A 72,089-nucleotide genomic window follows, 5' to 3' on the forward strand; every position below is an offset into this window, starting at 1 on the left:
CTTATCCAGCTTACCCTAAAGTGGCCATCATTTGAAAACCTCTAATAATTGAATAACTCATTATATCCAGAGGATATATCTTGAGATATCTTGATGCCTTTGGATAGTTTTAGCTATCCAAAGAGAAAGAATAACACTTCATTTTAGGAAACATTGACAGTACTGGCATCACAGTCAGTACCAACACTATCAATATTCTTATGAAATCAAAAGGATGTTTTGTAAAGAAAATTATATTAGAATATAGAACATGAATATTGTAAAATTAGAATAAAAACATAGAAAATGCATTACATGCTCAAACCCTTTAAAGTGACCACTAAAATTGCAGTTAGTATTATCAGACAGTGATATTATATAAAAATGACCAAACAGCAGCTCTAAGGTCCCTTCTATCCCTACAGCAGCTTTGTAGAAGAGATCTGTCATCCAAATTTCTCTAACCTTCTCCTCATCATACTTATTACATTCCAGACATGATTTTTATGTCCTCCCACTGTAATCTTGAACTCCTTACTGTGTTTCAGGACTCATATATAAAAGAATCTACCTTATCTTGCCTAGAAACAGGACTCCACATCACTTCCTAGCCATCTTCATATCTTACCTCTTTGTCTGTAATTGCTCTTTCAGTTCCCCCTTTGCATGTCATCTTCCCTCTTATAAGGCAAAAACAAAAGGGCAGAGGCTTGATTCTTTGTATTTTATTTGTTTAAACATATTGTCTGTCTGTCTGTCTATCTATCTATCTATCTATCTATCTATCTATCTATCTATCTACCTGCCTACCTACCATAAACAACTTGCTATCTGTAGCTATCAATAAACAACTGTTTGGAGTTATATAGTGTATACTTCAATTATCGCTCTTGGAAGTCTCACTGATATTCATTAACATCCACATTCTAGTTTTCAAAAGTTCTACTATTCCCTGGAGTATCTGAGAGGCCCTGAAAAAAATTAACATAGGCATAATGAAAAGTTATTCCAATGGTTTTCCAGGGAAGATTGTATGCTATCATGTCAGCTTGAAGGAGCTTTGAAAGTAATTAACCCCCTTGCTTTTGTAGAAAACCAAACCTCAACTATTCTATTATTAAAGCTCCCCTGAATGTAAGACTTCATAGTCATCATTACAGTATCTCTACTAAGAGTCTTTCTCCTAGACCTTTGCCCACTATTCATTCTTCTGGGAGCCATCTCCAAGTCTCTGTATCCTCCTCATATTTTTTATTGTTCCATTTATAGAACTTTCTTCCCTTTCCCGAAAAGCCTCTCTGGGGATGCATTTCACAAACACTTCCAGGTATCCTGACTTCTGTCCTCTTTTACTTTTTATTTTTCTGAAGTTCCTGCAAGTTTGGCTCACCTCCACTCCAATCCATGATCAGAGGTACCAGGGTAGCTGTAAGATGGTCTTACTTGTTTGACTGTGTAGATAACTTCTCCTGCTCTGGAGAACCCCCCCCAACACATGATTTATTCCTAGAAATGAATCTCTGAGCTCCATTCAATAGTGCCTTTAAAGGTAAAATGAGGAATTAGAAAGAACTCTTACTCAATTAAAAATTGCTCAGTATGAACACCTTTCTTTCTGAAACCCCTTTCTACCCAGAGGAAAGTATAGTAGAAAAAAATGCTTAATGAAGAGCTTTGTAAAAATTTGGGCTCTGCTAAGTTAATAATTTACTGAACTAAAGTTCAATCCTTATTTATAAGACAGGAATTTCCTTAACTATAGAGAAGTGGTTGTCTAGCAATTATTGTTGTGGAGATCAAATAGCTGTTGCTGACATTTATATAATGCTTTAAGATTTGCGAAGTTCTATATATCTATTATCTCATTTGAGCCTTATTAAATTCTATGTGGCAATTAATAATAATAGTATGAATATCTAGGTAGCTTAGAGGATTGAGTGCTGGGCCTGAAATAAGGAAGACTCGTTTTCGTGAATTCAAATCTGGTCTCAGATACTTCCTAGCTATATGACCCTGAGCAAGTCTCTTAATTTTATTTACCCCAGTTTCCTCATCTGTAAAATGAGCTGGAAAAGGAAATGACTAATCGCTTCAGTATCTGTTCCAAGAAACCTCCAAATGGGGCCATGAAGAGTTGAACACAACTGAAGATGAATAAATAATTATTATTTATAAGCTTTTCAAAGCTTTTTACATTTATAATTTCTTTTCAGTCTCTTGATAACCCTGTGGTCCTTCCTTCTTTTATCATTGAGGAAACTGAGGCTCAGAGAGGTCAAATAACTTGCCTGGGGTGACACAGCTAGTAAGTATTAGAAGCAGGAGTTAAATGGAGTCTTTTTGAATTTTGGTTCAAATCTGTATCCACAACTTCAAACCACCTCTAAAGTAAGATAATGTATATATAAATGGATGGACCATCTAACAAAGAATGCAGTATGCCAAATAATTAGGTATTTTATCTATTATCTGACCAACCCAGTTTTCAAGGAAGATTGTGATTTTTACCTTTGTTCTGAGGAGAAAGGACATAGTTGAATGCTCACACTCCTGTCTCTAAAAGGAACATTAGGGTAAAGTTATATCTAGTTACTATACCTCAAATATTTGCTATCTTGACATGTGATACTCTAATTGTACTAGGTCTAGCTCACAACTTTTCCTATTCTTTGTAAGAATAGCAAAGAAGACTTTATGAAGTGTTTTGCTAAAATCTAGGTGTAGAGCATTGATCAGGAGAATTCTTTGATCAATTTAATGATGTTATGAAGAAGTGGCCTCTATTTTGGGACTTGTAGAGTCTCTTCCTATGAAGGATCTATGCAAATTCATATTTCTGTTGAGATATTTGGGAGACATCTATTGAGAAAATTCATTAAAATTTCATTGAAAGACCTTCAGTGTACAATAGCAGAGCAACTCAACTCTCTCATAGAACTACTCTATCACTATGAAAAAAAGAGCACCAGACTGCTAATAATCAAGAAAACCAAAGAGAAACTACAATAAATGCATTTTCTAGCTTAAACCTGCATAAACTGAAAGCCAGAAATTTGTGAGCACTAAGGGAAAGGATCCAGCCAGAAAAGTCCAAACCAAAAGCACATCAGTGAAGTATTCCAGGATAGAGACCAAGGAAAACCAAGGGAACCTAGAAATGGCACTTGGATACCACAGGGCAAGGAGATAGGATCATGGACACATAGAACATGAAACTGTTATTCTGAACCCTCATAGGGGCTGGGCACTTGTAAGGCTCTAAATCAGACCCCACCATTATTACTTACTGACCTGTGTTACTCCTGAAGTCCTTTACAGAATATGTTGCTCTATACTTGGAGGAAGTATTTGTAGGACCTAAGAGAAAACTTATCAGCATGAAACAAAATTCTTTCATTTCCTCAAAAAGCACACAGATCATGGGACACAAAGTCCCAATTCATGAGAAGAATAAGGAAAAAAAGCAAAACAAAACATCAATAAAAAAAAAGTTAGAGCTAGAAATGCCCAAGAAAAAAACCCATACTCCCAATGAAGTGAAAATAATATCTTAACCCTAACATAATGCAAGTTAGGTTAGTTTTTCCTTAATTATAATTAAAACCTTCCTTGAAATTTGATTAGCTTAGAAGGCTAAAGGTTCAGACTATTGATTACTTCCTGATCATCTGAACATGAAACAGTCATGGCCTTGGAAGGGGGGGAGGCGAGTGGAATTCAGGCTACATATCTGAATCATTAAAAAGGGAGTTGAACACAAAATAGAAACGGAGTTTTCTATAAAAATACTTTTAGCTTAAAGGGAAGCTCTCCAGGATAGTGCTGAGAATGGGAGATTAGAAAGGAAGGAAAGATTCAGGGAAGGATTAATCATAAACAGATGAAACCCCCAACTCTAGAAGGCAGATTAGGCATGGCAAGTCACTTAACCTCACTGCCCACAAAAAAAAACAAAAACAAAAAAATCAATCTATATGGGACAAGAATTCACTATTTGACAGAAATTGCTGAGAAAACTGGAAAGACCAGTTTGGCATAATCTAGGTATAGACCAATATTTTACAATATACACCAAGATAAGGTCAAAATGGGTTATGATTTAGACATAAAGGGTAATATCATAAGCAAATTAGGGGAGCAGAGAAAATTTTCCTATCACATAAATGGTTAAAGGAAATTTATAGTCAAACAAAAGATACAGAAGATCATGGAACATAAAATTAACACTTTTGAGTGTTAAATTTAGAAAAGGTTTTATACAAACAAAGCCAATGCAGCCAAATTTAGAAGAAAAGTAGGAAAGCAGGGAAATTATTTACAGTCAGTTCCTCTGATGAAGGCCTCATTTCTCAAATATATTGGAAACTGAATAAAATTTATAAAAATAAGAGCCATTCCTCAATGAATAAATAGTCTGATTTGAATGGTTTTCAGAAGAAGAAACCAAAACTATCTATATTTATTTTTAAAATGTTTTAAATAACTATTGATTAGAGAAATGCAAATTAAGACATCTCTGAAGTACTACCTCATTAATCTTTCAGATAGGAAATGAAAATGATAAATGTTGAAGGGGATCTGGAAAAAATGGAACACTAATTCATCCTTGGTGACTTGTACTGGTCTAACCTTTCTGGAGAACAATTTGGAACTATGCCCAAGGGGCTATAAAACTGTGCATACTCTTTGACCCAGTATTACCATTACTAAATCTATACCCCAAAGATAAAGGAAAAGGATCAAAATATTTATATGTACAAAAATATTTATAGCAACTATTCTTGTGATGACAAAGAATTGGAAATTAAAGAGATGTCTATCAATTGGGTAATGGTTGAACAAATTGTGGTTTATGATTGTGATGGAAAACTGTTGTGCAATAAAAATGATGAAAGGAATACTCTCAGAAAAAACATGACTTAAATGAATTAATGCAATATGAAGTGAGAAGAACCACAATAACAGTAATATTGTAAAGATGATCAGCTATTAACATGTTAGATACTCTAACCAATACTATTATCTAAGATAATTTCAAAGGATGCATAATGAAAAAATGGTATCCTCCTCCAGAGAGAGAGAACTGAAGAAGTCTGAATGACTGAAGCATATTTTCACATTTTTTTGTTTTTCTTTTTGCAACAGGGGTAATGTGGAAATGTTTTGCATGATTTCACATATATCAGGGCTGTTTAACCTTATTTTTAAAAGCTTTTATTGGGGCGGCTACGTGGTGCAGTGGATAAAGCACTGGCCCTGGAGTCAGTAGTACCTTGGTTCAAATCTGGTCTCAGACACTTAATAAATTACCTAGCTGTGTGGCCTTGGACAAGTCACTTAATTCTATTTGCCTTGCAAAAACGTAAAAAAAAAAAGGTTTTACTGAAACAAAAGACAAGTAGCTCAGCTTTGTTTACTAAAGCATTTAGTAAACCCACAGGCAGAGGCATAAAATTGGCAGCAACATGATCCAACAGCCCTATATATTTGGATATATAACTGATATCACATTGCTTACCTTCTCAATGGATAGAGGAGGGGTGGGAGGTAGACACAGAATTTGGAACTCAAAATTTTTTAAAATGAATGCTAAAAACAAATAAAATGTATTTTAATAAATAAGAAACAGAAAGATTCACAAAGAAGTAATTATGATGCCAGAATAAAATTTGTTATGCTTCAAGTAAACTAAAAAATATCATGAATTGGGGTAGCTAAGTGGTTCAGTGGATAGAGCACCAGCCCTGGAGTCAGGAGGATCTGAATTCAAATTGGATCTGAGATACTTGATACTTACCAGCTGTGTGACCTTAAGCAAGGTAGCCTGGCAAAAAAACCCAAACAAACAAAAAAGCATGACTAGTGACCATGATCTCAGATAAGGCTATTGTGCAAATCAAATAAGTATAATTAAAATAAACATGGTGATAGTAATAATGATAATATCTATATAGCACTTATTAAGTACCAGATATTGTGCTAAATGATTTACAATTATTTGATTTTCACAATAACTCTGGGGTCTGGTGCCATTAATATTCTCTTTTTGTTTTTTACAGTTGAGAAAACTGAGGCAAAGGTTGTAACTTTGCTCATAGTCACAAAGTAGTAAGTGTTTGAAGCCAGGTTTAAACTTGTCTTCCTGACTCCAAGTCCAGAGCTCTATCCATTATTCCACCTAACTCCCCTTGTAGTAAAAAACTATAATATAAATATAGATACAAATAGTATGTCAGTCACTTTATATAGTCACAATATTTCAGAGTTGAAAGGAACCTTGCTAGTATAGGGATGTCAGGGTTTTTATTAAAAAATATTTCCATAAAAAAAGCAGAAGATAAAAGAGAAATTCATAGGAAACTGTGAATCTCCTAATCATAGGGTTTGCTTTAAACAGGTATGTTAAATATAATATAAAATATATTATAAATTATAAATATTACTTTCAAAACTGTCTTGAACTTCAATTTCCTTTATCATCTGTGAATTTTTTAAAATGTTTCAATGTTCCTCCTTTTTTGCATCATTATTTTTTATTTTTTTTACCTTTTTTAAAAAAATGTATTTATTTTGGATAGAGCACCAGCCCTGGAGTCTGGAGGACCTGAGTTCAAATCCAGCCTCAGATACTTAATAAATGCCTAGCTGTGTGACCTTGGACAAGTCACTTAACTCCATTGACATAAATAAATAAAATTTTTTAATGTATTAATTTTGAATTTTACAATTTTCCCCCTTATCTCACTTCCCTCCCCCCACCCCCACAGAAGGCAGTCTTACATTCCATTTTGCATCATTATTATGCAATAATTATTATCTAATTAAAAACCTTGAAAGAAAAATTTAAAAATCCTTGCAGAAAATAAGCAGATTTGAGCAGAATGAATTAAAATGTTGTTCATATCTAAAAATGATGAAGTTGGTAATATGCTTCATCACAGGTCCTTTGTAGACATAGCTTGCCACTGTTTTGGTAAGAGTTAAATCATTCAAAGTTGTTTTTTCCCTACTACATTGCTGCCTTTTTAAAATTATTTCTTGGTTCTACTTACTCCACTCTATTTTTTTTATATTTCATAGGATTCTCTGAAATAATCTTTCATCACTTTTTACAGTGGCATAATATTCCATTAATTCGTCCAGCAAGGCTTTTCCCCCAGGGCACTGACATTCAGGGAAGGGAGCTTCCTTTGAAGGAAGTGCCATCTTGCTGATGTCCTGGTGCCTTACAGGTCCTCTCCTCTCCTGTTTCTTTTACCATGATACTGTATTTGTTGGGCTGCATTCTCCCACGACTCCTATACATCTCCCTCTCCCACCCAAGCTGACAAGAATCAAAAAGCTTTTCACTCCCATAGTAACTGTACCTAAAATCTGGTACTTGTTGCTACATTTCCCCTCATTCCTATTTCCATCCTCAATATGGACTAGTTTTGAGATCTCTTCCTCCCCTTTGAATCTACCTTGTTTCTACTCTATTGCTTAATTAATCAAGATGTGGGCTTTAAGACTGAATATCAGATTTGGAAAATACCTCAGTGGTCATCTAGTCCAATTAATATTTGAATAAGAATCTCCTCTGGATCTCACCTAAATGATCATTCAGCTTTTCTATTAAGACTGTCTGTGCAGGGAATGTTTGATGTAGAGTCCATTTCACTCTGGAATAAAACTAATTCTTAGAAAGTTTTTTTCCCTTATCTCTGCAACTTTTCTCCATTGTTCTTAGTTCTTCCCTATTAAACTGAGTAAAAAAGTCTGATATCTCTTTGATGTGGCAATTCTTCAAATACTCAAATACAACACGAGTGTTCTACTTGAGACCTCTCTCTTTTTTTTTTGGTTAAACATCTCCAGGTCTTTCAACAGATTACATATGCCATGGCTCTTAATCATCCTTGTTACACTTCTTCCTTTGATACTCTCCAGTTTATCAATGTCTTTCCTAAAATGACATTCACAAAATTTAATACAGTATTTCAGTTATGCTCTGGGAAAAGTTTAGTTCTTAATTCTGGAAGTTCTTCCCTCCTCTCTCTCACCCCACCCTCACATCATGTGGCTTATTGAGGGCGCCTGATTCTCTTTATCACATTACAGCTCAGAACTCTCTCTCTCTCTCTCTCTCTCTCTCTCTCTCTCTCTATATATATATATATATATATATGTGTGTGTATATATGTGTGTGTGTGTGTGTGTGTGTGTGTGTGTGTGTGTGTGTGTGTGTGTATAATATATGAAAGATTTTATTCATTTTGAATTTTATAATTTTCCCCCAATCTTGCTTCCCTCCCCCATCCCCCCACAGAAGGCAGTGTCTTAGTCTTTACATTGTTTCCATGCTATACAATGATCTAAGGTGAATGTGATGAGAGAGAAATCATATCCTTAAGGAAGAAAAATAAAATATAAGAGATAGCAAAATTACATAGTAAAATAATGTCTTTTTTAAAATTAAAGGTAATAATCCTTGGTCTTTGTTCAAACTCCACAATTCTTTCTCTGGATACAGATGGTATTCTCCATCACAGATACCCACCCCCCAAATTGTGCCTGATTGTTGCATTGATGGAATGAGCAAGTTAATTTAATTTGCATTTCTCTTAATAAGTAGTAGTTTAGAGCAATTTTTCATGACAATGGATCACCTTAATTTTCTCATCTGTAAATTGTCTTTGCATATCCTTTGACCATTTATCAATTGGGTAATGGCAGCTTAGAACTCAATCTCACTAATTTATTAGTCTCAATATCTGCAGTAGCAGGGACTACAAGCATGCCAATAGACCCTGAGATTATACAGGTTTATGGCTATATTCTGGGAAATCATACATCTCTTAATATGGCCTGAGTTTGTCACTATTTTTGGCTGCCATATCACACTTTTTACTTTCATATTGGTTTTTCAGTGAATTAACATATTTTTGAAACATACAAATGCCAATCTACTAAGATCTTGAGATATTTTTAATGTAAATTGCAGTCTAGTCATGACTCCCACACTCATAAATTTGAGTTTTTTTACTCAAGTAGGAAATTTTACATTTATCTCTATTAAATTTAATCTTCTTAGTTTTGGTCCTTTGTTCTGAATTTTCAAGAACTTTTTGGATCTTGACTGTCATCCAATATGTTAACTATCTTTCTCAGTCTTTTATAATATGATATTTTAATAATTTAATTTAAACTAAATAATTGGTAAAAATGTTGAACAGAAAAAAAGTTATAGAATTCTACTAGAGATTTTTCTTCAAATTGATAATGTCCTTAAGAATGACTAAGTGGCAGCTAGGTGGCACAGTGGATAGAGCATCAGCCCTGAAGTCAGGAAGACCCGAGTTCAAATTAAACCTCAGACACTTAATAATTGCTTAGCTGTATGGCCTTGGGCAAGTCACTTAACCCCATCACTTTAAATAAATTTTTAAATTTAAAAAAAAAAGAATGACTAAGTGGGTTCAATCATTCAAACTGTTGTTCTAAAATCAGTTTATTCATGTTACCCACAATTCTCCTAACTTGTTCAGAAATTTGGACAACATGACCAGAAATGATAAGAGAGCTATTGTCTAACACTGACCCTGTATCCTCTATATAATTATCTATATATAAACTATATCTAGAACATTTCTCTGATCTATCAATTTAGTAATCCTATCAAAAAAAATTAAAAAACAAACTTTAAAAAAACTTTAAAAAAACCCTTCAACCATATCTATTTACCCAGAGGCCTGTTTTCTCACCTGCAGTATTAAGGTAGGTAGGCCTGGCTTCCTAGAACTAAAGCTACAATAAACAAAGATCTGAGAATGAGTCCAAGAGGAAATAAAGTGCCTCAGGGGGAATAAAACCAGTGTGGGTGAGGTTGGGATGGGGAAAGAATTTGGAAAGAAAGCTAATCTATCAGTGCCTGCAGCACCTCTTCCTGGGGGCAGTGCCTTTCTACAAGATTACTTGAGTTCTTCCCCACCTCCTCCATGTACAGGATCAGGATAAAAGCAGGTGATTCAGTATTCCCTGTTCCAGACCCCTGAAGCAGCCAAGATGATGTCTTTGCTCCCTTTGCTCCTGCTCAGCATCGTGCTTCCAACCACCCCGGCCAAAAATCTCAACAAATGTGAATTTATCCAGAAAGTGAGGGAACAAAAATTGGACTCCTATGTTCCTATGCCTGAATGTGAGTTCTCTTTACTCTAGTCTGTCTTCAAACCTTTCACTTGCAAATCTTTTTAATATTGTCCTCTCTCCTCCCCTCACTGCTTCCCTTCTTTCTTCTCTTCCTGTTATTACTTCCCTTTTTTTTTCCCTGGACTTTAAAAGGCTGGATGTAAAGGGATTCCAGAAACTATCTAAACTTACCTTTAGCTAAATCATGAATCTTTTACAAATGATCATTAAAATCCTTATCAGTTATTTCCATCTTCTCTTTTCTCCTTTTCTCCTTGCCTCTCTGTTACTGTCTTTTTTGAATCAATTGATATTGCAGTTGAAATAATTCCAACTATAATTCTAGTTATTCCAACAATAGAATTTTAGTTGAAATGGGTTGTCAAAAGCCACATAATCTATTTATATCCTGATTCTTGTCTGCAAATGGTCCCCATTAGACAATTTCTTTCTCTTGCTCTCCTTGTTGTCTGTTTACCTTCTTTGTTGTCTTCCTCTCCATCTTTCTCCTTCCTTTTCCTTTCTCTTTTTCTTTCTTTTCCTCCCCTACTATTCTCACAAAAGATTTCCTATTTGCCTCTCCCTTTCCCTCACTTTCTCCTTTCCCTCCCTCTCTCCTCTTATGATTCTCAAATCATAAACTTGCATTTAGAAGTAATATCAGAACTCATGTATTCAAAATCCAACTAGATTTTTCTTGATCAAGCTATTAATCATTCCTCTCCCTTTCCTCATTTCTTCTCTCACTCTCTTCCTCCCTCATTTCTACCCATTTTCTCCTCTCTCTATACACCACTCTTCTTATCTCTGCTGTCCTTTGACCCTCCTCCTTCCTTTCCCCTCTCCCACTGAATAACTTTTAATGTCCAGCCTGGAGGGCTATTTCATCTCTCTTACTTTATTTCTTTTAGTTACCTGTACCATATTCCATAGCACTGGCTTTAGCACCCATAATAAGGTTGATAACAATGGCAACACCGAATATGGAATATTCCAGATCAGCAACAATGGTTGGTGTGCTGAAAAGCAGGAAGATGTAGCAAAAAGTGTCTGTGGCATTCATTGCTCTAGTAAGTAATTTCATACACTTTCCCAACTCTTTTAATCCCTGATTTCCAATAATTTTCCTTTGAACTGTTTTAGAATATTCTCTTTTATATCATTGCCTACACTGCTGATGGGGTCTTAACCTTAGCTATGGAGGTCTCAAGATTCAGGGGCAGGCAGAAAGAACTGCTCAGAAACTTGGGAGCTGATATTTCATTTCTTAGGTGACATCAGCTCCTAGGGCTGAGCTTTCTCCCTGGAAAGATCACTGAGTATTCTCTTATCCCAAAGAGCACTGGATACACTCCCTGTGTAGGGAAAGATAAAACACAAAGTCTCATGGCAACACCAGTGCAGAGTGGGGGGGAGAGGGGGAGTGATGGGGGGGAAAGGGGAAGGTTCCAGGTCCATTTCCAGTAACAAGGAAACTTGGGGCAGACATCTCTCTGAACAATACTCTTCAGTTCCCATCTTCTTCCCTAATGCCAGAATTCCTGGATGAAGATATTACTGATGACATTGCTTGTGTTAAGAAGATCATGCAAAGAACTGAGAGACTTGATTACTGGTAAAGAATACCTTCATCCCTTACCTATCTTAAATATTCCCCTCTAATACCAGATCACCTAGCCTTGGGATCCAAAAGGAACATAATACAATTGTCTCAATTCTCAATCCACCAAATCTTCTGGTATGAAGTCCTCACCAGAAGTTGAAAATCAGTTTTCCCTTCCCAAGACTTCTTCCATTTCTATACTTTATCTCCCCCCCCAACCCTTGGTCATTCTCAGTCCTTAATTCAAACTAAGTATCAGTCATTATCCAACTGTCCTCTAGACTCCAAAATATCCTTAGGCAGTGTTTCAAAAGCTTGTGACTCCATGACCATGATGAGATGCTATTTCTTGAAATTAGTTTGGGAGGACCTTCATTTAACCCCATCCCACCTTCTCTTTCTACCAATTACCCAAATTCTGGGACAAAAATAAAACCACTCCACCATGCTTCCCCTTCCTTCATTCTTGGCCTGGACCAGAACTGTTAACCAAGTTGGCTTCTTACTTTCCTTTCTTAGGAAGGCCTATAAGACATTTTGCCGTGAGAACCTGGACCAGTGGAACTGCTAACCCAATGCTGTTCTCAACATCCTTTCCTTATTTCTTCTTCTGGAACCTTTCCCTTGGATGACTACAAGTGACTACAAGTTGCTTACTCTAAGACCTTTATGCCCTACTTCCCAGCAAGGAACGGCACTCTGGGCATCATATTCTAAAACAAGCAGCTGCTACTTCAGTGGACTCTCACCTTGCTTAGTGTTCTCCCAAGGCCACTTCCTCCATAGCACCTAGGGATACTTCACTATCTGTCTTGAATAAAAACTCTATCTCTGAGTGGCTATATTTGTTTATTGGAGTAATGGATCTTGGGCAGAAGGTGGGGAACAGGGTGGAAGGGTGAGCACAATTCCTCCAACCAGCTATTTTCCATTTTTGTTGAGTAAAGAGTTATAAAAAGGACTACAACTATAATTTTTTAAAAAAAGATTGAGATTTTGGAACTACAAGATAAGGGAATGAGCTATTACCCTGGGCAGATTTAAAAAACAGCCTTTATGGTAACATACCAGTCACCACTGGTACTCTAGAGAATCTGCCATGTTCTTTTTGTCTTTCTCTTTATTCTTAAAGCAGTGAAAGGGCTTTCACGCCTTTCTGACCATATTCTTACATTAGTATTTCAAATATGTTTGCATCATCTTACAAAGTATCAGAATTATTTGAGCCCTTTTCTGCCAAGTTTCATTTGACATCATTTATAAGTTATACTTTATAGAGTTTTAATCAGAAATAGTAGGTAAGCATCAAAGCAAGTCAATGACAGTACCTAACTGTGAGCACATTCTCAGGACCCAGTCCCTCCATTTCTCTATAGTGACCCCCAAGGGGCAGACTAAATCAGTTTCTTATTGCTCTCACCTAGAAGCAGGTAGGGCTGTCTCTCTCAAGAGTTTTTCACTCACAGATACCTGTAGTTGACTAGTCTCAGTTAATATAATATAGGAACTTGGGACACTTGAAGACCACTAGTGATGGAAAATTCATCCCTTCATAAAACGGGTCAATATGCTTTTGCTCTAGACTTGTGACTTCATTAGTAAACTTGGGCTGCTAAGTCAGAAATGTGCTACAACTTTTCATTTTAGAGAGATTCCTGGAGGGCATTGAGAAGACAATAGTATGCCAGAATCACAAGCCTATATATAGGAAAGACAGGATTTAAGCCCAGATTGTCTTCATTCCAGAACTGACCCTGTATCTTCTGTGCTGAGGGGCCTCATTCACTTTTGGGTGGATCTAATTGTTATATATTTTTTACTTGTGTAGCAGAGCTGGGGGAGGTGTAGTGAGCTGGGTCATTTGTCCCCCTATCCACACTACTACTGGTTTACCTAATTAGGTTTCCCAGTATAAACCCTCAGAGTTCTGAGCACATCATGTTAAAGGAGCTGTAATTCTCTCTATAGTTTTCAGTTCCAGCCCCCCCCCCCCAGCAGAGAAAGCACCCTGACAAAACATGCCACTGTAATATCTATTTCTCTTTCTCCTCTTCTCTTCCTACCTTCTCCTGCAGGTCCAGTAAGTACAACCAGTCTAGTAAAGGTCTGGGGTTAATACTAGTTTTAAACACAAAGTAACTGCCTAAAAAAAAAAGAATGGCAAAACCTTTTTCCACTGCCTATAGAGAAAGGTTTTTGAACTTCCATGAGATATTAGTAGCAAAATGCTAAACACAGAGCCTGGTTCATCATAGGCATTTAATAAATGAAAGGGACCAAGGGAGACTCAATATGATGATGCTCAAGCTCTAATCCAGCAGCAGGCATTCCTCATGCTTGTGGATTGGTTCTTGGGAAGATCTGAGTTCTTTTTTTCTCCTCCTAATTCTACCTGCAATGACTTTTAAAGGTTACTTTGGGGGTAGGGGGTGGGGAATGGTCTTCAACTGTTTATCCTTTCTTATTACTCAAAATTAAATTTTCTTGAGGGATTTGTTTGTACCTCATAAAGGGATCACTTGACATGGTCCTATTTTTATATAGTTAATCACCTCATCTGTCTTATGTGTTATGTCATCTTTTTCTCTCTAATGTTTTCTTCTATTTGGATGTGATTCTTCTTTCACATGTTCAATATTGATCTGTGTTTACCATGATTATAAATAGAGCTTAGCTGTCAGGGGGGAGGGAGGAAAATTGTAAAACTCAAAACCTTATAAAAAATGATTGGTAAAAACTACCATTGCATGTAGTTAGAAAAACAAAATATTTAAATTTTTTCAAAAAAAGAAAAGAAACAGGTTGCCTAGGAATTTGGAAAGAATTTTATATATTTTTGGTAAAATAATTTTATAATTAGAATAGTCTCCATTACAATTATAACATCTTAGAGTTTGAAAAGCACAGAGAACACTTATACCAACTCTCTCATTTTACATATGAAAAAACAGATCACTAATCAAATAGATGCACTAAGGGATATTTTACAGTGTTTTCATTCTTACAACCTATTGGCTATATCCTTCTTGTTTGTTCAAAGTCAAAATACATAAGTCATTCCTTAAGTGTAGGCATTAATAATTAATAAGTTGGTTTTTCAGTTGGAATACTGTTTTTGTAAATATGTAGCTTGGCCTATTGTATTCTACATACAGGGTAGCTAAGTGGTGAAGTGGATAGAGTGCCAGACCTGAAGCCAGGAAGACTATTTTCTTGGGTTCAAATCTGAACTTAGACAATTCCTAGCTGTGTGACTCTGGATAAGTCCTTCAGTTTCCTCATCTGTAAAATGAGCTGGAGAAGGAAACAGCAAACTACTCCAATATCTTTGCCAAGAAAACTCCAAATGAGGTCAGAAGAGTCAGACACAACAGAAATGAATAAACGACGTTGTATTATTTTAATAAACAATTTATAAGTACATCAGAAATATAGCCCAAAGGTGCTATATATATATATATATATATATATATATATATATGTATATATATATATATATATAAAATCACAGGATTTTAAAAAGCATATTCAAATATTCATACAAAAAAAGCAGACTTTTAATGCCAAATGCCATTAAACTCAACTACATACCAGGTAAATAAGGCACTTACATAATACCATAAAAATCAGGGGGGGGATTATTGCATAAACTCTCTCCTCAAAAATTATCTCATAAACTTCTAGCCAAGATGGCAAAGAGAAGTCAGGCAGGCACTATTTTAAGCTCTCCTGGCTTTCCCTCAGAACTGACATGAATTAAGTCTCTTAACAGAAGAACTGAGGGGAATATCTTCCAGCAAGGTCTGTCACTGACTGAGGGGCATGGGACTGCCTCAGGGCAGAGAGCATAAACCTAGGCCACAGGCTGCAAGGTGAGGTCAGGGAACTAACCTGAGAACAGTGCTGGAAGCCTCTGTGGTATGCACGGTGTGTGAAAGGGGAAAGCCCCAGAGGGGCTGCCTAGGACATCTTGGGTAGTCTGGAAGACCCAGGCTGTGAGTCACCAATTTTCCAACAAACACCACCTCTCCTGTTCCTGTGGGAGAGCCTGGCTATCTCCAGTAGCTGTTTGCACCTTATGCACCTTGCCCCAAGGCCCAGGTGTGGGCCAGCAGCAGATCTTCCACAGTGCTGATTATCCAGGGAGAGCCTCTGGCAATTCTAGCCCTGATGGCCTAGCCTAGCCTAGATTGGGTGAGGTCAATGGGCCCCCAACAGAGACAAAAACTTCTGTTCCTTATTAGTTGGTCCACTGAGTAACCCCCTGGAGTTCCTAACCCCAGTAAGCAAAGCCTCTAGGGTTCTCAACATCAAAGATTTGCAAACCAGCCCTTCCCCCATCACAAGACCCCCTAAAGAAAACTAACATTCCAAAATGAAGAAAGGTTAGGTGAAGCAGGGTCTATTGAATGTTACCTTTGAGATAAGGATACTAGCTCAGAAATGGACAGAAGGGATGCTTTTGTAAAGCTTCAGAGGAAAATACAGTCAAAGAAGTTATTAGGGTATATATTATATCTCTAAATGCTTGCATGAATAAAATAGAGAAAGAGGAGATCAATGAAGTGAGCATGCAACTAAAATTAACTAAAATTAATAAAATCAAAAGCAATAAAACTTGAACTAAAATAAAACTAAGAGTTGGTTTTTGAAAAAACCAATAAAATAGATAAGAAAATCAAATTACATGTGACAAAAATGAAAAAGGTGAATTCATCACCAATGAGCAGGAAATTAAAGTAACAATTCAAAACTATTTTGCCAAACTACAAGCCAATAAATTTGATAATCTAAGTGAAATCGATATTTACAAAAATATAAATTGTCCAGGTTAAAAGAAGAGGAAATTAAATACTTAAATAACCCTATATCTCAGAAAAAGAAATTCAACAAGCCAGCAATGAACTCCCTAAGAAAAAATCTTCAGGGTCAGATGGATTCACAAGTGAATTCTACTAAACATTCATGTAACAATTGGTTCTAATTTTATATAAAGTATTTGAAAAAAGAGGTGGAGAAAGAATTCTGCAAAATTCCTCCTATGACACCAAGAAGGTGCTGATACCTAAATCAGGAAGAGTCAAAACAGAGAAAGAAATTATAGACCAATTTCCCTAATGAAAATGTATGCAAAAATTTTAAATAAAATATTAGCAAAGTGATTACAGCAAGTTATCATTGGGATAATACATTATGATCAAGCAGGATTTATGACAGGAATGCCAGGTTGGTTCAATATTAGGAAAACTATCAGCATAATTGACCATATCCAAAAGAAATCTAACAGAAATCATATGATTATCTCAATAGATGCTGAAAATTTTTTTGACAAAATACAGGACCCATTCCTATTAAAAACACTAGAGAACATAGGAATAATTGAATTGTTCCTTAAAATGATAAGCAGTATCTATATGAAACCATCAATTAGCATTATATGCAATGGGGATAAGCTAGAAGCATTCCCAATAAGATCAGAGGTGAAACAAGGTTGCCCATCATCACCACTATTGTTCAATATTGGATTAGAAACACTAGCTTTAGTAATAAGAGAAGAAAAAGAAATGGAAGGAATTAGAATAAGTAATGAAGAAACAAAACTCTCACTCTTTGCAGACTATATGATGGTATACCCAGAGAACCCTAGAAAATCATCTTAAAAACTGCTGGAAACAATTAGCAACTTTAGCAAAGTCACAGGATATAAACTAAACCCCCATAAATCTTCAATATTTCTATATATTACTAGCAAGATACAGCAATAAGAGCTAGAAAGAGGAAATACCATTTTAAAATAACTCCAGATAGACAAAAAATTAGGGATGGAATCAAGATGGTGAAGTTAAGTCAGGAATTCCCATAAGCTTTCCCTCATCTAAACAATGACTCTAAGCAAATTCTAGAGTAACTAAGCCCACAAAAAGGCGTAGTGAAAACAATTTTCCATCCCAAGACAAGTTGGAAGATCCTATGGAAAGGTCTGTTACACCAGGATTAGAAAGGGCCCAAAAAGGGCAGCAAGGTGGCACAGTGGATAGAGCACCAGCCCTGGAGTCAGGAGTACCTGAGTTCAAATTTGGCCTCAGACACTTAATAATTACCTAGCTGTGTGTCCTTGGGCAAGCCACTTAATCCCATTTGCCTTGCAAAAACATTTAAAAAAAGGGCCCACAGTAGAGCTCCAGCCACTAGAACAAGCTGACTCCAGCCCTCCAGCCTTCCAGCCCATGGGGCCCCTGAGTTCCTGGGGTCACCTGAGTCCATGAAAGCTGTGGTGGTTTCCAGACCTCTCAGCCTAGAGATTGCCAAGAACAATTGGGAAGGTCAGCAGGAAAACTCTGCTGCACAGAGTGAGCTTGGAGCCCAGTCTAGTGCAGGGCACAGCACAGCCCCAGGCCCAGGAACCAGGAGCAGGCTTGTAGTGTCACCTGGCAGGGAGCCATCCAGCAGCTGCTTCCAGAGTGCTCAGCACACAGATAGTAAGGGAGTCAAGGGAGATTGCAGAGGTCTCTGAAGCAGGACTCAAATCCAGGTTGCAGTTGGGGGCCCCAGTCTCAGGAAAAGGAGCTTTACTGTCATGGGGAGCAGGGACCCTTCTCATGGTTCCAGGGCAGAGGGGAGTGCTTATGGTCATGCACAGACCAGAGCACAGGTCAGGAGAGCAGTCAAGAGTCTCTCCTAAGATCATGGAGAAACTGAGTCCCGGTGTGCCTTCTACCCTGGAAACCTTAAAAAAGAGTTAAAATGTCCTATCCTATTTTCCTCTAGGGAAAGATAAGATTTCTATACTCAATTGAGTGAGTATATTATTTCTTCTCTGAGACACTTCAGATGACAGTAAAGGCTTACTCACTCTCCTTCACCTTCCCCCTCTTCCACTCCATTGCAAAAGTTTTTCCTTGCCTCTTTTATGTGAACTTACATCATGGGATAAAAACCAGAGAAATGAGCAAACACAGAAGAAGAAAAAATCCAACCATAAACAATTACTTTGATCCTATTAAGTATCAAAACACACTCAGAAGATAACAAGGTCAAAGTTTCTGTATGGAAAGTCTTCAAGAAAAATAGGAATTGATCTCAGGTTAGGGAAGACCTCAAAAATGATTTTGAAGGGGTAGCTCGGTGGAGCAGTAGATAGAGCAGTAGTCCTGAAGTCAGGAGGACCTGAGTTCAAATTTGGACTCAGATATGGAAAAGGAGATTTAAAAAAGCTTTCTGAAGACAATAATGCCTTCAAATATAAAAGGGAGCTAAGGGAAGGAAATGACTTTGTAAGAAATCAAGAAACAATAAAACAAAACCAAAAGAATAAAAAACTAGATGGCAATGTGAAATATCTCATTGGCAAAACAACTGATTTGGGAGACAGATATAGGAGAGAAAATTTTAAAAATTATTGGACTACCTGAAAGTCATGACCAAAAAAAAAAAAAGACCCTAGACTTCATTTTTAAAGAAATTCTCCAGGAATTTTCTATTCTCCATCAGGAATCCTGATATCCTAGAAGCAGAAGATAAAATAGAAATTGAAATAATCTACCAATCACCTACTAAGAGATCCCAAAATGAAAACAGCCAGGAATATTATGGCTGAATTTCAGAACTCCCAAGTTAAGAAGAAATATTACAAGCAGCCAGAAAGAAATACTTCAATTATCATGGTGCTACATCAGGATTACATAGGATTTAGCAGCATCTACATTAAGGGTTCATAAGGCTTGAAATATAATATCATGGAAGGCAAAAGAGTTTGGATTACAACTGGGAATCCACTACCCGCAAAACTAAATATCCTCTTTCAGGGGAAAAGATGGATATTCAATGAACTAGGGGGGCTTTCAAATTGATGGAACAATCAGAAATGAACAGAAAGTTTAATCTTCAAGTACAAGACTCAAGTAAGCATAGAGAAAGTGGATGGGAAGGGCAAATTATGTGGAAATTAAAGATGTTGGAACTACTTGTCTTTCTGTATGGGAAGATGATACTGATAATTCATATAAACCTCATCTACTAGGACAGTTAGAAGGAGCATATATATACAAGGCACAGGAGGGAGTTGAATTTGAAGGTATAATAAATTAAAAAGATGGAGTTAATGGGCAAGAAAGGAATATACTGGGAGAAAGGTAAAAAGAAGATAAAATGGGGTAAGTTCACACAAAAGAAGCAAGGAAAAGCTTTTGCAATGGAGAGGAAGAGGGGGAAGGTGAGGGGAAGTGAGTGAGCCTTTACTGTTATCTAAAGTGGCTCAGAGAAGAAATAACATACTCAATTGAGTATAGAAATGTATCTTTCCCTAGAAGAAAAAAGGATAGGAAAGGGATGGGAGAAAGGAGACAAGGGTTGGGGGGGGGGTGTCTGAGAGAGGAGGCAGTCAGATGAAACATACTTTTGAGGAGAGACAGGGTGAAAGGAAAGGTGAAATGTATAAATGAGGAGGATAGGATTGGGGGAAATGCAGCTAGCAACTGTGGAAAAAAACTATTGAAGCAATTTCTCTGATGGACTTATGATGAATAGCTGATAGTGTCACTTTTTTTTCTCACTTTATTTTTCTTGTGATTTCTCCTTCTTTGGAGGGGAGATTATGTTTAATTTTACAATATGACTATTGTACTAATGTGCTTCATGGCTGCACATTTTTTTCTATTTTTTTTATTTATTTAAGGCAATGGGGTTAAATGACACAGTCACATAGCTAGGCAATTGTTAAGTGTCTTGAGGCCAGATGGCTACACATTTTTAACTTACACCAAGTAACTTCCTTTCTTAATGAGGGGAGTGGGATGGGAGAAAGGGAAATAATTTGAACCTCAAAGTTTTGGAAGTAAATGTTGAAATTTGCTTTTGCATGTATCTGGGATAAATATTTAAAAATAAAATAAAATGAAAAAATAACATCAGACAACATCAAGTACTTGAGAGTTTACTTGCCAAGACAGACTCAGAAACTTTATGAAAACATTTATAAAACACTTTTCATATAAATAAAATCAGATCTAAATAACTGGGTAATTATCAATTGCTCATGGGTAGGCTGAGCAAATATAGTAAAAATGATAATTCTACCTAAATTAAATTATTTAGTGTAATACCAATCAAACTTCCAAAAAATCACTTTAGTGAACTAGAAAAATAGTAAGTAAATTCATGTGGAGGAAGAAAAGGTCAAGACTATCAAGGGGAACAAATGAGAAAAAATGCAAAGGAAAGTGGCCCAGTCATACCCAATGTAAAATTATATTATGAAACATCAATTTTCAAAACTGTCTGGTACTGACTAATAGAGTGGTGGATCAGTGGAACACACTAGGTGCAAAAGAGACAGCAGTTCTATAGTATTATAGTAATCTACTGTTTAGTAAACCCAAAGATTCCAGCTTTGGGGATAAGAACTCACTCTTTGATAAAAACTGGAAGATAGAATGCCAGAAACTAGGAATAGACCAACATCTTAACACCCTACACCAAGACAAGGTCAAAATAGGTGCAGGATTTAGACATAAAAGATAATATTATAAGTCAGTTAGGAGAACAAGGAATGTTTTACCTTTCAGATCTATAGAAAGAGGAACAGTTTATGACCAAAGAAGAGTTAGAGAGGAGAACATTATAAAAAACAAACTGGATAATTTTGATTACATTAAATTAATTTTTTTGCATAAACAAAACCACTGCAAACAAGATTAAAAGAAATGAAGTAAATTGGGAAACAATTTTTACAACTAGCATTTCTAAGGACTCATTTCTAAAATATATGGAGAATTGAGTCAAATTTATAATAAAAAACCAAGTCATTCCCCAATTGATAAACAGTCAAAGGATATCGAAAGGTAATTCTCAAAGAAATCAAATATATATATATATATATAGTCATTTGAAAAATTGCTCTAAATCATTGATAGAGAAATGCAAATTAAAGCATCTCTGAGGGACTACCTCACATCTCTCACATTGGCCAATATGACCAGAAAGGATAATGATCAATGTTGGAGGGAATGTGGGGAAATCTAGCACACTAATGCATTGTTGGTGGAGTTGTAAACTGATCCAACTTTTCTGGAGAGCAATCTGGAATTATGTCCAAAAGGCAATAAAAATGTTCATACCCTTTGATCCAGCAATACCACTACCAGGTCTGTATCCTGAAGAGATCATGAAAAAGAGTAAAAATCCCACATGTACAAAAATATTCATAGGAACTCTTTTTGTATTGGCAAAGAAATGGAAATTGAGACCATGCCCATCAATTGGGGAATGGCTGAACAAGTTGTAGTATATGTATGTGTTCTATAAGAAATCATGAGGGATGGGATTTCAGAAAAGCCTGTAATGGCTTACATGAATTGATATTGAGTAAAATGAGCAGAACCAGAAGAACATTATACACCCCAACAACAATGTGCAGTGCATGAAGTTGGGAAGAGTCTTCTTCCTGAATTCAATTCTGACCTCAGATACTTACTAGCTGTTGTGATTGTTGTGATCCTGGGTAAGTCACTGAACCCTGTTTGCCTCAGTTTCCTCATCTAGTAAACGAGCTGGAGAAGGAAATGACAAACCACTCTGGTATCTTTGCCAAGAAAACCCCAGATGGGTCCCTGACATGATTGAACAACTACAATAACAAAGTTCCTACTATGACACTTTAGTAAATCCTAATGATACAAAGAAAGTCAAGATTGTTCTCAGAACTTACAGAGGGAGACAAAAAAAAACTATATACAGGACAAAGTAGGTACTATAATTAAAGGGTATCTGGAAAGACTTCCTGTAAAGGTGGAATTTTAGTTGGGACTTGAAAGCAAGGTATCCAGGAGGCAAAAATAAAGAGATAGAGCATTCCAGGCAGGGAAATAACCAAGAAAAAGTCAGAAATGGAGTGTCTTTTTCATAGGAAAGAATAGCAAGGAGACTAGTACCATTGAATTGCTGAATATAAAGGCTAGGAGCTAAGATGTAAGAAATCTGGAAAGGTATGAAGGGGACAAGTTATAAAAGTCAAACATCTGATTCTCAAAGTAGTGTGGATCCACTATGAAGATTACTGAATAAAGACTTGATCAGTCTTGCATTTTAGGAAGATAACTTGGGCAGCTAATTGGGAAATGGACTAGAGTAGGGAGAGACTTGAGGTGAACAACCAAAAAGCTATTGTAGTAATCTATGGGTGAAATAATGAGAGTCTGTACCAGGGTAGTGACTGTGTCAGAGAATAAAAGTGGAATGGGTATGTGAAGATATCATAAAGGAAAACTTAACAGGCCTTGGCAATGTATTGGATATGAGAGTAGGCTAAAAGAAAATGAGTCAAGGCCTTGGAGATGTACCTGGGTAACTGGGAGAATGGTGCTATTCTTGACAATAATAGCAAAATTCATAAGAGGAAAGAGTTTGGAGTATAGGAGAATGAGTTTAGTTTTGGATATGTTGAGTTTAAGATATCTATGGAACAACAGGAAGTTGAAATGAGAAACTAAAGTCAGCAGGAAAGTTAGGGCAAGATAAGTAGATCTGAAAGCCAACAACTTATAGATGATTAACAGAATCCATGGGAGCTGATGAGATCACCAAGTCAAGTTACCAAGAGAGCAGATAAAGGGCCCAGGATAGAGCCTTATGGAACAACCATGGTCATCAGATGTATCTTGGATGAAGATACAACAAAGGAATGAGAAGGAGCAGTCACGTGGGAGAAAAACTAATACAGAGTAAATATCCAGGGAGACAAATGGATTAATGTTAATAAGGAGAGGAATATTGTTAATGTTGAAGATTATATTGATCAAAGAGGATGATGATTGAGAAAAGGTCATTTGATTGGGCAGTAAAGAGGTTTTTTGTAAATTTGGAGAGAGAACTTTCAGTTAATGATGTCAGAAACCAAACTATAAGAGAGTGAGAGAAAAGTAAATGAAGACACCTATTGGAGAAGGCTAGAGAACAATACCTGAAAGAACTGGATTCATTATTGGGAAAAATTAAATTTAGTGACCCATTGGAAATTATTTCAGGCAAACTGATCTGGAAATTGGCCAACAATGAATATAAAATTCTCAGTCCTCAGAATATCTTCCTATCCCATGTTGGTTCTCCTCATTCAGGCAAAACACTTGTAGGGGGTGCAAGTTCAGTGCAGCCCAGCCTCAGAATTGTGCCAGAATGAGAAGTGAATAATCTCTATTCCTGGTTTAGAACTTCAGGAGATTTTCCTACTCAATGATTTCTAAGACTTTCTTAGCTGAGCTGAGTTATCTTGTTCCCCTTGAGAGAGCTCATCTACTTCTTGATTTTTGTTTGGGATATATTCTCAGATACATATAATTTTGAATTCTTTTGTTATTAAGTTGGATAAAATGAATTTATTTGCTATTTATGTGCATTCATTGTGGAACTTGCATATCTGGTAGTGAGAGGATTAAAATTGATCCTCTATCATTTTCTTTTAGATTCCATTCATTTAATTGGTTTTATCTTGTTAACCGGCTAAGTCAAGTTTCTCTGCCTGTGAACTGATTCTAGGTGTCCTGTAATGGATTAAATCTAAGATATGCACTTCTCGTTATATTGGTCTATTCTTGCTTCAAGGAATCTAACACAACTGGCTATTGGACCGGTGTAATTTCTCAGTGACCCCAAGCAATACTGTGATGTTGCAGTTGGTACAAGAAGTGTACCATAGATCCAACCCATTAAAAAGAAAAAGAAAAAATGAAGTAACAGGATAGATTGTTTTGGTGTTATTCTAAAAATAGTAGGAAGAGAGGGAACAGAAGATGTTAGGCAACAACTAGTCCCAAGTAGGATTTCTTAGTGAAATGAAAAACAACATGAGAATAGTTAACATTTCTATGGAGAGGAAGGAGTTGGAGATGCCCCTTACAAAGTTCTTGTGAAATTCCTCCAGAGACAATAGATTCTAACCTCTTTTTCTTTAACCTTCTCCTTACCCTTTTACCCCTCTCAACAATTTTCCATATTTGAACCAACTGAATTATATAACTGGAAGTAATAACTAAGGATGTGTCACTTTGTTTCTCTCAGGAATATTGTTACAACCTGGACCTGTCTCAGACAGACTTATCTGTAGAGTACATAGTGGAAAAAAACTGGGATAGTGGTATCTTTGTTAAGCACTAGCATCCCCTGCTAATCAGACTTTTGGAGGGCTTCAGTCAGCTTAGAGAATGAAGATATTAAAACCACCTGTTGCAGCTTCAGAGGAAGACAATGTATTCTTGGTCCTTTTTCTCATGCAAAGAGTCTGGAATCTCACCAAGGAAAATCCATGTTAGAAATCTGAGGAGCTGGACTTTCTGGAGGGAGCCAAGATTGCAGCATAAAGCTAGTAAGCTTCCAGAGCTTTTCCATACACAACACTAAATGAAATTGCTACACAATAAAGCTACAGATCCCACCCCCCCCAAAAAAAAAGATAGAAATAAGTTTTCGACTGTACACTATGAAGGATCTTCAGTGAAGTCTGTCTCTTCAGGGGAAAGGGGGAAGTAAAGGCCAGCTTGGCTAGAGAGCCAGAAAGTAAGCAGGAGGCTTTTAGGCACAGGGTAGCCCAGGTCCTGGCAGCTAGATAGCAAGTCAGCAAGGAGGGTCCTAACCCCAGACAAAGTCTGAACTCTGGGAACACTGGGACAAAAGACAGAATTGGGATGGAATCAAACTACTGTAGAGGCAGAACCTGGACATAAAAAAAGGAAACAGACATTTACATAGGCAATGGTTGGGCTGCCTCAACAGCATCTTGGTCAGCTATCAGCCAGGGATCAGACCCCAGGCCCAGCACAAAAAAGCATGGATCTATACTCCCTATAGCCCAGGAGCAGAGATCAAACAATCAAAATGAGCAAAAAACCTAAAAGAGATAATAAAAATACCATGTCAGAAGAAAGCAGTGACAAATTACCTACATGGGAAGTCTCAAAGTAGTCTATGAATTGGACTTAAATCCAAAGTATCATAAAAGAACTTAAAAACAAATTTAAAAACCAAAAAAGGGTGTAAGGGACTGTTATATATGGGAGTACTTGTTAAACTTTCATCACCTAGTGTCCTCTAGTACCAGAGCCTTGTTTAACTGGTTGATTGTAGAGTGCCATGGTAGTAGAAGTGGACCAGAGACTGGAGATGATATTTAAGCACTTGTATTTGGTTCAATAAATGGAGATCTAGGAGACCTTGGAGTACTTGGAGAACTTGTCTCCCATCCCTTCAATATTTGCCTGGTTAGGAATAAGCTAGCCGACAAGAACCTAATACTTCCTGAGCAACTAGTCTAGCAGGAGCATAACAGAAGACAGAAAGAAGAAAAATGAAAAAAATAAATGAGAGTCATGGAGGAAAATTATGCAAAACTGACCAAAGAAATCAACTTATTTAAAAGCAAAAATAACCAACTGAAAAGAATTTAACTCTTCAAAAATTAAAATCACCTAAATGGAAAAGGAATACAATTCACCTAAAACTCAAATTCATCAACTGGAAAGGGAACACAACTCAGAAAAAAGTAAAATTAACTAACCTGAAAAGGAATCACAAAAACTAACTGAAGAAAATAAAATCCTAAAAATTAGAATTGGACAAATAGAAATTAATGAATCTATGAGACACCCAAGATTCCATCAAACAAGGTCAAAAGACTGAAAAAATTGAAGAAAATGTGACTTTTAGAAAAAGAAAAAACCTGAAAAATAGATCCAGGGGAGATAATTTATAAATTATTACCAGAAAGCCTAGTTAAAAAAAAAACCTGGAAACTAGCTTTCAAAAAATTATCAGGGAAAACTGCCTATATATATACTAGATCAGGAAGATAAAATAGTCATTGAAAAAAATATACTACCCACCTGCAGAAATTGATCCCCAGGATAAAAATTCCAAGGACTATCATAGCCAAATTCCAGAATTCTCAAATAAAGGAGAAATCACTGCAAGCAGCCAAAAAGAAGCAATTTTTTTTGGATTGGTTAGTTTATTGATTAAGCACCACCACCACCCTCCTCAACAACCAGCAAATCAGGATCACATCTTCAGAGTGGCCTTAGATTTGACCTCTGACAATTTGGTCATCTCAGCCAAGTTAAATGATGTATAAGCAAAAGCCCTGAGTCTTGTGGGTGATGAGCAGTTCATAGAAGACAAATGTTTCAGCATCTAGGTATATTAATGCACAGCTGACTGGATAAGAGTTGATTTGCTAATCAATCTTGCCCCATGAAAGAAAATAGATTAAGATTATAGTCCCCCCATTCTAATGGGAAAGGAACTTGAATCTGGTTCCTGAATGTGCGGCTGCTACTGATACTTTCTGGAATCAGTCATTTCTCTCTTGCTCTGTTCATTCCAAGAGACACTTTAGATCAGCTGTATCTCATAGTCCTTGTACAGTTGATCAAGGAGTTCCTTTTTCTCATTGTCTGGAAGGAAGATGGACATGGCTGCACTGATATTCAGTCTCATAAACTCCTCCTCAGTAAAGCCCATTTGCTTTTTTGTCACATTATAATCTGTGTAAATGGTAGATTTGAAGATGAGGGGGTCATCTGAGTTGAGCAAATAGTTAGCTTTATTATCTTTAAAATGTGTGACCACATGTGGAATGCCTTCTTTCCAGGCTCCTGTGAGATAGCTTGACCAGGGGCACACCTCAAAGTGCATTTTCTCTTGCAGCAATTTATTATACAGGGTACTGTCATCCAAAGTGTGGTAACCATGGCCTATCCTCTCACCATGGAGAATATCCACTGTCTGCTGTACATTATTGGTAGGCCCCACTTCTCCACCATGAACTATCTGATGAAACGCCATTTTTCACAGCCTCCTCATAGGCTTGTACATGTCCAAGGAATTGTGTACTGTCCTCGATGGTCTCATCCCCAGCCAGGTCAATGCCCACCACCGTCTGATGGCAATACTTCCTACAGAGTTCCACCACCTCAGGGGACCATTTTGGCATGTGATGCATACAGCATAGAATAGACCTGACTTTGATGTTAAAGTCTCGCTTGCCCTCCTTGCAGGCCCTGGTTGATGAGGAACACAACGTCATCATTGGGATGACGTTGCCCTCAGCCTGATTCCAAGGAATAGGATCCACCTTGGAGTTAGCTAGCAGGTGGGGGCTGTACCTCACCTCCACATACTTCACATTTTCCTTGGACTTCATCTCCACAAACTCTTAGGCCACTTACTTGATGGCCTCCTGGTCACCGGAGATGGTAGGCATATACAAGTCAAACTTGGCCAAGAACCCTAGGAGGCTTAGGGGTTTGTCCATGCTGATCAATTCCCAAAGTTCCTCCATTCTTTTGACAGGAAATGAGATTCCACTCTTCTGGACAAAGTACCAGATGGTCTCAGGCTTGGTTGCTCCATCCAAATTAACATGAAGTTATAATTTAGACTTGTTACACAGTTGTGGCTGGCTCATGGTTACAGGTTAGTCCATGGGGTCAGCAAACTTTCTCTCCAGGGTTACTGTCTTAAAAGGAAGCAATTTAAATACAAAGGAAACACAATCAGTATTACACAGTACTTATCAGATTCAACATTAAAGGATTGGAGGGCCTGGAATATTCCACTTTTGGAGAGCAAAGGATCTTGTAGTAAAACCAGGAATTTACTATCCTATAAAATTCAGCATATCCTGGTCAGGGGAAAAGATGGATGAAATATGGAACTTCCAAAATTTCCAAAAGAGCAGAACTGAACAGAGAATTTGACCTTTGAATACAAGACTCAAGAAATACATAAAAAGGTAAATAGAAAAGGGAAAATAAACAAATGTTAGTCAAGATAATTAAATTATATACAACCTTACAAGGGAAGATAATACTTGTAATGCCTGAGGATTGTATTTTTCTTAGTATAGTTAAAGGGTTGAATATAGTTAAAGCAATTGTACTTAGAGGATATGGGTATGGTTGGTTCTTCTTGTCCTTTACTATCAAAGAAGACAAAAATGTCAACATTGAAACAAATTACAGTAGGAGCTCAGAATGCTCTACCACAACTCTGGCACAAATAGTTCAGGTGAAAACCTGGGGTGTATACTCTAAACCTATGTATCTCATGTTTCCTTTGACCTACTTTAATTCTTGCTCATAGAGCTCAGCATTTTCTCTGATGAGGGCACTCTATTCTGGGTGGTCTTGTGCTAGTGTCTCCCATGCCTTTCAATCAATGCTAAAGTTCTTAAGAGAGACCTTCTGGATGCACCAGTACCTAGAGGCTCTATACATAATTAAATCAGAAGTGACTTTACATTATTAGATACTTAGAGATTTGTAGTATGGTTGGGACAAAGGGTAGGAAAATACTCAAAAGGGATGGACATAAAGAGATTAGGAAGTAACTTTATCTTAATCCATACTTTAGTTAATAGGGTCCTTAGTACCATGATTAGAATGCTAAATGGACAGTGGGAAAGATACTTTGGTTGGGGAGGGCTATAGGGCTGTGTTTGGTAGGGCTATATAGACAATGGGAGAGAGTATACTTCAAGGGGCTGGACATGAAAACATCAGGAAGTGATATGATTTGCTCAATACTTTGGCTACAACTGGAGGGAGTATGCTTGAAACCTCTCCACTCCACCCCCCCATTCCTTAAGACTACAAATGATTCCTGAAATGATTTAACTTTCCATGATTCTTTGACTCATGAGGATTGTGTATTCATGGAAGGTACTTGAAAGAGGGGTAAGGTATAAAATGATAATCTGATGTGATTCAAGACTCTTGAGAAGTGTATTTCTAATGAGATAGAAGAGAGGAGGGTACTTAGTGACTATGAGGCAAAGCTGCTTATCAATCAATCACACAATCAATAATCAACCTTTGAAAATAGTACTTCTATCAGGTCAGATAAAAGGAATATATTTGGACAAAAGGGATGTAAGCACAAGAAAGTTAAAACAATAAAAACATAAAAAGAGGGACTCTACTAGGAGAAGGCTAGGCATTAGTGGATAAAAAACACCAAGTGAGGAGACACAAGGACCTAGTATAGTAGAGAGAAAGAAGGGAGGGTGTGAACAATGAGTAAACCCTACTCAATAGATTTGACCCAATTGCTAATTAGTTTAAAAATCTATCTCACTGGGGCAGCTAGGTGGAGAAGTAGATAGACTACCAGCCCTGAAGTCAGAAGTTCAAATCTAGCCTCAGAAACTTAATAATTACCTAGCTGTGTGACCTTGGGCAAGTCACTTAACCTTATTGCCTTGCCAAAAAAACTATCCTCTACAGAGAAATTTGGGGGGATGGGAAAGAAAAGGTAATGATGAAAGGGAAGGCAAAGGTATAAGTGAAATTAACTTGAGGTTAATATGTAAAAGAAAAGTTACAGGGGAAAGGGAGTTTTTAAAACATAGGTGAGGAGGAATAAAAATAAAGGAAAGAGAAAAGTATAAATGGGAAAAGATAACATGGAGGAAAATAATTAGGCATCTTAACTGAAAATATGAATGGGATGAATCCTCCTGTAAATTGGAAGTAGATAGCAGAATGGACTAAAAATCAAAATCCAATATGTTGCTTAAAAGAAACACATTTGAAGCAGAGAGATATACACAGGGTAAATATAATAGGCTAGCACAAAATAAACTATGCTTCAATGGAAATAAAAAAAACAGGGGTAGCAATCTTTATCTCAGACAAAGCAAAAGCAAAAATAGATCTCATTAAAAGGGAAGGATGAATATATATTCTTAAAATGCACCATAGACAATGAAGTTATATCATTATTAACCATATATGTACCTAGTAGTATAGCATCCAAATTCTTAGAGAAGAATTACAAGGGGACAGAGACAGCAAAACTCTAATAGCAGAGGACCTCAACATTCCTCTCTCAGAATTAGATGAATCTAACCACCAAATAAACAAGAAGGAAGTTAAGAAGGTGAATAAAATCTTAGACAATTTGAATATGATAGACCTTTGGAGAAAACTGAATGGGGGGTAGAAAAGAATATACATTTTTTCTCTGTAGTACATGGAACTATATTAAAACTGAGCATGTCTTAGGGCATAAAAACCTTACAAATGCAGAAATAACAAATACATACTTTTCAGATCATGATGTAATTAAAATTACAGATAATAAAGGATCATGGAAAGATAAACCAAAAATTAGATACTAAATAACTTAATTTGAAGAACAAGTGGATCAGACAACAAAGTATAGAAATAATCATTTCATCTAAGAAAATGGTAACAGTGGGACATCATACCAAAATTTATGAGATACAACCAAAGCAGTTTTTAGGGGAAATTTTAATCTCTAAATACTTAAACAAATAAAGTAGAGAAAGAGGAGATCAATGAAGTGGTTATGTGACTACAAAAGCTAGAAAAAGAACAAATTGAAGATCCCCAATTAAATACCAAATTAGAATTCTGAAAATCCAAGGAGAGATATTGATAAAATTGAAAGAAAACCATTAATTTATAAATAAAACTAAGAGTTGATTTTATGAAAAAAAACACTAACATAGATAAACTTTTGGTTTATTTTATTTAAAAACGAAAGAATACCAAATTACCAGCATCAAAAGTGAAAAGTGTGAACTGACCACCAATGGGAAGGAAACTGAAGAGATAATGCAGTGCTCTTTTGCCCAACTGTAGTGCCAATAATTTGATAACCTCAGTGAAATGGATGAATATTTACAAAAATACAAACTACTGAGAATAACAGAAAAGAAAAGAAAATACTTAAATAGCTGCATTTCACAAAAAGAAACTGAACAAGCCATCAATAATTTCCCTAAGAAAAAGTCTCCAGATCCACATGGATTTACAAGTGAATTCTACCAAGCATTTAAGGAACAATTTCAATTCTACATAAACTATTTTTAAAAATAGGAGGAGTTCTGCCAAACTCCTTTTATGACACCAAAATTGTGCTGTTACCTAAATTAGGAAGAACCAAAACAACCAAAGAAAATTACAGACCAATCCCCCTAAGGAAAATTTATGCAAAAATATTAAGTAAAATTTTAGCAAAGAATTAAAGCAAGTTATTACTAGGATAAAACACCATGATCAGGTAGGATTTATATCAGGTGGGCAGGGATGTTTCAATATTAGGAAAACACTCAACATAACTGAACATATCTGTAAGGGGAAGCTCTGGACCGGGGCCACCCATGAAGGTCATATGACCTGGGCCGTGAGACGCCTGGAAGTCTGAACCTGCCTTATAAGGTATCTTATAGGGTACTGGGACGGCTTCACTAACAGGATGTGGCTCCGCCCATGGGTTGGAACTTGGGAGGAGTATGTACCCCGGGGAAGAAAGGGTTACTGGATAAAAGAGCGCTGTGCAAAAGTTCGGGGGGGCCATTTTCTGCTGTTCATGAATAAAGATGCTGCTGTTGTAAACCAGGCTCGTGTGTGGCTGTGAACTTCCTTCCCATCCCCCAGGGCGGAAGCCGGAGTGCACCCGAAGACCTCGGAGAGAGGTAAGCCCGCGGCTAGGCTCATTCTCAAGGCAGAAGCAGGTGCTCGGGTGCACGTTTCAAATGTGCACGTTTCACATGGCGCCCGCACAGGGACCCGAAAGCACTGAATGCTGAGGAGAATCTGAGTCGTAGCCGACCTTAGCTAGCTGGTCTAGTTAAGAGGAGCCACACACAGTCTTGAATATATATTCAAGATGGGGAAGAATATTAGTCTTCCGGTGGTGGAGCCTGAAGAAAAGGGAGTTTTAGCTTGCAAACTGTACAAATTATGTAAAAAGAATGGGTTAAAACCCCACCTAAGGCAATGCAAGGAATTTGTGGAAAAGCTATTTGTTATTTCCCCGTGGGTGGAACATTCGGGAATCGATGGCAAAGGTTGGAGGGTAGTAGGACAGCAAATGAGCTCATATCACCAGGCTGAACCTGAATTTGTTACCCCCATGGACTTTAAATTCTATAAGGTCATTAGCACGTTGTTAGAAGAACCAGAAGAAATAAAGGTGAAAGTGCCGTGCTCATGCCAGGTAGGACCTTCTTTGTGTGGGTCAGAAAGAGATGATCAATCTGAGTGTAGTTATGAAGAGGTAGAAGAGAAGGAGACTCCGTTATACCCCTGAAAGGAGTTGCAGCGGACTCAGGACAGTGAGAGAACTCCCAGAGAAGGGATAGCCTGTTTTGACAGATCTAAAACAGTTTTCAGGGAGGATATGGCCCATAGTGGGGGCTCGAGACTATATGGGGAACAGTTGCGTTCCCGTGGGAAAAATTTGGGGGAGGAAGTGGGATCATGGCGCAGGGAGAACAAAGAAGCGGAAACCCGACTAAAGAATGTAAACTTAGGTTCGGAGAAAGAGGCGGAGACCCAATTAAAGAATGTAAACTTAGGGTCGGAGCGCCATCTAGTGAGCGAAAATATTATTGCTCCAGTGAGAACTTCTACTTCTTTACAGATAAGGGATGCGCCTCTCCCTACTTCTAATTCCCTTTTTCATTCAACTCCCCTTGGTTCAGGCACCTCTTCGAAAGGGAAAACTTATCTGACATTTTCCGCGAAACTAGTTAAGACAGAACCTAAGAGTACTCAGAAACTAACGTTTTCGAAGAAGCCAACTATGACAGAACCTGAGAGTGTTTTGAAAAAGAGCATTAGAGTAGCAGTTGAAGAGGGAGACAGGCCAGATTTGGAAGAGTGGGGCTTTCCGCCAGTTTTATGTCCCTTGGAGATTAGCTATGACCCCCAAGGGAATGAAATAGCTGAACACAAACCACTACCATTCCTACTGATTAAAGAGATAAAGAGAGCTGTTAATGAGTATGGTCCTGCTTCTCCTTATGTTAGGCAGTTAATTACTAATGCTACCATGACTACTCCTTGGACTCCAAATGATTGGAAGGAAATTATGTCTGCAGTCTTATCCCCCGGACAGTATGTTACATATGTAGTACTTGTTCGTAGGGAGTGTGAAAAATATCTGAAGGGAATGCACGTCCCTGGGCAGGAACAGCGCAATTTTGATCTGGCCATGGGTGAAGGTCCCTTTTCTAACCCTGACCAACAAATAAATTATGACAAACCTCTTAGGGATGCTGTTACATATATATGGTCACAGGCCTTGTCTCGCCTGGATCCTCCGGGGAAAATGAGGGAAAAGTTTTCAAATTTGAAACAAAGGCCAAACGAGAACCCTTCAGATTTCTTAAGCAGGGTCATTGAAACAGTAAAAAGAACCATGGGCACAGGACCGGGGGCCGAAATGCTTACTACTCAATTGGTTAGAGAGGGATTAAGGCCCGCATATCAGCAACTTATTGGGAATTTAGGAAAGGATGCGACTATAGATCAAATATTGGATAAATTGATAGATGCCCCCATCAATGATCCTGTACAAGCTATGCAAGGTGCTATTGCTGAATTGGCCAACACGGCTAACACTTCACAAAGTGCCATTGCTGAATTGGCTAACACAGTGAAGAGTGTCATGGTAGTTACTCAAAAAAGATGTTTTCAATGTGGCCAACTTGGGCATTTCAAAGGACAATGCAAAGTGAAAAGGCCTATTAGATGTTTTTACTGTGGCAAGTTGGGACATATTGCAAAAGATTGCCGAGCAAAGAAGGGGACCCTACAGGGAAACGGGGGGAGGGGCCTCCCTTTTCACAAGAGAGGCCCCGAACAACAAACACAATAGAAGACCAGAGCACGAGGCACAGAGCACAAGGTACAGGGAACCAGGACTCTCAAACCCGATTGCAAGACACTAGTAACACAGTGAAACAAATAAAGCAAGACTCAATGACCTTTATATACCCTAGTAGTCACACAACCCTTCTCACGGAACCGTACTCTAATAAGGAAATAGAAATAGAGGGACAACCTTATGATAGATTGGTAACTGGTTTCTTCTGTAAAAAATTGTGAATGATAGGATTCTCTAGAAGCATGGAAAGAATTACAGTAACTTAAGTGAGCAAGTGTAGCTGAGCCATTAACAACATCATTGTGAACTGATCGATTTTGATGGATGAGCTCCTCTCAGCAATTCAGAGAGCTAGGACAACCCTGGGAGACTTCTTGTGGACAATGCTATCCACATCCAGACAAAGAAAAATAAAACAAACAAAAAAAAACACAGAATCTGAATGAACACTATATTTACTTGTTAAAAATTTCTCTTGTATTTTTCCTTCCTATCCCATGGTTTTCTGTCTTTCCCCTTAGTCCTTATTCTACATACAGAAAGTGACTAATTGTTTGTAGCTGAAGGGAAGGGGATGGGAACAGGGGGTGAAAAGAAATTATGTAATTTATAAATATGCATGTGGATGTAAATTCCTATAGAGAAGTCAAAAGTCAAGAATCTCCAGGAATTTAATGGGAAAAAAAGTGTAAAAGAAGGTGCCTTAGCCCTGCCAGATCTAAAATTATATTATAAAGTATCTGTCATTAGAACTGTCTGGTATTGGCTAAGAAATAGGGTGCTGGATCAGTGGAAAAGACTAGGTGCAGTAGCAGGAAATGTTTATAGTAATCTGCTGTTCGATAAACCCAAAGAGTTCAGCTATTGGGATAAAAAAGTCTCTCTTCCATAAAAACTGTTGGGAAAATTGGAAGTTAGTATGGAAGAAACTTGGATTAGACCAACACCTCACACCCTATACCAAGATAAGATCAAAATGGATACAGAATCTAGACATAAAAAACATTATAAGCAAACTAGAAGATCAAGGACGAGTTTACCTGTTAGATCTATAGAAAGGGAAGGAGTTTATGACCAAGGAAGAGTTGGAGAACATCATTAAAAACAGACTAGATAATTTTGATTACATTAATTTTAAAAGCTTTTGCACAGACAAAACCCACTGTAAACCAAGATCAAAAGAAATGTAAATTGGGAAACAATTTTTACAACTAGTGATTCTGATAAAGGACTCATTCTATAATATACAGAGAACTGAGTCAAATTTTTTTTTAAAGGCAAGCCATTTCCCCAGTAGATGAATGGTCAAAGGATATGCAAAGACAATTTACAGATGAGTAAATCAAAGCAATCCATAATCACATGAAAAATTGCTCTAAATCACTAATTATTAGAGAAATGCAAATTAAAACATCTCTGAGGTACCACCTCACATCTCTCAGATTGGCCAATATGACTAGAAAGGACAATAATCAATGTTGGAAAGGATGGGGAAATCTTGGACACTGATACATTGTTGGTGGAGCTGTGAAGTCATCCAACTTTTCTGGAGAGCAATTTGGAATTATGCCCAAAGGTCAATAAAAAGTGCATTCCCTTTAATCCAGCAGTATCACTACTGGGTTTATACCCTGAAGAGATTATGAAACAGGGTAAAAAACATTACCTGTACAAAAATGTTCATAGCAGCTTTGTTTGTGGTGGCAAAGAAATGGAAACTGAGGGAAAGTCCATCAGTTGAGGAATGGCTTAACAAACTGTTGTATATGTATGTGATGAAACATTATTGTTCTATCAGAAATCAGGAGGGATGGGATTTCAAGGAAGCCTGGAAGGATTTGAATGAACTGATGCTCAGTGAGATGAGCAGAACTAGAAGAAAATTATATACCCTAACAGCACCATGGGAGTTATGATCAACCTTAATGGACTTACTCATACCAACAGGGCAGCAAGCAGGTACAATTTTGGGATGTCTGTGATGGAGAATGCCATCTGTATCCTGAGAAATAATTGTGGAGTTTGAACAAAGACCAAGGACCATTGCCTTTAATTTAAAAAAAAAGTCTTATTATGCAATTCTGCTATTATCTCATACTATATCTTTCTTCCTTGAAGATATGATTTCTTTCTCATCGCATTCAACTTAGATCAATCCATCCTATGGGAATGATATAAAGACTAGCAAACTGCCTTCTGTGGGGGGTGGGAGAGGGAAGTGAGATTGGGGGAAAATTATAAAACTCAAAATAAATAAAACCTTTCTAAAATTAAAAAAGTGCTTAATATCAAAACTATTTAACCTTATCAAGGAAGTACTATGTTTAAGATCTAAAAGTGTGACACATTTTCTCTGGTTGTATAGACAAAAACTCTGAATGGGACATCTAGAGTTGTTTCATTTTAATAATGTTAACCCTACGACCACAAGAACACAAAACCATGATGTAGTGGTTTATCTCTGTGAACTTGGGCCTGTTTCTGCATAGAAAGTTTAGAATAATAGAACCAACACAGAAAAAAATGGTGTATCACATGAAAGTGTTGACTATACCCCATTTGCCTTGTTACAATGGTCTGTATATATTTATTAGAAAAGAAGTTGAATTTCTTCATCAAGTGATTAACAAAATGGAGAATTAAATATTTTCTCTGATCCCCATGACCTCTTTAAACTGCTCCAATCTCTCCAAATTAAAAATTAGGCACCAAAGATAAAGCAATTTTGCTTATTTTTTAGTTCTAGCATTCTCAGTCAGAATCCTCAAAAAGGTTAAAACATATTCATGAATTGACACCTACAGTGAGTTTATGCAAAGCCCCCTCTCCAATGGCTCACCATGTTACCAGTAGTGAGCTTGTACTGGCTAACCCAAGCCCAACCTGATCTATGAGTTTGTTACAATACCCAATTTCACAACCTAACTCCCCTTCTCTCTTTTTGCTATTATGGAGATACAGGGACCTTGTGGCCTTGATCATGTCAGTATTCTGAGTTGTAAAATATTTCTGCAAGAAAGTAGAATAATAGAGGAAACAAGGCAGTACAAATACCTGGAATTGAAATAAGAGCTGTACCCATCTCAACCTTCTCCCAGAACCTCATAGATTCAAACTACAAATGATATAAAACAAAAAAGAAAAAATTCAAGAATTATTGGACTGGGGGTAGCTAGGTAGTGTAGTGGATAGAGCACCGGCCCTGGAGTCAGGAGTACCTGAGTTCAAATCCAACCTCAGACACTTAATAATTAATTACCTAGCTGTGTGGCCTTGGGCAAGCCACTTAACCCCATTGCCTTGCTAAAAAAAAAAAAACCCTAAAAGAAGAAAAAAAAAAAGAATTATTGGACTGACTGAGCACCAATGACCAAAAAAAGTCAAAAAAATTTCAATAAACTTCCTTCTATTTCAAGAAAACTTAAAAGAAAATTGTCTAGATCTCTTAGAAGGGAGTATTTTTTAAAAATCTACAGTTAACTTCCTGAAAGAAACACCAAAATGAAAACTTCCAAGAACATCATAGACAAAATTCAGTTTCCAGGTCAAGGAAAAAAAAAAATAGTGCAAGCCACCAGAAAGAATTCAAGCACTAAAGAGTCAACAGTTAGAATCACACATAGATTTAGCAATCACCACAATAAAGTAGTAGAAAAATTATAATAGAGGCAAAGGATATAGGCTTTGAAATGACTAATATTAATTCTGTAAAATTTATTTATTGATTCTATTTATAATTAATTTTGTCCTGTTACTGCTTTTGTCCTATAATTGCTTAACTCATAGGTCTCCGTCTCTAAATTTAATTTAGAATTCAGCTAACCTTTAACAGATTAAGTTTAGAAATTCAGTTCTCATCCTAATCACCATCCTATTCTTGCCTAAAGAAATTTAGCTAATCTTGGAGTTATAGCTTGCCTTACCCCCAAGCTATGTTCTTCAAGAATGTCGTTTGCTGTCTAAAAAGTCAGGTGTTATCTCTAAACTTTGCAGAGGCACTCAAACAATGAATATTTCTTTGTCACAAAGGGAAAGGAGGGGGTCATTGCTAGTCATTCATTACCAAACTTCCAACCAATCATGTTGTCCCCTACCTCAGCTATGTAACCTATATACTGTCTTCAACTCCATGATATCACCTACCCTGTTTTGTTCTTTGTTTTGCAGTTCTCAAAACTTATAAAAGGGAAGCTATTCTTTCGCTCAAGATCTTTGCCCGGAAGCAGATCTTTGACCCTTCTACTAGTAGGAACTATGCCCTGTTAATATAATGTTATCTTGCTTGAAGAAACTTACCTTTGTTTTCATTTCATTCATGACAGTCAGGAATAACTCACCCAGCAAATCTAAGGATAATCCTGCAGGGAAAAAATAGATCTTTAATGAAATAGATAACTTTCAAGCATTTGTGATGAAAAGACAGATCTGTGGAGAATCTTTAAAGTTTAGACTTGGGAGTAAAGAGAAACATATAAAGATAAACACAAATGAACAATGATAAAGTGCCAAATAAGGATATACTGCTTTCAACTATGAGGATACAAATTTCTCCTCCAAACATTTTCATCATCAGAGTTCATAAAGGAAGGACACAGGAGTAGTTCTATTATGTCTTGATGAACCTAAGAATGGAAAGAGAAGGGAATAGGAAAACAGTGGGGGTGGGGAAGAAGGCTAGAGAAAGATTAGGAGAAATTACCTCACATAAGTAGATATCTATACAAAAGTATGTTACTTGAACTTCTCATCTGAAGTGACTAAAAAGAAACATACACACACATACATGTAGAGTTGGATATGGAAATATATTTCACTCCATAGAAAAATAGAAGATGAATGTGAAAGGGGGAGGGGAGAATTAGGGGGCAGATTAAAGGAAACACTAATCCTAAGCAAACAAAGCTTTAAGGATAAATGTACAAAAATATAGATTTTTTTGAGGTGACAAGTGAGAATGAGAATCTGAGGGGATGCTGCATAAATATGGTATAAATATGTATAAATATAACCAACCAGGATATCCAGAGAACTAATGAATGAAACATGACCTGCTCCTGACATTCAGAATGCAGAATGAGGCAAATTTTTTGCACCTGATCACTGTGGACATCTGTTTGATTGACTACAATGTTTGTAATGGGTTTTGTTTTTCCCAATGATCTCAATTTGGGAGTAGGTGATGGATAGGAGGGTGAGAAGGTGCATCAGTTGATTAAAACAAAAAAATAAAAATAAAAACCAAATACTACTACACAAAATTAAACTGTGGGGAAGGAAAATTTCCTACTATCCATTAAAAAAAGCAAGAGTTGCAATCATGCCATCTGACTAAGAGAAAAAAAATTTCAAAAGAAAAAAGGAATAATCAAGGAAACTACATTTTGATAAAAAAAAAAGCATTAAGATAACTCAGCAACTCAGTCATAAACTTATATGGTTCAAATTCCTTAGTGTTCAAATTCAGAAAGAAAGCTTTAATTGAGCTACAAGAAGACATAAACACAGTAAAACAATACTGAGACTTTAATGTCCTGTTCTCTATTTTGGAAAGAGATAAAAGAAAATATATAGACCTGAACAAAGTACTAAAGAAACTAGAATTAAATGGCATCTTCTAAATGGGTTTGCAGATGAGTATTTTTCAGCACTGCATGGAGCTGCTACAAAAACTGACCATGTTTTAGGGCACAGTTATATTAGAAACAAACATAAAAAGCACAAATATTAAATATATCCTTTACATTGATCTAAGTACCACAAACAAAAGACATTTGACCCAAATGTTGACTTAACAATGAAATCCTCAATAATGAGCAGGTCAAATAACAAATTTTTAGGAAAAAAAAAACTTGTGAAATAAAAAAAAGAATTTCTGAGATGCAGCTAAAATAGTTCTCAGGAGGAAATCAAAACTCTACAAAGAAGCATGTGCAATGAAAGTCAATCTGGGGCATGGACAGACATTCTATAGCTGGTTCCCATCTGCTATCCATATGATGAAGAGATAGACTGCTGATTGATGGTAACTGGAACTGGCAGGTTTTCAAAATGAGGCCTTAGCTTTGTTCTGATTCTTTGCTGACTATCTGCTGTTGAGATGAGAGAGATGATGTAAGAAGCCTTGGATGGTGAGGTGAACAAGTGACTCCTGTGGTTAGTAGAAAACTTATAGATTTGCAAGATTTTGTTTTCTTTTTTCCTTTTAAGTCCAGGGTAATTAGGTCTCATGTGTTCACCTTTTGTCCTTTACCTATGCTACCCTGTCTTCCTCACAGCTCAGAACACAATAAAAAGTAGATGAAATACATTATAAAAGTAAATAAACAAGTAAATAATAAATAAATAAATAAATAAACAGTAAATAAACAAGATTTTTTTTTAAAAGAGTAATAGACTTCTGGGGCAGCTAGGTGACAGAGTGGATAGAGCACTGGCACTGGAGTCAGGAGATCTGAGTTCAAATCAGGCCTTCAGACACTTAACAGTTACCTAGCTCTGTGTCCTTGGGCAAGCCACTTAATTCCATTGCCTTGCAAAAACCTAATAAAAATTCCAAACAAACAAAAACAACAAAAAAGAGTAATAGACTCCCAAGCATAAAGGTGATACTGGTTTATTACAAAGAAATAAGGTAAGGGAGAAAAAGTACAAATTCAACAGCTCCCAGTGACAGTTATACAGATATATTCAGACAAACAGTGAATGAATCTTTTCCATTCAGATCACTCCTTAAAAGAATTAATAATCTAGTCAAGGCTTCAGATGTCAATGATTTTATTGATGTTGGGTTAGCCATGCCCTTTGCTTGGCAGCTAGTTGTTTTGAACTCTTCTTTCAAGTAGGAAAAGCAAGTCTCATCAGCCCCAACTGCTTCTGAGATGAGAGACTGCATGGATATTATGGGGGAATGACCCCTGAGCTCAATTTTGTCTTCTAAGTATGTACAGAATGCTGCTGATACAATTCTTCATGTGGAAGAGGTTGGGGAGTCAGCTTCCAGGAAAGTTGTGATGTCAGAGAAATATGGAACACAAGCATTCTGTCAAGGCTTCTAGTTTGCTTACCTCTTGGTGAAGAGAAGCAGCTGCTTGTGGTTGCTTTGCCAGCAATCAATTACTGGCCAAAGTTTTGGCCCTCTCCTCTTCTGCCTGCTCTTGGCAATTCAGTGAAAGAATTGAGACAATTTGGCCATGGGGTCTGTGAACAAAGAACCCAATTCTGAGCATTAGCGTTTATTGTAAGGAGATTAGAGATGATTATAACTTTGTGAGTTATGGGAGAGATCAGAAGAGTGAGTTGCCCAAGGTCTTGGAATACAGAAGCCAGCCCAACTTTGCAGCCTCAGGAAGCTGGGAGATGTCACATTTGAATGCATTTGGAATTGGGACTACACAGATATTGTCTTAAATAAAAGCCCACTCTCCCCAGAGACTGAGGTTGTATAGGGATAGTGTGCCCCTGAGATGTTAAATAAGGGATGTTTGTAATTTCTTCATACTATATCTTTGAAATAATTATCCCTTTGTAAAAGCTAATTGGCATTAACTGATTAAGGGAAACTGGAACACTCATTACTAGCAACCTGGGGACTTTAATTGATAGGATTAGAGAAGAGTCATCCCAACCCATCAGTTGTATCCCTAGTACCCTGCTGGGGACATGTAGCTAGACCGGCTCTGAAATTGAGCTTAGAGTGTATTTACCACATGAGCAAAAACTAGTCTCACCTTTGTGGGGTTACTCTTAGTATACCCAGTTGTGAAATCTTATTTTGACTACCTGCTAATACCACCAGAATGGGTGGACTACTAGGAAATCTATGAAGTTTTTGTTTTTTTATGCTTCAAAGACCCTTTATTGAATGAAATTTTTATTTTATTATAGTAAGAAAAGGCTGCATTTACTATTTCTGCTCAAATTCATGAGGTTTTTTTTGATATTTTATTTTTCCAATTACATGCTATGGTAGCTTTTCAACATTTATCCATTTGCAAATTTTTAAGTTACATATTTTTCTACCACTCTTCCTTCCCCTTCCCTTTAGTGGCAAATAGTCTGCTAAAAGTTGAACATGTACATTTATACTTAACATATTCATCTATTCAATTTGTATAAAAGGAATTAGGATTAAGGGAAAGTTAAGAAAAGCATGAGATAAGAAGGAAAAACAAGCTTTTAAAAAGTCAATATAGTATACATTCAGATTCTGTGGTTTGTTTTCCTTCTGGATGTGGATAGTATTTTCCTTAAATCCTTAGGCCTATAAGGGGTCTAACAGACTTTGGTTTGGGAGTTATTCAATCATGAGTCCTAAAAAATACTTTTCTAGGGCTAATTATACAAATATAAGTGCTGGATGAGTTGTATATTATTACCTAAGTCACCAAGAATATCCCTTGCCAAATAAGGGGGAATGGAACTCTTTCTCTGATTCTGCCCCAACTCCTTTAGATGAAGAAATCATTTAGAAAGAATTTCAACAGTCATCTCATCTAATCAAACCCAATCATCTTACAAAAAGGAAAATTGGAGTTGGATTTAAAAGACTTCCCAGAAGTATGCATCAGAGGTGGAATTCAAATCCATGCACCTTATCACTAGAGTCCTCAGTCCTGTACTGAGGCTGCTTGAATCAACAGTCTTGTGTTTGTGAGGTCATGGTTGATATCATACAGAGACTTGATTGGGGTGGGGTAGGATAAGAGCATGGGAAGAGAGGGTTAGAGGCTAGGGTTTAGGGATGCAGCCTTGGGACTCCACCTAGGTAAAAGAATGAACAAGGATTGAACCAGTCTGACATTTGGACTAGCTGTGGTGGGGAAAGGAGGCAGAACACTCAAGGTTGGTTGCCTGCCTAGATACATTCAGGAATCTGGATTCCAGGAACTGTTAATTTTCCCCAGCAGGTTTTGGGGGCAGAATTAGACTTGAGGAATTCCTTTAGTGAGGAATGAGCTTGAAGAGTCTATCCCCTTTTCCCTGATTCCCAGCATATTTGTGACTAATCTGTGAAGCCTCCTGAGGACACAAAGGCATCTCATGGATCTCCAGATGTCATCCAGAAGAAAGGTCCCAGCTGGGGTAGGAGAACCCAGTCCTTATCTAAAGGTCCCCCCATCCTTAGTGAAAGTGAGGCTGACCACCTACCCCCCCACACCTCTCTTCTCCCCCCTTCTTCCTTGCTTCCTCCACATCCATTTGGCAATCTTTGGCTCTGGATCTGGTTTTTGCTTTGTTCTAATTCTACCCAAAGGTTCTATTAGCCCATCTGCCTCTGTTCTCTGGCATTTCTGGACCTCTTAAGCTGAAGATAGGGAAATGTACCATGATTCCTTCCCATCCCTTCCCTTATAATTCATACATACACTGGTAAACTTCCAAATACAAAAGGATCCCTGGACCTGATACAACCCACCGTCTTAAGGCCCACTCCTCACCTATCCTCATCCCTGGGGTACTGGGACCCATTAGGCCCTCAGCCCACAAGGTCCCAGAATCTTTCTTCCTATCCAGGGATCAATGGCAGAACAAAGTAAGCAAGGCGCAGGAGAAGACCCTAAGTTCAAGAAAAGGTATGTATTTTAGAGTAAGATCAAGGAGGGATGATATGAGAGTGAACTGGTCTATGGGCAGTGGGGAGGGGGGGGGGGAAATAGAAATACTCTCCCTTTACTAGAAAAGCCTAAGCAGGTTCCTTCTTTCTGGTTGATAGGGAAGGAAGAATCCATTCCCTACCTTCCTCAATTTCTTTGTCTAGAAAAATTGTCATATCTTTTGAAAAAAGTGGGGATGGGGGAGGAGGTTGCATTCTATTTCAACACCACTAAGAGATATAAGGGCTTAGGGGTGAGGAGGACCTGGAGGACAGCTTAGAAACATACTTATTTATTCAGTATGTACCACAGAACTCCTCACTCCTCTCTGTGAGATTTGGGGTAGGGTGCATTGTAGGGCAACAGTGCCTGAGACAACTACCAAATTTGGTATCACAAGACAGTCTATGGTAAGTGATAAATGAGCAATACAGATTATAAGATCTGTGAATGTAGAGAAGGAAGACAGAGAAAACTAAAGGAAGAGATGGGACTTTTCTTGAATGTAACATGTTTGAAAAAAAATTGACAACATTAGTAACTGGATAAAGAGGAGCATGGAGGGCAGCCCTGACTGCTTGCATGCTTGCAAGGTCTATTCAGTGTACTGATCAAATGTTTAGACTTCAGGAAAACTGGGAGACAGTGAAGCATGATGTAGACAAGGAGCTGGAGGAGAATCAGGGTTTCTTCCTGTTCTCCCAAGGCTTCTTTTCTTCAGAATAGGAAGCTACTTTATCTAAGAGTATGAATTCTCTTTCAGTAATCTTCAGGATCATGTGGACAAAATAGTAAGTAGATAAAAGAATTTATGGTATAAGCCATTTCTGTAGAATCTTAAGACATTTAACAATCTCCCTGAGTTTTAGTTGCTTGATCTATAAAATGGTAGTAGGAGAGAGGATTTAAATGAACTCTACAGTTCCTTTCAATTTTAAGATTTTAGCTTTCTATTCTTTTTCAAACATACTCTCTCACACATACACATAACACACTAACAAGTGTAGGAGTGACTAGAACTTGCCTAATATATCAAAAGATTTACCTCCTCCTGTGGTGGGTCTCCTGCCTGCTTCAGCCATGTGGTGCCTTACTCTGAAGCCTACCTTCCACTGGCAGTATCTTGCTCCTTCCCTTGCTTCCTTCCCACCTAGCATGACCATACTAGGTGTGGACTACAATGAATTTGCCCCAGGCACCAGGATTTCTTGTTGCAAATCTGCTTTCAAACACAGTCTCTACCTCTGTCTCTTCTACCTCTATTTCTGTATCTCCTTCCATCTCTTCTCTTCCCCACTTACTCTCATTCCTTTTCTTATTCTCATACACATGCTTTCAGATGTCCTGACTTCCACTCTGATATCTCCTCTGCCCCTTATCACACTTGATGAAGCAATTTCCTGTTCTATGTTTGTGGGTAGTCAGATTTAGACCATCATCAGGTCCCAAGGGAAAGAATCCTTCTAAACCCCTAAGTCTGATTGCTCCTGTCTCATATATTTTCTGAATATAGACTGGAGCTTGGAAAGTGAGCCCTGATTGGGAGGGTGGAATGGTCTTAGTAGAGAGCAGTGAAGAATCTTAAGGTTCCATGCAGAAACCACTCCCTAGTCTGCAAAATTTTATATATATATATATATATATATATATATATATATATATATATATATATATATACGATTTGGAAAGGACATCTGGCAGGAGAGTGAGTTATGAACAGGGGCTGAACTTGGGGAAGGACAAGCATGTAAGGCAAGCACCTGGTCTTGTTAGAGAATCAAATAACTTAGGACTATAGGAAACTTGGGTCAAGTACTCTCCTGGCCACCAGAGGCAAGAGCCTCTGGATAGATGGATGGATGAATGGATAGATAAGATTGATTCAGAAGGATGGAGAGGCAGATAGAAAATTCAGGATGGACACAATGATGGATGGTTAGATTTGATGGATGGATGGATGAGGGGAGAAGGGAGGAAGGAAGGAACTCTATCCCCAAGTCTATATCAAATTTTGATTCTCGATGGAGACTCCCATAGAACTGAGAAGTCTGTCCACCACATGGGCTTGTACTATGACTTGAGACAAAATCTTCATAGAAGGCTATCCCCCTCAAGACCCCATTGAATTCTCTGTTCTGCACACACCTGAAGTAACATTACACTTTTCTTTGCAGCTGCAGCAATATCATCAAGAGGTCCAGAGCAGAAATGTGAGCCTTCCTGAAGCATGTCACTTACTCTACTCTTATCCCTTATGTTCCCTCCTTTTTTCCTACCTTCTTTAATTTCTCCCAGGGTCCTGGAGACTAGTCAGAACTTGAACCTGACTCTGCCACTTAATAGATTTCTCACTAATGAATGCCTCCTGGATATTTTGGAAACCCCACCATTCTCCCTTTTCTCATAGCATCCATAGCTTTTACCTCTGGTGGCCAGGAGTACTTGGCCCAAGTTTCCTACTTTCCTAAGATATTTGATTCTCTAAAAAGGCCAGGTGTTAGTCTTATATGCTTCTCCTTCTCAAAGTTCAGTCCCTGTTCATCCTCACCCTCCTTCTGAAAGATGTCCTTTCCTAATCCCATAGAGAAAGGGTTGCCCTTAGAAGTTGTGGTGTTGTTTCTGTTTGTTTTTAGGAAAAAGAGGAGCAGTTGTGCCTCAAAATGTGAGTAACACCTCTTCACTCGTTCCTCCAGCTTCACAAATTCCAACATACACAGAGGTGATAAAGCAGCACATTTTGGAGGCAGATAAATGGAAGCATTATTAGGGAGTAATGGGTTCTCCTTTCCAGAAAAGTTTGGGCTGTTCCAATATTTATCAAGGCAAGGATTGGGTGAAGTCCAAGTTAGGGAATGGGGAATTCTGAAGACTTTGTGAGACTTAGAGGAGCAGTGGTTTGATGTTTGGGATTCAGGATAAAGATAGTTTCCTAAATTCCGGGGGGGTAAGCATCCTGGAGGAAGGGATCTGGAACTATCCTTTGCTATAGATGATTTAAAAACTAAAGCAGAAGTATGGAATTATATGACAGAGGTAGTAAGTAAAAAACATGAACAATTTGTCTACTGCTCTGCATTAAGCTCATGCCATCCTTTTTATTTCTAGCAATGACCTGGAGGAGAAAGTAAGAGCACAGGTGAGTAGGATCCTCATTACTTTGGGGGGAGCCTAATGCCAGAGAGAAGCAAGGAGGAGGGAGGAGAGTCAGATAGTTCCTATAGGGAACAGGTCTAGATAGCTTGGTACTTGGTAGAGACCATGATTAATTATATCTCCAACCACTGAGATTAAGCTCTTCCAACATTTCACCTTCTTTCTTCCCTCTCCTCCATAAGACAAATGTAAAATATTAAAAAAAAATTACGTAACACTTCTAAGGTGTGCAAAGAACTTTATATATGTTAAGTCATTTGATCCTCACAATAACTATTATGATCACCATTTTGTAGATAAGGAAACTTAAGGTTGAGAATGACCCCATGAAGCTGGTGTCTGAGGCAGATTTGAACTCAAGGTTTCCTGACTCTGAGTCCAACATTCTTTATGAATCTTAAATATCAGTTATTATCATTGTTATTTTTCAGGAAGAGGGAAGGAAAGAAAATGGAACCTAATCTTGTGATTCCCCCATTAATTATATATAGTTATTCACTAAGACCCACAAGGAGAAAAGTGTAATGAGCTGAAAATGATTTTGCTAGAGTGGGAGAGACTTAGAAGTGACTTAGCATGAATACTCAGCTTCAAGTAATTCTATTTTAAAGATTTTCTAGTTAATTCAGGATTCAGGGGGAGCCCATGTGACACTTCTTAATCCTGTCTTCTCAATAGAGTACCCAGCTGATGATGATCAGAGCCAAATGGACTGAGGTAAGTATGGAGCTCTATGGTATGTATATATATATGAGTATGTATGTGCACATTCAGGAAGGAAATGTCTATTTCAGGAAGATTCCTCTGCTCCCTAAGCCCTTATCCAACCATCCTTATCCTAGTTTCTCAATTTCCAGAGAGAATCCAGAACTTCCTTCTAGGCCAGGGACTAAATTTTTTGTATCTTGGAACCTTTAGCAATCTGATAAAGCCTATGGACTCCACAACAATGTTTTTAAATGTAAAAAGTAAATTATATGTGATGAAATGGAAAACAATTATATTAAAATATATCTATAAAAATATTTTTTTTTAAAAGTAAAACAAAAACAAGTTCATTAACCCCAGCTTAAGAACACCTGTCTAGGCTCGCAAAACTATTACAAATTGACAATGGTTTTGTAGTTTTAGGTTTCAGGAGCTTAAATTGGCCTTAAATGTAATGTCATTGTCTCTCATTTCTAACCTGCATAGTTGACAGTTTTCCTGAAATCCAATATGGCAGTTTAGTATTTAAATTTTTATATATGTATAAATATATATGCATATATACAAAATATATATATATACACACATACAGACTGTATATATAAACATACATATATAATACACATACTTATATCTCCATTTATTTTCAATCCTTTCAAAATTAAATATAAAACTTAAAAACATACTAATTTCAAAGATGTCATCAAAAGTTTTCTAGAGCAACCTTTTAAAATGAATTTTATATTTTATAAAACAGTTCTTGGCTCATAATTTTTGGGTTTTTTTAATTCATCTTTACTTTCATTCTTTAACTTAGACTCAAAGGTTATCCATGCAGCTTCATTCTGTCTCTTTAGGCTTCTATAATACTTTTAGTACTATAGCTCTCTGCTACTTTTATTCCTCTTTTATAATCTCTCTCACTGCTTACTCCCTGAATTCATCAAAAGAAGCTAATATCTGAGGGGGAAAGTCTCATATTAGAACTTATCAGCATTCTATACCAGGAGAAGACTGGTTGAGGAACAACTCCTGGGACAGGGAGAAATAATAACCTTTAAGGGAAGAAAAATCTAAATCATGATGTGAATAATTATAATTCAAAGGCCAAACCAATTGAAGACAACATCCAAGAGATAAGGACAAAAGAAAATACAATCTAGGAAGTCAGTATGGGACAGGATGTGTAATAGGAATTTTGTAAGATTTAATCTGTCTCTCCAGTCTTTTATTTCAGTTTTATTTATTGTGTTTGACATAGACGTTGCTTAGTGTAGATACTATTGATATGGTCAGGCCCATTAGTTGCCCCAAGTAAGCCTTGAGCTCAGATGCCAACTCTCCAAACAGAATGGCTCACTGGACTCTGAGGCATTTGTGAGACAGCACTGGTGAAAGGTTTCATCTTCTTTTTGAGAGCAGGAAAGACTGGTTTAGATGGTGGCCGAAGATGAGAAAGTAGCAAACAATTCTCTGTGTCTTCTTTCTATTTTGGTAACATCCCAGACTGAGTTTTACAATAGTTTTCCTTGAGAAGAGGGATAGTATTTCCAAGTATTTATTGTAAAACATCATAAATGTTTAATAAATCTTTATTGAATTGAATGTGTTTTAGAAGTTAAACATATTACAAGAAACAAATGAGCTCCTTTTGGGATCCAAATGATCTTTCAAAGATCAGAGAAGAAAAGAAATTCACACTCTAGGAGAAGGTGATAATTATGCCATCAGGGATGCCAGTGTTTGATGATTTATCTCTGTTTTCTGGTTTCATGACAAGAAATAGAAGTGTTTCTTTAATATTAATGGAGTCTGTAAGAAGCATAATGAGTAGGCTAATGTCCACCTCTAGCTCCAGTTATTGGGAAAAGCCCAGGTTTGTGCCTGTTTTTCCTACTGCACAAAAATAGTCAGTTTAGTATGGGCATTGCTTACTTCCTTCCTCATCAAGAATATCTCAAAGTGGGACAGCTAGGTGATGAAGTGGATGATAAAGCACCAATCCTAGAGTCAGGAGTACCTGAGGTCAAATCTGGCCCTAAATAATTTAGCTTGTGTGACCTTGAGCAAGTCACTTAGCTCCACTGCCTTGCCAAAAAAAAAGATCTCAAAGCAAGTAAGGCCATTCTTAAGAGTAGTGCCTTTCTGGCCAATGGACTCATCATTTATAGGTAGTCATAGATGAATATAGTGTGATTCAGACCTCTTTGAGGAACCAGTCTACAAGATTATTATGACTATATTATGCTGTCTGGGTGGAGAGCAAGCCACAGAGATGTCATGAAAGATCTTTCAAATTTCTTATGTTTCAAAAATATTAGCCTTGGTCAATGTCACTGTCCAATGAGAACTTTCTCAAACTCTGCTTATTCTCTGGAAGGATAATGTGAAATCAATGTCCTTGGTTTGATTCTTTGGATCATTTGGTTGATAGGTAATCTTATAATTTTATGTAATATGCTTCATGAGATATCATGTTAAGAGTTTCACTCACAGGTTTAGAACTCAGGTCTGTAAGTCATTCCATTATTGTTGTCCAATTTCACCAATCTTGTCAATACCACCAAAAAAACAGTATTTTATGTTAGAGCTCTGGGACAATTATCATAAACATATCATGAAGAAGGCTGAAGCAGGTACTGTGGAGTGTTTAGAGCTTGATCAGACATCTATTATGTCAAGGTCATCTGTTACTTCCTGGGCCATCACTAGTCACCTTGACTTTTGTCCTGTCTGTGAGAGTGAGGTCATCTGTTACTTCCTGGGCCATCACTAGTCACCTTGACTTTTGTCCTGTCTGTGAGAGTGAGGCTGATTGTCTTTGAGCAACATTGCCTCATTTTCTAGAACAACATTGCCCCAACTCACCAAGTCAAAGACATTACCTGTGATGTCATTGGTCCTCTTTGAAAATGATGGATAAACAATTACCACCACTACCACCACACTTTTGTACAACCAACTTCCTAAGACTGGGCTGGAAAAGTACAGGATGGTTTATCATAACTTTGACTACAACAAAGGAAGGGACCTCAATGCAAATTCAATGCTAGATGAGTACAGATATCCCAGTAGCCCTATTTATCCAGAATAATTAATTCTATGCTTTCTGAAAAAAATCAGTCTACCAAGGATTCAGAATTCTATTCAAAGTCATAAATTAAGGTACAGAAGAAACTGGCATATTTCCTTTACGGTGCTTCTCTCTACTGGAGTCAGTGTACCTACTGATGGGATAATGCCACAGTTATACACAGCTTCATATGTTCCATTTCTTCCCATTACTTCTCATGTGTAGATTACTTTCAATGATAAGAGACTTCTTTTTAAAATATTTTTCCTTCCCTCTAAAGGTGAATAAAAATGAACAATCCCTTCTTCTACTCTTAACATCAATATCATTAAGCTTAACTTTGAAGTTGATTATTTCTAGGCAATAGCTTAGATGGAACTGAAAGAGAAAACAAAAACTCTTAAGGGAAATTGAACATCAAATTAATATGTTTGCTAATCATTACTTTTCCATCTGACCTCTCAGTGTCTCTGATCGATTGACTCCTTTCCTTCATTAAAGGTAGAAAAATGTAGATTGTGAAACATGGGGAGTGACTCAATAGAAACCACAGGACCTCAGAGACACCAATTCCTGACCTCTAAACTTCTAACCAGATTATCTTCTTATTCCCTGACCAGGTGCAGACTATTTTTAGAAAGCTGCAAAAGGAGGTAATGACATACATAACCTCTCCCTAATACCCCTTCTCCCCACCCTATTCCCAGTCTTCCTGGGGGATCTTAATTTAGGACTTCTTAACTCAGTGGTTACACCCTCTTGTCCCTCTCAAGGAACCCTGACTTTTTTTTTTATAAATTTATTTTTTCAACTATATGGAAAGATAGTTTTCAACAATCACTTTTTGGTAAGGTTTTGAATTCCACATTTTTCTCCCTCCTTCCCTTCCCTCTTCCCTCCCCTTGGCAGAGAGCAATTTAATACAAGCTATTCATTTATAACTATGTTAAATATATTTCCATATTAATCATGTTGTGAAAGAAGAATCAAAACAAAAGGGAAAAATCACGAGAGAGAAAAAACCCATAAAACAAAAAAAAATTGAAAAAATTGAAAATGGGGGTGGCTAGGTGGCACAGTGGATAAAGCACCAGTCCTGGAGTAAGGAGTATCTGGGTTCAAATCTGGCCTCAGACACTTAATAATAACCTAGCTGTGTGGCCCTGGACAAGCTACTTAACCCCATTGGCCTTACAAAAACCAAAAAAAAATGAAAATGGTAAGCTTTGGTCAGCATTCAGACTCCATAGTTCCTTCTCTGGATATGGATGGTAGTTTCCCACCAGAAGGAGGAACCCTTTTCCACCTTTACCCAGGTGGATTCAAACAGATGCTATGTCAGAACTATCTCTACCTTAAGTTCTTGGGATAGCATCTGAAAAAGATAGGAAGACCACCTAATAAACTGAATAGAATAAGTCTAAGGGGACAGCTCTTATTTAATAGTACTATGATTTTATTCTGGTAGGCCTAATTCAGGAAGACTAGATGTCCTTGCAGATACTACCTACCCCCACTCCCATCCCAACCAAGCTCTGCCCTTTCCCTCTCAATCTTTTGACCACTTAGATTATATTTATATAATACCAGATCTAGAATAATTAAAAAATGAAAAATCCTGCCATGTTTAATTCAATTTGATTTAAAATCATTTGTTAAGGACATAAGGACATAAAATACATGCTAAGTGTCATTTGTCCTTTGTTCTTAAAAAGAACTATGACATCAGAGGTGATGCAATGAAATGCAAAGTGAATTGTATTTAAAGGAAGGGGTGCTATGCAAAGCCTCAGTTTCTCCTCCAACCATCTGGGTCTAGATATGAATCGAATGACTGGAGATGGCCCCCCATACAGTGGGAGACCTTGGTCTTTTTAAGTAATGGTCTTTTACAGGTCTCAGTTTAACTGAGGCAATGCCCATTCAGTGATTAAAGCTAGGTAAAGAATGAGTCACAATAATATAAAAACTAGTAAGATAAATTCCTTGACATCAAGGATCTTAAAATCTTATAGTACAAAAGAGTATATGATGAGTGACCAAGAGAAGCAAAAGTTTATGTTAATATAGGAAAATACTGTAAAGCAGGTACTACAGTTATTTTCCCATTTAACAGATGAGGAAATTTGTGACATAGCTAGTAAAAGCCAAGGGAAGGATTTGAACTCTTACTCTTCTACACTGCCTCCCAAACAAAATACCTCCAAGGAGTAATTGTCCACTAACAGGCAATCCATCCTGGCTTTGTCCATTTTCTTGATGAGGAGGAAGAATTCAAGATCACTACTTGTTAGTAGTATTGTGGAGGGCTTCCTTGGTTGAACAGAATGACCTCAGAGTTTTCTTCCAACTCTGATATTCTATGATTCTATTTACATTCTCAAAGCTGAAAGTCCAATTATTTATTTGTGAACAATCACTATACCACTAAGTGTCCATGTCTCAGATTTGTGCCTTTGGGAACACTTAGGACCAGGGAATTTATTGACAAATAAGTATCTTCCTTTAAGCTGTGCAGGTAGTGTACTATTAGTTCTTCTGCTAGACTGCCACAGTCAACTCCCAGATTGCAGCAACTCTCTTTGGCTCAGACTCCCTGAGGAGCACAAACAGGGAAACCCTTTCCCATCTCAAAATCCTAACACTGAAGGACAGGTGCTGATGTCCACACCTTCAGTGAAATGAGATTTAAAGATCTGAGTTATGGCCTTCCCCAGCCCTCTTTTAATTCCCCGAATTTCTGATAATTGGCTATAGGTGCCCCAAGGCAGACAGATGCAGAAGTTTCTCCTAACTATGATCTTGGTTAAGGAATTGTCCTTTACCCTCAGAGATTATTTGAAATGATCAATAAAATCAATTATTCCCTTGTATTGTACAAAGGCCTGTCTTGGGAGATGGGGATTAGGGAAAGGAGAGAAATAGGATTATTTTGGAGCAGGAGGAGGAGAAATAATATACATCCAGATCCTAAGTGAAAACAATGATGATGCATGGGGGAGATAGCAGCAGGGCAGGGAATTTTGTCCTCAGTATGTCATTCAGCCATAAAACTAGGAATATTCTCACCTGGGCAAAAAATAATTGTGTGAAAATGGAAGATTGCAGTAGAGAAAACAATTCAACTTTAAATCTGACCGGGCTGATGGGGTAAGAGGAAGATGGGTCTTAGGAGAACAACAAAACTTTGGAATGATGTGGTGCTTGTAAGATTTGGTGGGCTGGCGTGACAGCTCTTCCCACTCAGAGGAAGCAATCTTCCTGTTTTCCCCTATCATGACATAATACTGAGGCAAAGCCTTGCTCTCCCTTTATGCTGACACTTGCAAACAACCACCAGCCCAGTTGACTCAAGCTCAACTAGCCCAAGGAGTGACACTTGGGGCTCAGAATGGGCATACAATTTTTCAAAAAAGTTTTCTTAATTATTTTGGTTTGGAGGCAGCTGGGTGGTGCAGTGGATAGAGCACTGGCCCTGGAGTCAGGAGGACCTGAGTTCAAATTCAGCCTCAGACACCTAATACTCACCTAGTTGTGTGACCTTAGGCAAGTCACTTAACCCCATTGCCTTAACCCAAAAAACAATTATGATTTTGCCCCAGAGAACAGTATAAAAAGGGACTAAAGACAGCCAAGGGATTGACTCTGATGGCTGAAAAGAGGTTTGTTTTTTTTAAATGTCCTTGTAACTAATAATGCAGTAATTTGGAGCCTTCTTTTGGACATCATACTAACTAAATGGATTACTCTCATTCACAGGTAGAAATTCTCAACTCTGACGCTGTGAACACTGGCTGGGGGAATGCACAGAAAAATCCCTACCCTAACCCTTTTCTTTCCCTTCACCCCAAACCTACCCATTCTCATTGATAACTTTTTTTTTCAGCTTCAGGAAGATGCTCAGTTCAGAGGTGAGAAAGTGATACCCCCATACCCTAAAAGTTGGGGAATTATGTCCAAAGATTTCTCCCTAGAGGGTTGTTGCCTATGAGACAGGGCAATATTCCACATTTAAGGCAATCATGTCAAAGACATGGGATTTGGGGACTTCCAGGTGGGACACAGGTCTAAGTGGTCCAGTCCCAAGTGTCTATCCAGGTGTGTTTCTTTGCAGCAAAGGAGAAGAAACAAGCACAGAGGTAATCAGTTCTCCCAACTCAGCTGCTTGGGTCTGGCATATCGGGGTAAAGGTACAGGGGGAATTCTTTGGGATAGAGGTTCAAATTCAAATTCTTAGATGTCCTACTCCCAATTTATTTATTTTTCACTTTGGGAACACAATCTTTCCCCCCAATCTTACCTACTGAATATCTTTAATAGGACTGAATCCAGAAATAAGAATTCTAGTGTCCAACTAAAGATGGAATGAAAGCTTCAGAAATTCCTGAGGAAGGTCTTAAGAGTGTATAGAGGGAGAAATAGGGCTGGAAAGGGCATTCTGATCATTCTACTAAATGAAGTATGAAAGTTTTGGACTAAACTATGTTTTTATCAGCCTCTTCCTTAAAATTAATCTCAAAAATTCTATAATTGCCTCCAACCTTCTCATGGGTCATTGGGATCAATCAAATCTCATAGACTTCCTCTGGCCATTCTCTTTATTTGATTCTCATTCTATAAGAAGAAAAGAAAAAATTTTTTGGACATTGAGTTTGTGGCTAGAATGAAGAAAAGGCCCAATGGGCAGTGACTAAGGCAGATGTCTGACTCACAAAATAACTGCAGAACTCTAATAAATTGGTGTAGTTTCTGAGGCATATCCCCACAATACTCAAACTGAGAAAGGGATACCCATCAAATCTCATAGACTTCCTCTGGCCATTCTCTATATTTGATTCTCATTCTATAAGAAGAAAAGAAAAAATTTTTTGGACATTGAGTTTGTGGCTAGAATGAAGAAAAGGCCCAATGGGCAGTGACTAAGGCAGATGTCTGACTCACAAAATAACTGCAGAACTCTAATAAATTGGTGTAGTTTCTGAGGCATATCCCCACAATACTCAAACTGAGAAAGGGATACCCAAGAGTCCTATTATTCCTGCCACCTCATGCCCTATATGTGGGGATTGAGGAAGATCAGAGGGGGGGTTAAGTGGAGATCAAATCTGATTCTGCCCTTTTTCCCCCCAAGGGAAAATTGAGATAAGAGGGGATGGTAGACTTGCTCTAGAATTAACATATCCTCTTCCAGTGGCAACATGAAAACAGAAATTAAGAACTCTAACTTCCAAGAATTCTATCCCTGAATAATATAGAAACCGAGGCAGGACAGTGACAGTCTATGACATTGCCAGAAGAGTCTCATGCCACAATTCTAAGTTATCTATTGTCCTCCTAGCCTGAATAGTTGGACCTTAATATTACAGAATCAATGAAAACCCTCTGGAATTCACATCCATATTCCTATGACTTTATGCCTCCTTCTTGTTTTGACCTCAGGTATATATACCTGTTCCATGAAATCCATGCCATCTGTGCCCAAGGTTGGGTAAGTTGATTCCTATTTTGACAACCTTCATTTTTTATGACGTCAGTCATCTTCAGAGATATATCACCCTTCTGAAAATTGGGGGCGGTGAAGTTCAAGGACACAACTCTAGAAAGTCTTCCTCTGGTTTTAGTCCTGAAAAGGACCAAAATCCTTTTTAGAGTTCCAGGATCATTTTTCTAAAGAACGGAATTGAGAAAATGTAGGGAGAAGTGAAAGCTATAAAAAAGGAGATAGCTTGAAGAATAAGACCTATGGGGATATGAGGGAAATCTAAGAACAGGCACAGAAACAGGGAAAGACAAAACAAAAAGATTGAATATATTTTGACTAGAATGGCAAATCCATGAATGTAAGTCTTCAGTTAAGGTTGGAAGAGGTATAAAATGAAGAATATAAAAGGCCTCAATGGTCAAGAAAGAACTGTGACTTCTCTGATGACTCAATTAGTTGGTAGCAGAACTAGTACTCTAAAATTTTGGCCCTTGACTCCTAGTCCCTGTTTTTTCCACAAGGCTACACTGTCAGCATAAATCAGGACCCCCAGATCAGATAATTTCTATTCCATCATTATCCAGAATAGAAAAATCCTAAGGTCATGAATGAAGAAAGGATATTTATGATGACAGGGAAGTTGGTCCTGCTCGTTCACCTACCTTCTTTCCTTTACTACAGAACCCTCAAGGCTCTAAATTAGTGGGTCCGTCCAAAGGGAAGAATGTTGCTGAGCCCAGCCGCAGGGATTTCTGTCCACCACCTGAGGGTCTCCCTCCCAGAACTAGCCTGGTTCCCAGGACCCTTGAGCTGCACTCTGAAAAACATGACTCCCCAGCCCCTGCTCCACTCTGTGACCTCCTAAAGTCATACTCCCAGGAGCTGGTGTCTTGGAGTACTGCTCCTCCCATGACCACCACTGTCAGGAAGAAGAAAACAAACTCAATGGAGTATGATCCCCATATGAAGCAGTGACTCACTGTTGAGCAGGTGAGAACCCAGTATTGGAACTTGCTCAATTTCTATAAGCAAGATCAAGTCATGTCAGGTATGAATTTATTGTGAATTAGATTTTCTGGGAGACCTCATTGGGATGAATCAAGAAAGGAATAGAGGGGATTTAGGAATAGAATAGTTTAAGAATAGGAGGAAATACAAAGTATTGCATTTCTCTTTTTTTTTACATATAAGAACATGTATAGTGAAAAATTACTGATGAAAAGTATCTGAAACTTCCAATCAATACTAATATAGAATATTACTGGAGAGTAATACTAGAGAGCAGAATTCAGACTCAGGAAGAGTCTTTATCTTAGACTCTATGGTAGGAAGGTCGTTACTATATCAATATTGTGCTCAAGAATACTGGGCCCCAAGTATCTGGTAAATGGCTAAATTGTATTGCTCCACACTTTCAGTACAAATTCTTGAGAACCATTTTTTGTTGTCCAGTTGTATCAATTCTTTGTGAGCTCATATGGAGTTTTCTTGACAAAAATTCTGGAGTGGTTTGCCATTTTCTTCTCCAGATCATTTTACATATGAGGAAACTGAAGCAGCACATGGTTAAGTGACTTATCCAGAGTCACACAGTGTATAAACTCAGTTCTTCCCAATTTCAGGACTGGCACTGTGTCACTTAGCCGCGTAGGTAAAGCAGCCTTGAAAGCCTTGACAACCAAGCCTTATCCTATAAGTATATCCAGAAGAGATATTGCCAGTTGGTGGCAAATTCCTCTTTTGTCGTGTATATGTATGTATGCTTGGTGGGAAGGTACAGAGTTTTTGTAAGGTATAGTTTTTTTGGTAAGGTATAATTAGGGTAAAGGGACAGAGTGCCAGCCTGAAGTCAGGAAAGCTCATCTTCCCAAGTTCAAATCTAGCCTCAAACATTTACTAGCTGGGGTTAACAAAGGGTGAGAGACATAGGGAGGAAAAAATGGTTATTATAAACCAACTTCTCTGCTATACAGCTCTTGGAGTATAAAATTCATTTCTTTCTCAGTCCCCTCTTCCAGGGATTAGATGAATCTAATTTTTGTGAGGTAGAGGTAGACTTCAGAGGAAAGGCACAAATTGTCAAATCCTTTTAGGATGAGAAAATCAAAACCCTGACCCAGAATGAGTGGGTTTAAAGAGGAAGGAGGATGAGGTGAAGGTAACAGGGTATAGGTATCCTTGATGACAAGATAGCCCAGGAAGTAAGAGGGATATGGGTGGAGAGAGGCAACAGATCCAGAGCCCTTTTGACCTTGGTCTAACTCCAACGGGAAGAGAATAAAGTTTCTTTTGTTTCTCTTGAACCATTAGTGGAAGAGAAACAGTGAAGACATCATCTCCAAGCACACCAGAGCCATTCAAGGGGATACCAGTGTCTACCGGTGAAGCAGTAGTATCCTCTGACCTTGGGATAAGGTTTAGACAAACAAATTTCCTACCACCAGAAGCTGTCAAAAAATAACTCATTAAACATAATTGAAAAACCTACTTGAAAAACAGCTGTTTTATTTATTCATGAGGGAATGAAATCATCTGTTCTATATTTGTACATGTTCATTTATATCCAACTACTTCAAGACCTCATTTGAGGGAAAATGAGTTTTTCTGACTCCGGACCCAGAACACTATCTCTAATGCCTAGCTACCTATTAGTACAATACTAATACAGAAATATGTTGCATGATTCAAATGATAGCACTTCTATTCTTAAAAAAAAAACCTTCCCAATCAAAGATGTGCCACCCTCTCTTCATCCTTGACCTGAAATTAAGACTAGAGAGTGTCAAATCAGCAAAAAGTGATTTAACAGTGAAAATGGTACCTTATCACTTGTTATTAGCACAATTTATTTCAGCTGTTGCCTCAGCTTAGCAAGCCTAGTGCTGAAGGCGTGTGAAACAACCATCAAGCTGCTCACTTGGGTGTCCATGAAGCACAAAGATGTTTTGGGGTATTGATTTCATGAGCCTTGAACGTTTTGAACATTAATAGAGACAATCAGGGAACTGATACTTTTATCTGGATGACTCATTTTTCCTGTAACAACCCTCTGCCCATTCATCAAAGACAGCTAGTAGCCTGGCTTGAGTTGTATAAACCTGTTAGTTGACATAGTGAAAAGAGAAATAGTATCAGAATCAGGGAAACCTGGGCTCAGATATGGCTTCTGTAAAATCCTATGTGTGTCTGAGTAAATTACTTAACCTTTCAGTACTTCTGGTCAAAAGACTGGAGAGAGGGTATTAATCTATATTGGTAGAGGAAATTCTTTACTGAAGTCCTTTAAGCTGATGAAATCACAGGGTTAGCAAAAGAAAAAAAACCTTAATTTCTTTGCTTTGCTTTTCTCACATTCTACTTTATATATTTTTGTGTATGTTGTATGCCCCTTTTTATCTCATGAATTTCTTGAGATCAGGGATCATTTTTTAAGCTTTGTGGCATAGTGCTTTGCATCTGCTTCAATGGATCTGGTCTTTATAATAACCGTTCAGCTTCTCCAATCATGAAGGTTTTAACTCATTTGTGCCAACTCATCCTTGTCATCCCATATTTCTCTAGGCATTTTAACATTGTGGTTACCAACCAAAATAGCCAAGATTCAATGATGAAGCATGCTATTCACCTTCAGACGGAAGGTATGAAGCACAGGATGCAGAATTAGGCATTTTTTTAATGTTGCAATATGGGAATTGGTTTCGCTTTACTATGCATATTTGTTAAAAAGGGGTTTTAAATTTTTTTTCTTTTCAATTGGGAGGGGATGGGGAAGAAAATTGATCTTTGTTTGGAAAAAAGTAATGAGTACCACTGTAGCATGAAGGCTTATGTCACCATTTGCTTTTGCTACATGACCTTTCCATTTCCTTTTCTGTTCATTTATCTTCTGGATATTAATTTCTCATATGAGTCCTCTGGCAATATGCCCTTACATGTCTCTGCTTGTCCTTGGAGTACCCTGCAGTTTTGAATTTTAAGAGATTGTAATGTTCTATTATTTATGTTGACATTGGTTAGTTATTAGTTAGACAGTTATATTGACATTAGAAAAATATTTGTGTCAAACGATTATTTTTGCTTCAACTTGGATTCATTGAAACTACTGTGTTCATTCTCTTTGTCAATCAGTCCCTTGGTATTTTAAATTTCAAAAAAACAGAGATATACATAAGTAATTCAAGAGTCAAGGGGCAGCTAGGTGGTGCAGTGGATAGAGCACCAGCCCTGGAGTCAGGAGTACCTGAGTTCAAATCCAACCTCAGACACTTAATAATTACCTGGCTGTGTGGCCTTGGGCAAGCCACTTAACCCCAATGCCTTGCAAAATATACAAACAAAAACAAAAATTATAAAAGGGGTGGCTAGGTGGTACAGTAGATAAAATACCAGCCCTGGAGTCTGGAGTACCTGGGTTCAAATCAGACACTTAATAATTACCTGGCTGTGTGGCCTTGGGCAAGCCACTTAGCCCCATTTGCCTTGCAAAAACCTAAAAAAAAAAAGTCAGCAAAGAGTCTTTTAGCAATAGCAGAAGAATAGTCAACAAGGATAAGCACTGAGGTTACCTCAGGTTGTTTTAGACTAGTGAAGCTCCCTATAATCCACTAATCTAAGCATCAGAAGACAGGACAGGAGTGACTGGTCTCTATTGTGTATTCAAAAATAAGATCAATTCTCTGAGCTCTTGGTTCCCTGAGCTAGAATGTATGTCTCAATATATTTTAAGGAAAAATTAACCTAACCTACATGGAGAAAGAAATTAAAAAATGTTCTTTCAGCTACACTCATTTTTTATCTACAGCATCTGTCCAAAGCATTGATCCTAATGGAGCTGCTTTATACACTAATGGTCCAACTGCATACCATAGAGTAGACATAAAGCATTTTGATTCATTTGGTTTGTTATCTAAATTGTGGATCTTTACAAAAATTTAATTTGGAAAGTTGCATGGTAATTCCAAGCTTGATGGTAGTAGCAAAACACATCCTCAAGCAGAAACATCTGAAATACCTTTGCCATCATTGGTGAATCATCCCTATTCCATTTGTACCCTGTGCCCACATCCTCTATGACAGTGCAAAAACCTTAGGAACATACACTTCCCTGTTTTATGCTTTGCTTGATATTAATAATCAAAGAATCAGAAAATAGCCAGAGGGGGCAGAGCCAAGATGGTGACAAGAAGGTGTTGAGTCTTGGGTGCTCTCTGATAAAACTTGAAACTAAGGACTCTAAACTTTCGAGAGACAGAACCCACAAAGGGACCCAGTGAGGCAGTTATTCTACTCAAGGTAACCTGGAAAAGAGCAGAAAGGCTCTGCTCCCCAGGGACGGAGGGACAGCCCACCAGAGGGGTGGCCCACCAGAGCGAAAGAACTTCAGCCTCCCGGAGGCAGCCCCAGGGCGCTGGGAGCCCTGGCTCACAGCAGCAAGGAGTCTCCTGAGCTGCACCCCGGGGAGCACCGGGCACAAAGTGGGGGACCAGCAGGGGACCTCTGCCAGAGCAAGCACATGGAGCCCAGCCCTCAGGGCACACAGCAAGCAGTGTGGCCACTGCATTCCAGATCTGGAAACAGAAGCAGGTGGAGCTGGCAAGGTGGAGCCTCCAGGGCATGAGCCCATTGAGTTGAGGGAGCAGAGTGAAGAGAGACTGCAGAGCTCTGTCTTCCGCCCCTGGAATAGGACTCTGGGGCTCTGACAACATTCAGATCCTGATCCCAGTCTAGGCCCCCCATAGAACAGCAGGGACCCCCCCCACCTCAGCCCTGTGGCAGAGGGAGGTGCTTATAGTCATTCACAGACCAGGAGGGAGGACAGAGCCTCACACACTGATACCCTTGTGGGAGTGTCCCAAAAGCTCAGGAAGCACCCCCAAACCAGGCCCAGGCTGGGAAAATGAGCAAGCAGAGAAATAAGAGAAAGACCATTAAGAAATATTTTGCATATGAGCCCAAGAAGGATCAAAACACTCAGTCTGAAAATGAGGAAGCACAAGGTCCTTCATCTAAAGACTACCAGAAAAAACAGAAATTGGGCCCAGGCTATGACAGAGCTCAAAAAAGACTTTGAAAATCAAATGAGGGAGTTGGAAGAAAAACTGGGAAAAGAAAGGAGAGAGATACAGGAAAAACATGAAAATGAAGTCAGCAGCTTAGTCAGGAAATCCAAAAAAAAAAATGATGAAGAAAATAGCATGCTAAAAACCAGTTTAGGTCAAATGGATAAAACAGTTCAAAAGGTTATTGAGTAGAAGAATTCCTTAAAAAGCAAAATTGGCCAGATGGAAAAAGAGATAAGAAAACTCTCTGAGGAGAACAAATCTTTCAGACAAAAGAATAGAGTTCAGGGAGATTGATGAGTTTACCAGAAATCAGGAATCAACACTTCAAAACCAAAACAATGAAAAATTAGAAGAAAATGTGAAATATTTCATTGAAAAAACAACTGATATGGAAAATAGACTTAGGAAAGATAATTTTAAAATTATTGGAATACCTGAAAGTCATGATCAGGAAAAGAGCCTTGACATCATTTTCAAAGTATCACTACAGGAAAATTGCCCTGATATTCTAGAAGCAGAGGGCAAAATAGAAATGGAGAGAATCCACCAATCCCCCCGAGAAAGAGATCCCAAAAAATCAACCCCTAGGAATATTATAGCCAAGTTCCAGAACTCCCAAGTCAAAGAGAAAATATTACAAGCAGCCAGAAGGACACAGTTCAAATATCGTGGAGCTGCAGTCAGGATCACACAGGACTTAGCAGCAACTACATTGGAAGCTCGTAGGGCTTGGAATATAATATACTGGAAGGCAAAAGAGCTTAGAATGCAACCAAGAATGAACTACCCAGCAAGGCTGAATGTCCTCTTCCAGGGCAAAAAGATGGGCTTTCAATGAACCAGGGGAATTTCAAAGGTTCCTTTTGGAATGGCCAGAGCTGAACAGAAGGTTTGATCTTCAGACACAGGATTCAGGTGAAGCATGGAGATTGGAGAAGGGGAAAATATGAGGGACTTAATGATAATGAACTGTATGTATTCCTGCATAGAAAAATGACACTGATAATACTCATGTGAACCTTCTCAGTTAATAGAGCAAGTAGAGGGAGCTTTTATAGTTGAAGCACAGGAGAAAGCTGAATTCAAAGATAAAATATGGTGCAAAAATGGAGTCAATAGAAAAAAAGGAAAATGTAATGGGAGAAAGAAAAAAGGAGAGGGGGAATAGGCCAAGATATTTCATATAATAAGTTTTTTTCTTTATTACAATTAGCTATTGCAATGATATGGAAGGGGAGAGGCAAGGGGGAATGAGGGAACCTTTGCTCTCATCAGAGGTGGCTAGGAGAAGAAACAGCATATATACTCAATGGGGTATAGATATCTGGAGTAAGAAGGAGGGGGGAGCAGAGGAAAGGGGTGGGATGTGAATGATGGAGGAGAGGATGACCATGGAGGGAGAGTGGTCAGACATAACACATTTTCTTTTTTACTTCTTGCAAGGGGCTGGGATTGGAAAGCCTGCCCAGGACCATAGGGCCAGGTGGATTCTGGGCCTAAGGGGTGGTATGGGGGCTCAGGGCTTCTTGGCCCCAGGACCAGGGATCTGTCTGCTCTGCCACTCAGCAACCCTACAGCAGAGTCAGAATGAAAGGAGAAAGAAAATATAGTACATGGTAGTGGAGAAATAAGAAAGAAGGGAGTTGCAAGCAGCAATGGCAACGCTGGAAAAATATGGAAGCAACTTTTGCGATGGACTTACCATAAAGAATGCAATCCACCCATGACAGATTTGTTGGTGTTGGAACAAAGACTGAAGCACATTTTTTATTACTATTATTTGGGGGAGGGTGCAGGGCAAATGGGGTTGGGTGGCCTGCCTGGGGCCACATAGCAGGGCGATACTTTAGGTGTCTGAGGTCAGATTTGGACCCGGGTGCTCCTGGCTCAAGGGCCAATGCTGTGTCTGCCACCCAGCCACCCCTACTATGATTACTATTTTATTTTATTTTGGGTCTTTTTTTTTCCTTCTTTTTGGTTTTTGCAGGGCAGTGGGGATCAGGTGGCTTGCATGTCACATGGCTGGGTGATTGTTGGGTCTATGGGGCTGGATGTGGGCTGGGGTGCTCGTGGCTCCAGGGCTGGTGCTTCATCCATTGCGCCACCTGGCCATACCTACAATTATTACTATTTTTTTAATTTTAATCTTTTTTCTCTACCCTTTACTTTATCGCCCAAGCAAGTCTATACAAGTCTATATTCATTGGGGGGAGGGGTATTTTGTTTACTCTTAAACAAGAATATTTTATTAATGTAAAAAATACCATTTGCACAAAATGAGAATTAAAAAAGAAAAGAAAAAAAGAAAAAAAAAGAATCAGAAAATAACGTTTTTTTCTATCACTGCATATATTGAGGAATCTTGTTTCCTCCATAATAAGGAAAGCTTATTATCATGTGCTTAGAGGACACTTTGTTGGGGTGGCTTATTTATCTGAGTTTTGCCTTACACTGTCAAGCAGATTTTATAATCAACAAATAAACTTGTGATAATGTTTCCCTATAGCTTTTAATCAATAGTTTAGCTTGCAAAATAGGGTCTCCTATAGAAAAATTGTTTCTAAAAACTTAAGATCTGTTTCCTTCTCATAAACTAAAAAGAAAGACTAAAAACAAAAAACAAATTAGCCATAACTCTGGCTAAATAACCAAGTATAAATAGCTAAAGACATGTACAAATCTCAGAATTCAGAAACTCTTACAAGTTGGAAGCTACCTGTGGAAGAGACCCCTTTGGTAGAGAGAGGGAATGCCATTCTCCTCTGCCCATATCTGCATTGTCACTTTGAAGGGAAGATACTGGACCATAGAAGACATCACATACAGTGGGTATAAGAGACACACACTCAGGATAGATATAGACACAAATGACTCAAAGGAATGAATCAGCTTCAAGCCACTAGTTGTGGGAGTTGAAATCAAATGTGAAGAAAAGAAGACCTTGGGAATTCAGCTGAGTAACCCATTTAATAGAGATATTGCTCCAAAGGGAAGCTACATGAGGACTACATGAAGAATGAACTTCTAGGTCCTTTAGTACCAATTGTGAATTGCCTTTACAGATATGTATAATCCTATATGTGCATCTCAACACCACTATACTTTAAAGTTGATTCTATTTTGTATATCTGTGGGAAAGGTATACATGCCATGGGTAGAAATCATTTGTAGCTACCACTTTTCTTATGCCATGTGATTTAAATGCCTTTATTAAAAGATCCGCCCTATCTACTGTCTAAAGTCTCAAAAGGCTCACATGCACAGTTCTTGATGTTCTAGGATATACCAAGTGGACACTTGCAGCATCTCCTTCAATGTAGTCCTTAAATATTCCCCATATAACAATTTAGGTAGTGTCCTGGTCTTCTATAACTAGTTCTTACATTTTTATATAAAACAAAAATCAGGAAATGGAAGGAAGTTGAGAAATATTATATTCTATAGGTAAAAGAGAAAAAGGAGGAGGAGGAGAAATTGAAGTACTGTAATGGTTTTTCAGTCTCTTGGAGAGAAACCATTCAGCTGGACTTTTTCCTAGGGGTTAGAATAGATGGGATTGGCTTGGTCACAACTTTAGTTCCTCAGTCATATAAACACTGTTAAAAGAATGAGCACTTTGCTGGTTTAGCTGCTTGTTTTCTCTCTCTCCATCAGTCTTCTTCTCTCCAGCTCTTTCCAAATCCAAAAGCATCATATTCTCTGAGTTCAAAAATGATAGTCTTTCTTCCCCCAGCTAAGAACTTATAATAAACCCAATATTACCAAAATAGGCACAGAATATTATTTCTGGGACTATAATTCTGAGAGTTTGAAGTTTGGTTTCAGGATTTTCTTTTTCTATCATCCTCATCATCAATTTGAGAGTTGGCTATATTCTTCCCTGGGATTTGGAATTTTGTAGACCCTTGAAACATTATCTGCAGTACACCTTTTTTGGAGTGTGTCTATATTTTTATTTTCTCTACTGCTGAATTACTAGGCAGAAAAGCTGTTACTTTTGAATTTGTTCTATTATTTTAACTGTTTGTTAATGTACAGTATGTAGAATCATCTTCACTTGAAATGTTTATTTCTGAGTGTTTTTGCATGAGTGACAGGTAGTCTTTTTCACTTATGAAACTATTGAGATAAATATTCATCTGCTCACTATGGATAAATGATAAATTAGTAAAAAGTATATTGTCTTTGAAATACTATTTACTGCCAGTCTCTAAGACTAGTCTGAAAATGGGCAATTTTCCATACAGTTAGGTATGAAAAAGTTTTCTATCATTTTCCTAAATTGGGTTTTCTTATGAACACTGAAAGCTACTAGCAAAACTATCTCTTTGTTGATGATCTTGACAATATACTCAATATTATAACATTGTTTCTGGCATCATTTTCTGGTTGAAAGCTGACATTAGGTGGTATATTTTCTTTAAGCTTGTTTTTCAGCCAAGAGATATTCCAGCTCTGACTACCTATGGTCTCTGCATCCTCAAAGCCACTAAAACACAAGTCAATAGGCAATTATGGCTCATGCCCAAACATCAGCAGATGAGAAAGCCACATATTGGCTCCAAGGTTTTGTTCTGGTTTCAGTGTCCCGAACATTTATTAGTTTGCAATTGTAAAATTCAAGCTATGGGTTCCAGTGAGGGTGAGGTGGTGTTGCTGTTGCCAGCCAAAGCTAAAATCTCCTTGAACAGTATTCTTTCAAAGGCTTTGCCTTGGTCTTAATATACCACAGCAGAAATCTATGTACTAAACATTTTTTCCCACAATACTTTGTCTATCATGTAATCTTTCTGGTTCCTGATTGAGTTTTCCTATGCATACCTTGTGAGGTAGCTAGTTAGTACCTTAAAATATTATATAAATATAAATATATTCTTGCTTTCTCTTTCCACAGATAGGAAGTCAATGCAGAGAAGTTCTAAACATTTGCTAGTACTTACTTTCTCAAATACAAAAACTGTAAGTCTTACAGATCTTGGTGACATCCAAAGGTATTTTGGCCATAGAATTTTATTCTTACTAAATCTAAGGTCTTTTCTTGACCCATAAGTCCAAATTTGTCATGCAAAGTTTTCACAGTTATATAGTAACATGTGTCAAGATTAGTTAGAAATGCTATTACTTTCTTATTCATGTGTACCCTAACATACAGGGGAAATTCCTTTCCCATAATCCAATAGCCATTCTGAGGAAGAACTGAGGGTGGAGTTCAATTGTGGGCCTTTTTTTTACATTTCTGACATCCAAAAAATGCTAAAAAAAACTTTCTCACTGCTCCGCTCCCCTGACCCCATTCTCAGTTATGTATGTTTGCTGGAAGGAAGTACCTGTTTGGATTCTGTTCCTCAAAAAAGACCAAGTAAGTGCTTAGGCTGCTCATTTGACCCACCACAAAGGCTCCAGCCAGGACTGTCATAGCAGGCACCCATACTGTCCTTGTCCTCATTGGGCAAACTGTCCCTGGGGCTGCAGTCAAGGGAAGGATAAAAAGGTTAAAGCACAAGAAGTATAGAAAGCTTTGGTAATTTTCAACTGGAAGGGAGAGAACAAGCCTCTATGCTTACAGGTCCCTGTCCAGGGGATATAGGTATATTTACATACATTATATGTGCAATATGTAGTCTTCTGTAGAATCATTAAGGATTCACAAAGTAAACAAGAATAGAAATAAAGGCTTAAGTTTGTAGAATGTTATGGTAACTGGGAAAGGGAAGTTGAGCAGTAGGGAAAGTGCCCTTTATCAGAATTAAGTTGTTGGATGACCTTTCTCCCTGCCTAGGATTCCTTCCTTATGACTTTCATGCCTATTGGTCAGCAGGAACCCCTCGTTCCTCCCCTATTCCTCCCTCCAAGCCTGCTCTAGGAATCAGGGAGCCTTCACATCGGCTGACTGGCTCTCTGTGTGAGTTCCTAAATTTCCTAGCCAAGGCCTTTCCAACTGAGTGATTATTTGACAGCTCAACAAGTACAAAAAGAACAGTTTATTTTGACATGTGTATACAAAAAAAAAAGATTAATTTCAAAACTTATTCTGTTCAGTTAAATGAGACCTGAAGAAAGGTGGAGAATGGATTGGGATGCCACATAGTCCTCCAAATCTATGTGTAAAATGGGGTGGTGGTAAGACAAAACTTGACTTCCTAGCTGACCTGTTTTTTTGTATAGATGTTAATGATTCTTGCTCCTTTCAAGGGTTTCAGGTTGTGAGAGGTGGGGAACCAGGTAACTGCCAACTAACTGCCAACCACAGGGAAGTCAAGCAGGCCTAGTGGAAGCAAAAAATCCTGAGGGAGAGAAGGAGGCAGCATGTCCTAGATAAATCAAGCCATAATCCCCCACCTTGACCACCATCTTCTCTCAGACCATCATCTCAGACCCTACAGGCAGCCTAAGGACCTGGAATTTGAAAGCCCAGTACCCAAAGGCAGAATCCTGGGAAACAACCCCTATGTGGAGATCCAGTCTGGCATCTGTTCCTCCAGGTGTTACAACTACACTACTGAAGACCTAGACAAGAAATTTCTTTTCACCAAAGTCCTTGGCACTGGCAATGTTTAGAAATGCATATAATTTTATCAATACAAATAACCTCAAAGGAGAACACTGCTAGCTTTGTATCTCCACTGTATCCTAAGAACCATGGGACTTTTCCATGTGATTTAGCTGCTGAAAATTCATAATTGTTTTCTCCCTCATTAGATATTCTGTGACCTTCTTAATATTAGGAATTGTCTGATTTTTTTATCTGACTTTTTAATTTACATCCCCACAACATAGCACAATCTTTATTCATAAATTCATTCTTCTGCTATCTTCACTATCAGATCTATGCTTTTAAGATTTTTTTACTGAAATATATGATTGAGGGAGATGAGGGTCAGAGCTGGCCAACTTCATCTTCTCTAAGTCAGGTGCTAAGGTTGGGCAGACCAGATAAACAATTTAACTATGGAGAGAAGGGGAGATCATTCTGCAGGTTTTAGAGCTGAGAAAAAACTAAGGGACAGGAAACATGCCAAGTGTTATGGGTATAATCTTTCTAGAAATTTCTGCTTTTTAAATATGTGGCAAATGTAATTGCCAGAACTGCCTTGGGTTTTTCTCTGTCTCTCTAATTTTTGTGTGGTTACTGGATTAAATGACTTGCACAAGGTCACACAGCTAACAAGTATCTGAGATCTGGTTTGAACTTAGGTCCTTCTGACTCCTGGTAACTCCACTGTGCCCCCTTGGCCTTTTCTCTTAAGTAAGGTCATATGGTTTGTTTTCCTTGGGAAAGAATCCTCCAAGAGGACCAAATGAGGGCTCCGTGAATAAATAATGAACTTCCAGGCCCTTTGGGATTTCAAAGGAGAGGGCAGTTAATTTCTCATACACTATAATCCTGACAATAGAATCAGAACTTATTAATTAATTAGCTAAGCATAAATGTGGGCAGGTAGTAGCATGGCTAGAGGATATACAACTGACCCTCAGAAGCCACCTCAAGTTCTGCCTCTAACATGCTGTGTGATCCTGGGCAAGTCACATAATGAAGGAAATATGTATTGCTTATGCGCCATGTCTGCTATGTGCCAGTATCACCTCATTTTATCCTCACAAAAACATTGGGAAGAAGGTATTTTTATTATCACCATCTGACAGATGAGGAATGTGACCCAAGAAGGCCAGATTTGGACTGAGAGGACTAGGCCTGGATTTAAGAAGCCCTGTCTATTGTTCTGCCTAGAGGCTGCTTCTTCCTACTCAAGATACCTCTCCAAAAATTAAAGATGCTGACCTGATCAGAAGAGAGCATTAGAGAGTTTTTTCATCCCAATGTTTCCTTTATCATTGAAATCACAGGTACAAAATCTCTTACCTGATATATATATATTTGTAATATGTACATATATGCACAGGAAGCAAGTTAAACATTTATCCCTTTTAAAGTCATTAAGTAGATGGTACTTAGTTATCAAATTCTAAAATGCAATATTCTAAAATTATATACAAAATAAGGAGTTGTAAGGACCAAAGATCAGACATCATAAATGAATTATGTCAGTCCCAGTGTTATACCTACAACAACTCACAACAGAATCAGCTAGGCCCCTTTTCTGGGCAATTCAATTTAATTCCAAGGATTCTCTAATACTTCAAAAATAGAAGCTAGTATGTTGGAATTGGTATTAGGGTTCAAACATGTTTGATATTTATTGGCTGTGAAACCATAGATGATTTCTTACAGTCTCAGTTTTCTCTATGTGTAAAGTCTACCTACTTCACCGGATTGTTCTGAAATCAGATAAAGCATGTAAAACACTTTCAACTTTAAAATTATGTAATTCACAAATATCACTGCCTTTTGTTTTCTGAAGGCTACCAACAAGAAAATGGAATGGAATGGAAAAGCTAGGCTGTAAAGTGACAATTTCTATTGAAACTCAGGAACAGACTCCATTTTTTAAAATATCGGTTAAATGAGATCCTTCCTATTCAGATGGACAACTTCCTTCAAGGTCTGGAAAACAGTGAATCTAAAATCACCTTATCCCCTTAATTTTTTTTTTTTTGGTAAAAATAATGCAGTCTTCTGCTTCATATTTCCTCCAAAGTGGGGGGAGGGGAGGTGGAGAGTAAATAGTTTTGTGGCTCTTCGATGAGTTTTTAGGTGCCTTTCTGAGAAGAGCCTTTAATTAAGAAGATTCATTCCTGAGGGAAAACCGATTTCTTCAGTTTTTGTTTAATTCTCATTCTGTTTGCTGCTGCCCTTTCACTCTTTTCAGGTTTTCAGTCTACAAGGGTAACATTTCCTATTCCCAAACCCTTCTTGAAACCTGAGACCTCTCCCCTTTTCAGATTTCCCTTTCTTCTTGACTTGGAAGTCTGAGGGGCACCTCCACACTCGATGGCCTGTACCTGGGTTTCCGAACTGAAGATGCTCTGGACCTCTGGGCTGCTTTGACTGCGGACGCCCATGTCACCCCTCTCGGTTGCCGCCTGTCAGAGAAGCTTCCTTGAATTGCTAAAGTCATCTGTGACTCCAAAGAGGCCCCGGGACAGTCTCGGTCTACCGAGGCTGAAGACTATGCTTTGAGTTGTGGACAGTGCGGCTCTTTCCTCGAGGCATCTTTCCAAAGCCTGCTGCCAGAAGGAGCCTCTCAATGAACATGCTCATAACGTCTGCCTCTTTATTTTATTTTATTTTATTAGGTTTTTGCAAGGCAATGGGGTTAAGTGGCTTGCCCAAGGCCACACAACTAGGTAATTATTAAGTGTCTGAGACCGGATTTGAACCCAGGCACTCCTGACTCCAGAGCCGGTGCTTTACCCACTGCGCCACCTAGCCGCCCCTATATCCGCCTGTTTATAGTCGCTAAACCGAGGGGATAGAACCCCTTCCCAGGCAGAGGGAGCCCGGCCTCTAAGAATCAATTAATCCCATTCCCACCCCCAGCCCCATCACCTGTACACTGTCTGTGTGTGTTTCTTAGGTGTCTTCTCGGTGGCCTTTATTCCCAGCCAGAAGCTTGAGGCAGCTAGTCAGCCTGATATTCCAGGGTCTCATTTCAGTTTTCCAAGAGGAAAACTTATTTGAATT

At 38.0% G+C, this 72,089-nt stretch overlaps 2 protein-coding genes and 1 pseudogene across 4 annotated transcripts; 2 read left to right on the forward strand and 1 right to left on the reverse strand.

The window, feature by feature from the left end:
* The first annotated feature begins 9,967 nt into the window (after positions 1 to 9,967).
* Positions 9,968 to 12,579, forward strand: LALBA (lactalbumin alpha). The gene is made up of 4 exons (XM_074220717.1): positions 9,968 to 10,156; positions 11,058 to 11,216; positions 11,683 to 11,761; positions 12,269 to 12,579. Exons 1-4 carry the CDS (start codon positions 10,024 to 10,026, stop codon positions 12,318 to 12,320), a joined length of 423 nt encoding a protein of 140 aa, XP_074076818.1. The 5' UTR covers positions 9,968 to 10,023; the 3' UTR covers positions 12,321 to 12,579.
* A 14,159-nt stretch (positions 12,580 to 26,738) lies between these two features.
* On the reverse strand, positions 26,739 to 38,511 carry LOC141514670 (adenosine deaminase pseudogene; annotated as a pseudogene).
* Positions 38,512 to 43,137: 4,626 nt separating this feature from the next.
* On the forward strand, positions 43,138 to 58,931 carry C2H12orf54 (chromosome 2 C12orf54 homolog). 3 transcript variants are annotated; one of them, XM_074225644.1, is made up of 14 exons: positions 43,138 to 43,276; positions 43,426 to 43,516; positions 43,949 to 44,007; positions 44,792 to 44,819; positions 46,203 to 46,238; positions 46,662 to 46,690; positions 47,134 to 47,164; positions 47,860 to 47,898; positions 51,583 to 51,615; positions 54,849 to 54,873; positions 55,077 to 55,101; positions 56,402 to 56,450; positions 57,126 to 57,434; positions 58,755 to 58,931. In XM_074225644.1, exons 2-13 carry the CDS (start codon positions 43,475 to 43,477, stop codon positions 57,417 to 57,419), a joined length of 690 nt encoding a protein of 229 aa, XP_074081745.1. In that variant the 5' UTR covers positions 43,138 to 43,276; positions 43,426 to 43,474; the 3' UTR covers positions 57,420 to 57,434; positions 58,755 to 58,931. The 3 variants fall into 3 exon arrangements, with proteins under 3 accessions (XP_074081745.1, XP_074081746.1, XP_074081747.1); XM_074225645.1 differs by lacking the exon at positions 46,203 to 46,238; XM_074225646.1 differs by lacking the exons at positions 55,077 to 55,101; positions 58,755 to 58,931 and having other exon boundaries at positions 57,126 to 57,238.
* The last annotated feature ends 13,158 nt before the right edge of the window (positions 58,932 to 72,089 follow it).

This window comes from Macrotis lagotis, chromosome 2, assembly GCF_037893015.1.
Source record: "Macrotis lagotis isolate mMagLag1 chromosome 2, bilby.v1.9.chrom.fasta, whole genome shotgun sequence".
Taxonomy (NCBI): domain Eukaryota; kingdom Metazoa; phylum Chordata; class Mammalia; order Peramelemorphia; family Peramelidae; genus Macrotis; species Macrotis lagotis.

Excerpts from the sequence above, each read along its gene's own strand:
- LALBA (XM_074220717.1), top strand. The coding sequence starts at position 10,024 with ATGATGTCTTTGCTCCCTTTGCTCCTGCTCAGCATCGTGCTTCCAACC. Across the intron at positions 11,217-11,682 it reads CTGTGGCATTCATTGCTCTA|AATTCCTGGATGAAGATATT; the intron begins GTAAGTAATTTC and ends CCCTAATGCCAG. Across the intron at positions 11,762-12,268 it reads ACTGAGAGACTTGATTACTG|GAAGGCCTATAAGACATTTT; the intron begins GTAAAGAATACC and ends TTCCTTTCTTAG.
- C2H12orf54 (XM_074225644.1), top strand. The coding sequence starts at position 43,475 with ATGGATCTCCAGATGTCATCCAGAAGAAAGGTCCCAGCTGGG. Across the intron at positions 43,517-43,948 it reads GAAGAAAGGTCCCAGCTGGG|GGATCAATGGCAGAACAAAG; the intron begins GTAGGAGAACCC and ends CTTCCTATCCAG. Across the intron at positions 56,451-57,125 it reads CCATCTGTGCCCAAGGTTGG|AACCCTCAAGGCTCTAAATT; the intron begins GTAAGTTGATTC and ends CCTTTACTACAG.